The sequence below is a fragment of the Nicotiana sylvestris genome, chromosome 1 (genome assembly GCF_000393655.2).
Source record: "Nicotiana sylvestris chromosome 1, ASM39365v2, whole genome shotgun sequence".
Lineage (NCBI taxonomy): Eukaryota > Viridiplantae > Streptophyta > Magnoliopsida > Solanales > Solanaceae > Nicotiana > Nicotiana sylvestris.
This window is the reverse complement of record NC_091057.1, coordinates 4869910-4934721: the sequence shown is the minus strand read 5'-3', so window position 1 is coordinate 4934721 and position 64812 is coordinate 4869910. Positions and strand designations below refer to the sequence as shown.

The 64812-nt window shown below is 37.8% G+C and overlaps 4 protein-coding genes across 13 annotated transcripts in view; 1 reads left to right on the top strand and 3 right to left on the bottom strand.

Annotated features, from left to right (window-relative positions):
• LOC104227046 (uncharacterized) overlaps window positions 1-2245 on the bottom strand; it is a 9026-nt gene extending 6781 nt beyond the window's left edge. Inside the window, exons 1-4 of the mRNA XM_070168909.1 lie at window positions 2104-2245; window positions 1881-1948; window positions 1621-1689; window positions 553-854 (exon numbers count right to left, since the gene is read on the bottom strand). Coding sequence (XP_070025010.1) covers window positions 553-829 — 277 coding nt within the window. The 5' untranslated portion in view covers window positions 830-854; window positions 1621-1689; window positions 1881-1948; window positions 2104-2245. The remainder of the gene's footprint in view (window positions 1-552; window positions 855-1620; window positions 1690-1880; window positions 1949-2103) is intronic.
• A 2144-nt stretch (window positions 2246-4389) lies between these two features.
• LOC104227047 (putative late blight resistance protein homolog R1A-3) lies at window positions 4390-18865 on the bottom strand. Of its 6 annotated transcripts, XR_011405234.1 has the most exons (6): window positions 18785-18865; window positions 18529-18597; window positions 13903-17669; window positions 13776-13825; window positions 13499-13693; window positions 4390-4455 (listed from the first exon to the last, which is right to left on the bottom strand). XR_011405234.1 is itself a non-coding variant. In XM_009779175.2 (5 exons), exons 3-4 carry the CDS (start codon window positions 17635-17637, stop codon window positions 13796-13798), a joined length of 3765 nt encoding a protein of 1254 aa, XP_009777477.1. In that variant the 5' UTR covers window positions 17638-17669; window positions 18529-18597; window positions 18785-18865; the 3' UTR covers window positions 13356-13693; window positions 13776-13795. The 6 variants fall into 6 exon arrangements, 5 of the variants coding, with proteins under 5 accessions (XP_009777477.1, XP_070023911.1, XP_070024277.1 ...); XM_009779175.2 differs by lacking the exon at window positions 4390-4455 and having other exon boundaries at window positions 13356-13693; XM_070167810.1 differs by lacking the exon at window positions 4390-4455 and having other exon boundaries at window positions 13356-13645.
• Window positions 18866-19881: 1016 nt separating this feature from the next.
• On the bottom strand, window positions 19882-30215 carry LOC104227045 (putative late blight resistance protein homolog R1A-3). Of its 5 annotated transcripts, none has more exons than XM_009779171.2 (6): window positions 30149-30201; window positions 29614-29667; window positions 27017-27088; window positions 20636-24385; window positions 20501-20555; window positions 19882-20368 (listed from the first exon to the last, which is right to left on the bottom strand). In XM_009779171.2, the coding sequence occupies exons 3-5, from the start codon at window positions 27017-27019 to the stop codon at window positions 20547-20549; spliced, it is 3762 nt and encodes a 1253-aa protein (XP_009777473.1). In that variant the 5' UTR covers window positions 27020-27088; window positions 29614-29667; window positions 30149-30201; the 3' UTR covers window positions 19882-20368; window positions 20501-20546. The 5 variants fall into 5 exon arrangements, with proteins under 5 accessions (XP_009777473.1, XP_009777476.1, XP_009777475.1 ...); XM_009779174.2 differs by having other exon boundaries at window positions 19882-20358; XM_009779173.1 differs by lacking the exon at window positions 29614-29667 and having other exon boundaries at window positions 30149-30215.
• An 18017-nt stretch (window positions 30216-48232) lies between these two features.
• LOC138889528 (uncharacterized) lies at window positions 48233-50193 on the top strand. The gene is made up of 2 exons (XM_070172851.1): window positions 48233-48400; window positions 49450-50193. Exons 1-2 carry the CDS (start codon window positions 48233-48235, stop codon window positions 50191-50193), a joined length of 912 nt encoding a protein of 303 aa, XP_070028952.1.
• Window positions 50194-64812: the final 14619 nt, after the last annotated feature.

Genomic DNA, 64812 nt, shown 5'->3' with positions numbered 1-64812 from the left:
CTGTATCATCTTTATCCTCATCTGAATCTGCATCATCTTTAATGTCATTTGAATCGGCATTATCTTCAACCTCATTTGATTCTGGATCATCTTCATCCTCATATGAATAGGTATCATTTGTATCTTCAGCTGAATCTATATCATCTTTATCCTCATCTGAATCTGCATCATCTTTAACGTCATTTGAATCGGCATCATCTTCAACCTCATCTGAATCTGTGTCATCTTCAACCTTATTAAGCCAAAGAGCAAGGCAGAACTGTCCCACATTGTCAGCCATGAACTGGATTCGAGTTTCCAGACCTTCCAGCTTCTCATGGTCGATGTAACTATTTATCTCCGTGGCATATAAGTATCTCAAAAATCTCATTTTCTTTTGAATGATTTTCACTTGCTTTAAAAATCGCTTAAGCCGAAGGATTCGTTTATTCGTCCACTCAATATCCAATTCCAAGAACATTTGTACATCATTTAGATTCTTGTCGAGGCAATCCATATATTCAGATAGATGGGAACGATTCAACTCAAAATTGTACCTTAAGCTGGTATTACCTTCAATGAATTCCAGCAACTGTGAAACTAGCCTTTCCACATTAAGGTCAGTTTTGCATTCATCAAAAACTGATTGAAGCATTTCATCAATCAGTTGGGCCTTCTTTGCGATATTGACAAAGGAATCAGGCAAAAGAAGATGATGGTATTTGAGAAAAGTACTCAAAAATCTTAGCTCCATTTCAAGTGTCTTAATCTTGATGTTGTTCAGATCATGACCTCTGATCTTGATCCTTCTTAGGTTATCTAACATATCCTCAATATCATTTTGAGTCATCTTCTGTAGATAAAGTAGAAACTTCCTGCAAGTTCACCAACTCTTATAATATTAGTTTCATTAACAATAACATTTTTTGTTCACATTTTTTCAATATCTACTGTTAGAAGCTATAATGTTTGTGAAAGATTATACACCTACTGTACCATTTTGGTTATGGAGAATTTCCCAAACCTCTTATTGTCTTACTTTCTATTGTAAATGTTGCTTCATTTCACTTTCAATTTCACTTCTCCGCTTTTAAGATGTTCGTTGATAAATTTTAGGAAGAAAGCTAACCTGTTGGAGTCTAATATATTGCTTGTTCTGATCTTTACTTTGGGTTTGATCAATCTAAGCCTAGTCTACGATGACAACATTGCTTTCTTTGAAAAAGATAGTCACTGATGATAGGTACGGTTTTTTGCATGGATAATCAATTCTTGAAGTTCAGTTTTCTATTTAATCATATAGGAGTCTAATAAAATCACATAGTCAAAGTGAGTGTAGAATGGTTTTAAATGGTCATTCTGGTGCACTAACCTCTTGCTATGTGCGGGCCCGGAAAAGGACCAGACCACAAGAGACTATTCTATGCAGCCTTACCCTGCATTTCTGCAAGAGGCTATTTCTACTGTTCGAACCCCTGATCTCCAGGTCACATGGCAGTCACTTTAGTTTGTCTTTTTAAAGTAATTTTTTTAGTTGGTCAATCATTAACAAATTAGTGAAAAATGAGATAATAGCAAGTGAAACCAACATAAATATTTTGAAAAGAAGGAATGTAATCAAAAGTTAATATTCAGTCTTACAATGAAGCAAGCTTGAAAAGAGTAGTCTTGTTTTGCTTCTTTTTTTTTTCTGTCTCCAATTTTATGATCCTGTAAAAGAGCAAAAAAGTTGTTACTATAATTAAAACGCTAAGCAGGTTCCAGCAAAGGGAAAAAGAGGTCGAGCAGTGGCGGAACCAGAAATTTCATCTTGAGAATTCAAACTTGAATGAAGTAAAAAAAAAATCACCGATAAAGGATGTTCAATATATATTATATACCACAAAAATCTAATATATTACCTATATATACAGTGTAATTTTTCGACGAAGGGTCAGTTGACCACCCATAGAGCTATGTAGCTTCGCCCCTGAAGTCGAGGGTCAAAAAGCAATTGAAAAAAGTGACAAGAACGATCAGATCAACAAAATAAGTTACGAAGATCTTAAGATCTAACTAAATGCATGACCAAAATTTTCGGATATAACGTGTCAAGTGAGATTAGAAAAAATTACTGAAACATACCTGATAAATACCAAAGTTTGCAGTAGGAGAAAACTTGTAATTAATGACAAGTGAAGATTAATATCAGCATAAAGGTTGGAAGGAGGAAGGTTTTCGGTCTATAGGGCCTTCTCACATTAGCATACTCTAACAAGATTAGTGAATGAATAATTATGGTTCAATCAAACTAACATTCAATGTATATTGGACTGGATTAAATGCTACCAAAAGTCAATGGAAGAATTATTTAATGAATAACCGGGGCTTAACACATTATTAATGCAGAGAGACAGCTAATGATAATCCACTCCTATTGGCCTTCAAAGTCAATGACTGTTATAGCTCAAGAGTTGCCTATCCCAATGATTAATTAATGGAAAATAGGTTTGTACCAAGATCTGTTTAATGTTTAATTGAAATGAGTATCGTGTGTTTTGCAGCAGAAACTCTTCTCTTTAGGTGAATCTTCCAGTATAGGCAAAGACAATTTCTTCCAAGTTCTTTTATAGGAGGGCTTAGAGATTTGCATCGACGATATACAAATGTTATTGCATTACTGAAGCGCGTCTCTGTACTTATTTTGTTTAGAGACGCGCTTATTTTGTTTATAACTATGACATGTAGCCCATCTTGGCCGGAAATAAAAGAACATATGGAATCAACTGATGAGGCACATTTGAACTGAAAATTTAAGTTTACTTTCCTAACTTTGGTAACTCTAATCAGATGGTGCAATAATCTGTGTCTCAGCAATACCTGAACTTTCTTGGTTGTCCTTGCCTCATATTCACATACGAAACCAATGATTATACGACCAGAAAGAAACAATTATGAATTGATGCCTTCATCATCCCATGACGACCAAATCCTGATCTATCAAGGAAGGACTGTTAAGCACGTTGTGCGAAAAAAGTGATAATCATTGATCAGTCACCCCACCACCTAGCTAATGCTATCCAGAAGCAAAGTTTCATGAAAAAATTTTCCATGTTCGTTAGGCTTTAGCCAGATTGGACTTCTTGTTTTATGAAGATACAGTTTTTTTTATATGAGCAGGAAACTTTACATAAGAGGTGTATACTAAAGTAGAGGATCTAACAAAAACGCATGATTTTCTACAAAGAACGTCCAATCATACACCAAAAATTTATATCAGAATGGACAGTGACGCAATAAATAAGTGACATCCTCTCCCTCTTGCTTGCACATGAAGCACTAACAGATGTGATTCACATCATGTGAATTATCTTTGTCTTTCTCAATTTTCCCACTGTTAAGATAGCTCTCCCAAATTTTGGTTTTCAGTGTGAAATACAATGTAACCCCTAAAAATCACCTATTTACTAACGCAAATTACCAAAGGACGCCCTCAGTAACAAGGTTTACCGAAGGAAGTCCGTTGGTAAGTGGTACGTAGGTAAATCTTTTCTCGGTAAAAAAACCGACAGAATCTGTCAGTAATTATCGATGGACTCCATCGGAAAGCCATCGGTACATTTCTGACACTATTTGACCACTATTTGGTCAAATAATTTTACTTACCAATGAATATCCGTCGGTATATTATTAAATTATATAATATCTGAATAATATCCATACCTATGGTTATCCATCGGAATATTAAAAATAATAATTTAATATTACTGACGAAAACCATCGGTATATTTAAAATTTTAATTTAGTAATTTATTAAAAATATGAATAAATTCATATTCCGATGGATATCTGTCGGTATGTTCAACAAAATTTGAAAATTTGGTTTAAGTCTACTAACGGACTCCCTCGATAAGTAAGAATTTTGGATTGACAAATGAATAATATTTCCGACAAACTCTGTCGGTAAGTTCCTCGGTAAATCTGGTATATTTTTGGCAAGCAGTACTTATTTTTTGCTGCACCACCTGTCAGCCAGAATATTACAATAGAAACAGAAATGCAACCATAATAAAACATAAATTAACAACTACAAAACTTTATAAACTATCCAAGCATCCAAATTATCCCATCAAACATCAAAACTATCCAACCAAACTTCAAAATGTAATATTCAAAGTCAACATCCAACTAAACAATCCAATCAAACATAAAATCACTCCTCATCTTCGGATTCCCCCTTATCTTCTTCATCATTTATTTTGTTTCCATCACTTTCATCCACTTCATAAATGTGGCTTTTTGGCGGAGAGCGGGACAGGCCGATTAAATGGTTCACTTGAGCCTTGAGGGACTCGATGTCATTCCTAAGTGCGGTTTTAATCTTCTGATCGTGCTTTCTTTTTTCTCGTTAATCCGCATAGTTCCTAGAAAGTTATTGAATCGTTCGCCGCATCTCCTCAAGCTCCTCATTTTGCACGGTGGCGGATGTCCCAATACCTTGTAATCCACAAAAGCGAAGTGAAAAAAAATACACGAAGAGTTAGAATGGAATAATTTAGCACCTAACTTCATAATTAATCTTCAACTAGGGAACATCGACTACCAATACATACTATGAAGTAGAAACTTCGGCTAAGTTTTGAGCAACATATTAAAAGTTCTTGGAATATATATGTACAAAATCTACATAATCTAAGCTAGAAGACATCTGCCATATATCTTCACACGAACATCCACTTCCCATTAAAGTTATTTTTCTTAGTCATAAGATATTCTGTGAATAACTTTTCATTAAATCATCAAATAAGAAAGTTAATAACATGGCATTAATATGGTGTTTTTGCAAGCTATCTATTTCACTAAAGAGCACAACAAAAAGGAGCAAAGTGAAAAGGAAATAAGAAACCAAAAAACAAAAAACCAACACAAACACAGTTGGCAAAACTGTTAAATCAGAACAAAATGAATGAAAAACTGCTACAAAGACACATTATGAAGTATTTGTCAAGCTCTAATTGACCATTCTTCATTATATAAAGAAGCAATTTGCTTCACTAAGCCAAGCAAACACAACTACCTTTCTATATATATAAACACAAACAGTTCTCTCTCAGTTTTTTCCTTTTGGGGTTTCCAGAAAATGGAAAACCAAAAGTTGGGGGGAGATTTGTTGAATTTGACAAAATGTTTGTCCCACATCGGTGGGAAAACAAAAGTTGGGGGGATTTTCCCCCTATAAAAGAAGGCTTAATGTTTAGGATTTAGACACACCTCTCATTTGCCTTCTCATCTGTTTAAAGCATTTGTATCTTCTCTCTTTAGTATTATTTCACTTGTATTTTTGGAGTGAAATAAAATATTGGTTGTGTCCGAGGAGTAGGCAAAATTAGCCGAACCTCGTAAATTCTGGTGTTCCCTTTATTGTTGCTTTATTGTCTTATTTATTATTTGGTGGTTGTCATAATTTTTGGTATAGTAGTTGTGACTTATTCACACTATATACATTTGGCTTCCGCAACAATTGGTATCAGAGCCAAGGTACTGTCTAAGTATGCTCTGTGGTTGCAGCATAGTCTGATCTTCCACATCAGAAAAGATTTATCTTGGTAACTGAGTCAAGGTTCTGTCTGAGTATGCTCTGTGGTTGCAGCTTAGTCTGATCTTCCACACCAGAAAGGAAATAATCTTGATTTGTGTCGTCAGCTATTAAATAATATTTGTGTCAAAGATGGGAGACAATAAACAAGAAGAATCTACATCAAGTGTCAACAATACGTCATCATTGGCATCTTCGCTTATGACAAGAATTGTGTCAAATGCGAAATTTGCGGTAGAAATATTTGACGGGTCCGGACATTTTGGGATGTGGCAAGGCGAGGTTCTAGATGTCCTTTTTCAACAAGGGCTAGATCTGGCCATTGAAGAAAAGAAACCAGATGTTATTGGAGAAGAAGATTGGAGAATTATCAACCGTGTTGCTTGCGGTACCATTCGATCCTACCTTGCTAGAGAGCAGAAATATCCATACACAAAGGAAACTTCTGCAAGTAAATTATGGAAAGCACTGGAGGATAAATTTTTGAAGAAAAACAGTCAAAATAAATTGTACATGAAGAAGAGACTGTTTCACTTCACCTATGTTCCTGGTACCACGATGAATGAACATATCACCAGTTTCAATAAGTTGGTCACAGATTTGCAAAATATGGATACAACTTATGATGATGGTGACTTGGCCTTAATGTTGTTGGCGTCACTTCCTGATGAGTACGAGCACCTTGAAACTACTCTACTCCATGGAAATGACGAAGTTTCTCTCAGAGAAGTTTGTTCGGCTTTGTACAGCTATGAACAAAGAAAGCGAGAAAAACAGAAGGGCGGAGAAGGAGAAGCACTATTTGTGAGGGGTCGTCCTCAAAATCAAACGAGGACAAAGAAGGGAAGATCCAAGTCAAGATCCAGACCCAGCAAAGATGAATGTGCCTTTTGTCGAGAAAAAGGGCACTGGAAGAAAGACTGTCCGAAGTTGAAGAATAAGGCCAAACATAACAATGGAAAGGCCATTATGGATTCAAATGTAGCTGATTGTGATGATTCAGACTTCTCATTAGTTACAACAGAGTCATCAACATCATCAGACATATGGTTGATGGACTCGGCTTGTAGCTATCATATGTGTCCCAACAAGGACTGGTTCGTGGAATTTCAAGAAGGAGAATATGAAGTCGTTCACACAGCGGATAACAGCCCTCTTACCTCATATGACATTGGTTCAATACGATTAAGGAACCATGATGGAATGATCAGAACATTAACAGATGTTCGATATGTACCGGATTTGAAGAAGAATCTCATCTCTGTGGGAGCCCTAGAATCAAAAGGGTTCAAAATCATTGCAGAAAATGGAGTGATGAGAGTATGCTCCGGTGCACTAGTGGTAATGAAGGCTAATCGGAAGAATAATAATATGTACCGCTATCGTGGCAGTACAGTTATTGGGACAGCGACAGTGACATCCAGTGACGACAAAGAGGCAGAAGCAACCAAGCTATGGCACATGCGCTTGGGACATGCTGGAGGAAAATCCTTGAAAACTCTATCAGATCAAGGATTGTTAAAAGGAGTAAAGGCTTGCAACTTGGAGTTTTGTGAGCATTGTGTCAAAGGGAAACAGACAAGGGTTAAATTTGGTACAGCGATCCATAATACTAAAGGCATTTTGGATTATGTACACTCTGATGTTTGGGGTCCTTCCAAAACACCTTCATTGGGTGGGAAGCACTATTTTGTAACCTTTGTTGATGATTTTTCCCGAAGAGTATGGGTGTATACAATGAAGAGCAAAGATGAAGTGTTGGGAATTTTTCTCAAATGGAAGACGATGGTGGAGAATCAGACAGGCAGGAGGATCAAGTGTATTCGCACAGACAATGGAGGTGAATACAAAAATGATCATTTCAATAAGGTCTGTGAAAATGATGGCATCGTCCGACACTTCACTGTTAGACATACACCACAACAGAATGGAGTGGCAGAACGTATGAACCGGACCTTGCTGGAGAAGGTACGGTGTATGTTGTCCAATGCTGGCTTGGGCAAAGAATTTTGGGCTGAGGCAATTACATATGCATGCCACCTCATTAATCGTCTACCATCTGCTGCTATTGATGGCAAGACACCATTTGAAAAATGGTATGGAAAACCTGCTGTAGATTATAACTCTTTGCACGTGTTTGGCTCAACTGCATATTATCATGTGACGGAGTCAAAATTGGATCCAAGGGCAAAGAAGGCTATTTTTATGGGAATTACTTCTGGAGTCAAAGGATATCGCTTATGGTGTCCTATAACAAAGAAAGTAATATTCAGCAGGGATGTTACCTTTGATGAATCTGCTATGGTAAATAAGGTAACAGAAGATACCAAACAAAATAAAGGTGCTTCTAAGCAGGTGGAGTTTGAGGGAAAATTTATTTTTCCTACACAAGAAGCAGAGGAGGAAACAAATGAAGATTACCCTCTGGAAGGAGAGCCAGTAGAGGAGATTCCAACTCAGGAACCTCAACAACAACTTGAATCAATAGCAACCAGCAGGCCAAAAAGAACAATAACGAAACCTGTTCGTCTCATAGAGACAGTTGCTTGTGCAACCTCAATTGTAGCTGATGATGTTCCTACCACTTATAAAGATGCTGTCCAAAGTTCAGAAGAAGATAAGTGGAGGATTGCCATGAATGATGAAATACAGTCCCTTCATCAGAATCATACATGGAGATTGGCCAATCTCCCGAAGGGAAAGAAAGCAATTGGGTGCAAATGGGTATTTGCAAAGAAAGAAGGATTTCCTAACCAAGTAAATGTTCGCTACAAAGCAAGATTGGTGGCCAAAGGATATGCTCAAAAGGAGGGAATTGATTACAATGAAGTGTTTTCTCCAGTTGTAAAACATTCCTCCATTAGAATTATGTTGGCTTTGGTAGCACAATTGGATTTGGAACTAGTTCAGATGGATGTAAAAACTGCGTTTTTACATGGAAACTTGGAGGAGGAAATCTACATGACTCAGCCAGAAGGATTCAAAGTTGCTGGAAAAGAAAATATGGTGTGCAAACTTGAAAAATCATTGTACGGATTGAAACAATCTTCTAGACAATGGTACAAGCGATTTGACGAGTTTATGTTGCGGCAAGGGTACAAGAGAAGCAAATACGATCATTGTGTGTATTTGCGCAAGCTTAAAGATGGTTCCTTTGTATATCTTCTCCTATATGTTGATGATATGTTGATAGCTTCCAAGAATTCGGAAGAAATTGATAAGTTGAAGATTCAACTGAAGAAGGAGTTCGAGATGAAGGATTTGGGTGAGGCAAAGAAAATTCTTGGCATGGAGATAATTAGAGATAGACGTTCAAAGAAACTCTGTTTATCTCAAAAGGAATATTTGAAGAGAGTACTTCAACGTTTTGGCATAGATGACAAGACTAAGCCAGTTAGTACTCCACTTGCTTCCCATTTTAAGCTAAGTACTACTATGTCGCCAATGGATGAAGTTGAACGAAAGTATATGTCAAAGGTACCATACGCAAATGTTGTTGGTAGCTTGATGTATGCAATGGTCTGTACGAGACCTGACATTTCACAAGCTGTTGGAGTTATTAGCAGATATATGCATAATCCAGGAAAGGAGCATTGGCAAGCTGTGAAGTGGATTCTACGGTATATTCATAATACTGTAGATGTCGGGTTAGTTTTTTAGCAGGAAGATAATCAGTCTGTAATTGGATATTGTGACTCAGATTTTGCGGGTGATCTGGACAAACGAAGATCAACAACTGGTTATGTGTTTACTTTTGCAAAGGCACCAGTTAGTTGGAAGTCTACTTTGCAGTCAACAGTTGCTTTGTCTACAACAGAGGCAGAGTATATGGCTATTACAGAGGCTGTGAAGGAGGCAATTTGGCTTCAAGGATTGCTAAAGGAGCTTGGTGTTGAACAAAAAGGTATCACAATTTTTTGTGATAGTCAAAGTGCTATTCAATTAGCGAAGAACCAAGTTTATCATGCAAGGACGAAGCACATTGATGTTCGGTATCATTTTGTACGAGAAATCATAGAAGAAGGTGGAGTCACGATGAAGAAAATTCATACTACAGAGAATCCTGCTGATATGCTGACAAAAGTGGTGACTGCGGTCAAGTTTCAACATTGTTTGGATTTGATCAACATTGTTGAACACTGAAGATTGAAGATGAAGACACAACCAAAATTTGTTATTGAGAGAAGATTGAAGATGTGGAATTTTGCCAAGGTGGAGATTTGTTGAATTTGACAAAATGTTTGTCCCACATCGGTGGGAAAACAAAAGTTGGGGGGATTTTCCCCCTATAAAAGAAGGCTTAATGTTTAGGATTTAGACACACCTCTCATTTGCCTTCTCATCTGTTTAAGGCATTTGTATCTTCTCTCTTTAGTATTATTTCACTTGTATTTTTGGAGTGAAATAAAATATTGGTTGTGTCCGAGGAGTAGGCAAAATTAGCCGGAACCTCGTAAATTCTGGTGTTCCCTTTATTGTTGCTTTATTGTCTTATTTATTATTTGGTGGCTGTCATAATTTTTGGTATAGTAATTGTGACTTATTCACACTATATACATTTGGCTTCCGCAACAAAGGCCATATGCTCTACCCTTATACACGCCTCCAACCACGTTCAACCAAAATGGGAAAGTTTCTTCCTCCGATGGCATCCACAAAATGAGGGCCTTGAGGAGATGCGGCGAACGATTCAACAACTTTATAGGAACTATGCGGATGAACGAGAAGAAAGAAAGCACGAAGAGAAGATTAAAACCGCACTTAGGAATGACATCGAGTCCCTCAAGGCTCAAATGAACCACTTAATCGGCCTGCCCCACTCTCCGCTAAAAAGAAGAAACATATGTTCCATATACATATACAAACAACAAATTTATTATTCTTACTCATTTAATATTATAACAATTACAACAATTTCTACTTACTTTAGTTATCAATTTAAGATAATTAAATAATCACTAAGATTTTTATCGTATACCATTAATAAACTTCTACTTAGTGTATAATTAACAATGTATAGGCTATTGAATCACTAACATTACTTAATGATATATCCTTAGTGCGTACACTTCTACTTGGTGTAATTATCAATATCTATAAGCTAATTGTAACTATTACACTTCTATACTTAAAGTAATTATCAATGAATTGCCTAATAAATTATTAATATTAATTAATGATTTTGCTAATATAGTTTTACTTACTTTAGTTGTCAATTTAAGACGATTAAACAATCACCGATATTTATCACATATACCATTAATAAACTTCTACCTGGTGTGTAATTATCAATGTATAGACTAGTGAATCACTAACATTACTTAAGGATATATTCTTAATACACTTCTACTTAGTGTAATTAACAATCTATAAGCTAATTATAACTATTGCACTTCTACTTAGTGTAACTATCAATATATAGGCTAATCAATTATTAACATCACTTAACGATACCACTAATAAATCTATACTTACTTTAATTATCAATTTAAAGATAAACGATCACTAACATTTCTCACAAATAGCATTAATACACTTTCATTTAGTGTATAATTATTAATGTATAAGCTAATCAATCACTAACATTACTTATATAAGGATGACACTAGTTCACTAATACTTGGTGCTATTATCAATGTATATAGGCTAACCAATCACCAACATTACTTACAAGTATATTATTAATACATTTATACTTCATGTAATTATCAATCTACAAGCTAAATACAACTAATACAATTTTAATTAGTATATTATCAATGTGTATGATAATCACTTGCTAACGTTACTTAAAGACACCGTTAATACACTTCTGCTTACAATAATTATCAATTTATAAGTTAAACTATCATTAATATTTTTTACGAAAATGACTAATACACTTCTTCTTAGTGTGTAATTATTAATGTATAGGTTAATCAATGAATTTAAGGATACAACAAATTCACTTTTACTTTGTGTAATTATAAATTGCTAAGCTAAGTACCACTAATAATTTTTAAGTAGTGTAATTATCACGAATACAATTCCACTTAGTGTAATTTTCAATAAATAGGCTAATCAACCACTAAGATAATTAAGTAAACACTTACCGAGGGATTTACCGACGCCTTCCTCTGTGTAATAAAAAAAATACAAAATAATAATGTATAAACTTATATATTTAAATTACCGACGGAAGTCCATCGGTACTGTAAGAACAAAATTCAAAATATTATATAAATGCAATAGCGATTGAGTCCATCGATAACTTTATTTTATTTTTCATTTTTTTAAATACACCGAAAGAAACCGTCGATATCTAAAAAAATAATTCAAAAATATAAATACAAAATATTGCGAGAGAGTCCGTCGGTAATTTACCGACGGAGTGCATCGGTACAACCAACTAAATTTTGACCGGTCAAAGTATCATTATTTATCGAGAGTTGTCCGTCGAATATTTTTTTGCTTATTTCTGTCTGCTACTTTTGGCCTTCCACTTAAGTCTTGGAATCTTCTTACATAAAATCAAATGTAGTTCTGTCAAAGAATCAACCAGTTTAATTTTGCGGAGGTATTTTTGTATAGTTATTCCTCAAAATACTAGTACTTGATCCGAATTGAGTGTCGTGCACTATTCTGGCAGAAGTTCCTGCACTATTTACTTCTATGATATATTTGTTTGCATTTATCTCAAAGGTCTGCTGAAGTTTCTTGGCACCAATGAGTAAAAATAGCAGTAATCCCAAAAGTATTTGAGAGTGAATATTCCATGCATAATGGGATGTTTTACTTACAAATCGTCTTGCTCAAGAACCTGTAACAACTCAATCCCTCGTTATTTCTGCTTCTTATTCTTTTTTCTTTGAGCCAGGGGTCATCCGGAAACAGTCTCTCTACTGTCACAAGGTAAGGTTAAGTTTTGCCTACACTTCGCCCTCCCCAGACCCTACTATATGGAATTACACTGGGTTTGTTGTTGTATTCGCACTGTTATTTTCGTAAGCAGAGTTTTCCAATTTCAGGTGCTATTGCTATGATAATGATATTTTTAATTTATAGGTTTGTTTGTTAACTATCTACTTTAAACTTTGATTAACAGCAAGGATACACTGAGTGCTGCTCCCTTACCTTCTTACCATCCCAGTTGGACAAACTTATTGTTCAATTAACTGATGGCCTAAATATGCTGTTTTTCGTGATGCTAAGCAATTCCAGGTTTTCCTAGAAACACTAAGTGATCGATTGGCGCAAGATATCAGATACTTGATGTCAAACAGTGACAGTCACCTTACAATTACCTGTTTCACTTTGCTCTATGTCGTGACTCCTAGGGGAATCGCAAGGGATGCAACCTCCATCAGATTGACACTTCCTTGGAGCTTAAATCTTCTATACCACACAGGTATATACGAAGAACAGTTCCAAGAGAATAAGATCAAATATATATTGCTTATAAATCATTTGGTACTAGGCATCAGAGCTTAAATCAAAGCCCCTGCGCCTATCGAAACCTCTTAATCTACTGTCAAATCAGCTATTGTACAACATGCTGCACAATTTTAAATGTTTTGGTTGACGACTGGGAGGTATACTTATATTCAACTAGAAAATAACTTTTGCACCTATATCCTCAATTGAATTTTACAGGTGCTGCATAAAAGATGTCAGTTGATGGTACTGATATAGTGTTTCTTTTTGTCGTCTTAAGCCCCTCAACCCCCTCGGGTAGGGGTAAGGTCTGCGTACACACTACACTCGCCAAACCCCAACCACCAATCTATAAAAAACAAAAAATGAAACAGTGCTTTGACTGGTTCTAAAATTATATTACTTCATAAGAAATACATGATGTTTACAGAGGGCATCAAGATATCACAGTGAAGAACTACATGAAACATACAGAAAAAGAGGAACATGACAAAATTATTCAAAGTCTATATTGATCAATCAAAAGACAACCTTAGCAATCAGTAAAGTGTCGCAAAATAAGAGGATAGGCGTTTCTGCTAGCTTCATAAGAGATTCCAGCATGAGAGCATGACATGACTACAACAATTTGCTAAGAAAGAACTCCATCAACTCTGTCTGTGCTTTTGCTGCAGGTATCTTAGCAATTCCCAAACAAAAACACACCGTCGTTAGTTTGAGATCAACCTGGAGCAATTAAGAGAAAGCAAGCATCAAATCAAGATATCAAAAAAAGAGAAGGTACAAGAAGAAAAACTATAAACAATACCATGTTTTTGTGAACTTGACTCACAACTGCCAGAGATAGCCCTCATGTTTCTGTATTTAACATATAACATCACATTAGTCGCACGTAGATACTCAAAAACAACACATAGGAGTTTGTTTGTACTTACTTTGATAATGAGGTCAATACGGTCCGTTGCTTCATTCTCTTCGACTTCTTCCTTAATTCTCACAGCTGAAGCCACCAGAGATTTATTGTTGTTGCACCATATCAACTTAATCTGTTTCAGTGTTTGAATATATGCAAAGCTAAGGGGGATCTCCTCGAGATATTCACACTGTTTTATAACAAGTGTTTCTAGCTGGGGAAAAGATTCCTCTGAGGCATCCCACTTTGAGACATATAATTCCTCCAGTTTCAAGAACTTAAGTTTATGGAACGTCGTATCTCCAAGGCACCACTCTTCCGACTCATAATAAAAATCCACTAAATGGAGATACTCCAGACTTGATAGTCCCGCAATGAAACAAATCGCACTTTCTGTAAGGGTACCGCTTAGTACCAGCTTCTTTATATTTGAAGGCAAGTGTAACTTGGATATCCTTTGGTACGGGTGAAAGGAAAGGCGCAGTATTTGAAGCTGAGTAAGATTCTCCAATCTGGGACATATCCTTGAAGAATTTTTACAGCCTGAAATAATGATGTCAAGTTTTTGAAGATTAGGACACCTCTGTAATAACATATCCACTCTATCAGTATCACCAATTGGAAATTTAACTCGCCTTAATGTCCTCAAATTTACCAATTTAGGGGATTCTTCAAAGATCCGGTGCTTATCGTTATCCAAATGAAAAACAGCATTGGTAATCTCAACAAGCCTTAATTTTTCCATCTTCCAAAAAGTCGGTAACACTGAAGATATGATACTCGCTGAAAAACGCTTCACAATTAAAGTTTCTAGATGGGGAAAATGTGATTCTGGATGAAAATCAAATTCACATGTGAAAACTGCAAGGTACTTCAGGTGAATTAGTGGTTTCAGTGTAGCTGACGACAAAGCAATCACTAAATGAGAACTCAAATTCAGGACCTTAAGAAGTCTCAACTCACTAACCTGACGGAAGGGATTCCAATCTAAGAATTCTGTTCCATTGGTCATAAGTGATCTCACATGTTGGTGGAAAGGCTTCCGCGTTCTAGAGCCTAGTAATGCAATCTCAGAAAGCTCAGTACTGAAACTGAAGCTCACTCGACTTTCCTTCCAAATGGAAGTTTGAAAGTCTCTATAATGCTCCTTCACTGCCAACATAAACGTTTCTTGTCTACTCCTCTCCAAGCAAAAGTGAAGCGCTACATCATGAAGCTGGCAGTATTTGACTTTACCGTTATATCTTCTCTTTGAAACCATTACAACGTTACTGCTAATGAGATCCATCAAGTAACCTTCAGCTGTCTCTTCCATTAATCTCTCAGATTCAATGTTCTGCACGAAACCCTCCGCGATCCATAAACTTATCAATTTAGACACTCGAATTCTTGCGTCCTCTGGAAACATCCCCATGTAAAGAAAGCAAGGCTTTAAATAATCGGGTAAGTTATCATAACTTAACTGCATAGTTTCCCGACTATAGTCTTCAGTCTCACAATCAAGATAGGAAAATAGAGCATCTTTAACCTCATGCCACCAAAATTCTTCCGTTTTCTTCTTTTTAATTATTCCAGATGCCAAGACAACCACTAGTGGCAGCCCTTTGCATCTTCTTGCAACATCTAGACTCACATCGTCTAGTTCAGGTGGGCAAGCTTCATTTTGAAACACTTTTTTCTGCAACAATTCCCTACTCTCTTCGGGTGTGAGGAATGGAAGGAAATACGGATCACTATGGTGCTTGACATCCTCACCCACTTTGTCAAGTCGAGTTGTCACTACTATTCTACTTCCATTTCTACCATCTGGGAAAGACAATCTTAAGTCATCCCACGCCATACCATCCCATATATCATCCAAGACAATGAGGTATCTCTTTCCCACTAAGCTTTTCCTCAATAGGTCAGCAAGTTCGCCAACCTCATCAACCTTGTACTTGGACCCGGTAACTTGACTGAAAATCTCTTGTAACAGCTCTCTCCGGTTATGTATTTGGGAAATGATGCACCATGCTTGAACATCAAAATGAGAGATGACGTTGTCATTATTATACACCTTTCTAGCAATCGTAGTTTTACCTTGTCCTCCCATCCCAACAATTGGGATGACATCTAGCTCATTTGTTCCTCGAATCAGAAGCCGAAGTATATTTTTTGTGTCATTCTCAAAGCCCACTATCTCCTCATCATACCTAAGATTGCTATGTTGAATTGGCAGATGCTTAGATGGATCTATCACAGAGCAGGGCTTAAGAGAAAGGAGGTTCTTAAACCTCATCTCAGTCACCTTCTCACGAATATTCTTGATCTCTTTTACGATTGCAGGAAGTGAGCAAAAAAGATACCAAAGAGCATTACACTGAGCAAGTATAGAGTCAATGGAAACTTCAGCTTCATATGCCAAATTGATAGTACGCCTCTGAAGATCTTTAAGAATTTCATGTTCATGCTGCACCTTTGCAACATTTCTGAAAACAGATGTTAGATATGAGAGCTCTTTCTCTAAAATGACAATATAAGGCTTCAACATGAAATCTAAACCTGATTCAGATTTCAACATCTCATTCAATTTCCTTAGGAGAGAATCCAGAAAGCTCAATCCACCAACTGTCGGAAACTGAGATGGTCTGTATATAACGGATCTGTAGTACCTCTCTTCCACTTGTGCCTTTAGATCTTCAATTTTCTCTAATATCTGTATCGTGCCAAGATCAATCTTGCTCGCATCATCTTTGATTGTCGATCCTGAAAGAAGCTGCATTTGAATTACACAAAGTATGTCGCCGGCAAGAACTCCAACCTTTTCTAAGAGTTCATTCAACCTATTACCATTAATAACATGATTTGGTATATCGCCGAGAAAAACTAACATGAACTCTATTGCCACATCAATGTTTCGAGCAGAGACAATAGGGGGAAAGTTATCAAGCTTTTTATCTCTAAGATACACCAGAAGACAGTGGAGTTGATATGAAAATCCTTTTGGTAATTTCTTGTCCTTGAAAGTTCTTGATTGAGTAAACTTTGACGCCTTTAGTTCACTGAGAAAAATCTTTTTCATTTCCATCTCCAATATCATAACCAAGCATAATAGATAATGAGGCTCACTCTCGATATTAGATGTATCATCTCCATCCTCTTTCACCCAAAGATCAAGACAGAACTGTCGAACATTGTCAGCCATGAACTGTATCCGAGCCTGCATACCTTCCAACTTCTCACGGTCGACATAATTACCATTTATCTCTGCACCATATAAGTATCTTATAAACCTTATTTTGTTTTGAATGACTTTGACTTTCCTTAAGTATCTATCTGTCTTCTGTAGGATATTGATTTTTTCCGCGAAAAAAGCGACAGATCGAACCAAGTACCTCGGTGCATCATTTAGATTCTGGTCAAGGTAATCCATATATTCCAACATATACGAATCATTCAGTTCAACGTTGTATATTAAACTGGTACCGCTATCTTCACTGAATTCCTGCAACTCTGATACTAGCCTTTCCACATTAAGACTAGTTTTGTATTCACCTGAAATTCCACCAAAAACCGAGTGAAGCATTTCCACAATCAATTTGGCCTTCTTTCTGATTTCTACTAAAGAATCAGGCAAAAGAGCATGAGGGTACTTGATAAAGGTTCTCAAAAATCTTAGCTCCATTTCAAGTGTCTCAATCTTGACAACATTCATATCACCTCGACTCTTAATCCTTCTCAAGTGATCTAACATATCCTCAATGTCGTTATGCACCATCTTCCGTAGATAAATTAAAAAGTAGAAAATCCCTGCAAGTTTACCAAACTCTTGTCATATTAATATTAAATAAGAAGGAAATTTTATTAATGTCTTTTAATCCTACTATCATAAGCTATAATGCTTGTGAAAGATTGTACACATTCTGCACATTTTTTATTATGAAAATTTCACAAACATCCCTTAGGTTTTGACATATTGCGTATATCTCTTTTGCGATATCAAATATATTATACGAACTTCCCTTCTTTCATATATTTTTTTTGAGGTAAGTAACTAGCAAAAAAAAGGGCAACGCGATGCACAAAAACATCCCGCATGCACGCAGGATCTGGGGAAGGGCCGCACTCAATGAGGTGTGATGTAGGCAGCCTACCCTGATGTCTACGACTCGAACCCGTCACCTATAGGTCACAAGGAAACAACATGACCGTTGCTCCAAGAAGGTAAGTAACTAGTAACAAGATGATTTATAGCCACATAAATATCTAAGTTTTATTTTAAATCATAAGTTTCAAAAGTTTGTTTCTTAAACTCTATGATTAGTCAAACACTATCACATAAATTGGGATGGAGTGAGTAGTAGTTAATAAGACAAAAGCTAAATGGATTCATGTAGCTCTTCTAACAATATAAGAACTAGACTTGTAGATTGCAAATGAAACCAATTTAGCACTACTAAAAAAATTGAAATTAACTAGGAACTTCATTGCTAATCTATCGCTAAATCGCTCATAGCTAACATAGTTTTTTATAATCCGTCGCTAAATAGGATTACTGATGAATTTTTCTATTTAACTACAGAATTTGTCCGTCCCTAATTCCTTTTTTTTAGTAGTGTAGAGATTTGGAAAAGAAGATAAGTTAACACAAGTTCAGTTCGAGTCTTACAATCAATCAAGCGCGATTTTGGCTTCTTTCGTCTTCTTTTGTAACTCCAATTTCTGATACAATAATATCCTAAGAGGAAGCACAAGAGATGAACATTAAAATTATAAGATTCAGGAATAAATAAAAGAAATCACAGAAATGATCATATCAACAAATAATGATGAAAATTTTCAAATTTAACCAAATATATGGCCCAGAATTTTCGACATGTATATATAGTATTTCAAGTGTTGTTAGAAAAAGTTTATTGAAATACCTGTAAAAAGTAAAAGTTGCTGCAGGAGAAAACTACCTAATGAAGAAGCTCGGAAGGAGGAAGATATATGTTAGGTTCAGTGGAAGAATAATTATCTTGAAGATATCCTAAAACTTATAAAGGAATGTGAATAAAGTTTGGTCCAAAGTTATTTATATTATTAAATTATTCTTAAATATAATAGTAATACCTTTTTAGAATATACTAAAAAAATGTGCCACTAAAGGAAACCTTTGGGCAATAATGGAGACCATCAATGTGATATGTAGAACTTTTGTTTTTCTCTTTTACATCGAAGGATATGACTATTAAAAGCAACCGCAATCAAAAACTAAATTGAAAGTGAAACAGTAAATATATTTTGAGACAATCTCCGACCAGTTTAATTTTGCGGAGGTGTTTTGTATAGTTATTCCACAATGTTTGTTTGCATTTATCTCAAAGGTCTGCTGAAGTTTCTTGGCACCAATGAGTAAAAATAGCAGTAGTCCCAAAAGTATTTGAGAGTGAATATTCCAAGCGTAATGGGATATTTTACTTACAAATCGTCTTGCTCAAGAACCTGTAACAACCCAATCCCTCGTTATTTCTGCTTCTTATTTTTTTTTTCTTTGAGCCGGGGTCTTTCCGAAACAACCTCTCTACCTTCACAAGATAAGGGTAAGGTTTGCGTACCCTCCCCAGACCCTACTATGCGGAATTACACTGGATTTGTTGTTGTTGTTGTTGTTGTTGTTGCTGTTCTATTCGCATTGTTATTTTGGGGAGGGTAGTGTGAGTAGAGAGACTGTTTCCAATAGACTCTCAGCTCAAGAAGATGGAACGAGACAGTGTAGCAATAACAGCAAAGGAATCCAGAAAGATAACACCAGCAACGTAATAACCAGAAAATAGAGCTATTGTACAACATGCTGCTCAATTTAAAATGTTTTGGTTGATGATTGGGAGTGTACTTATAATCAACCAGAAAATAATTTTTCTACCTATTTATTCCTCAATTGAATTTTACAGGTGCTGCATAAAAGGTGTCAGATGAAGGGATTATAGAATTTAAACGGGAAAACAACCACCAAACTATAAAAAACAAAAATGAAACGTCGCTTTGACTGGTTCTAAAATTATATTATGTTGGGCTAAAACGGCCCAAATACACTTTTAACACGGTATGGTATTGTCCGCTTTGGGCCAAGCCCGCACGAAAGGCCTCACACGATTAAGAGATATCTACACCTTATATTTAGACTTCCAATCTTTTCAACTATCAACGTGGGGACTTTGTTCGCATACTTAACATATTACTACATAAGAAAGGCATGATGTTTATATAGGGCCTCAAGATATCACAGTGAAAGACCACATGAAACATACAGAAAAAGATGAACATGACAAAATTCTTCACAGTAAGCATGAGTCTATGTTGATCAATCAAAAGACAACCTTAGCAATCAGTAAAATGTTGCAATATAAGAGGATAGGCGTTTCTGCTAGCTTCATAAGAGATTCCAGCATGTGAGCATGACATGACAACAACAATTTGCTAAGAAAGAACTCGATCAACTCTGTCTGCGCTTTTGCTGCAATTATCTTAGCAATTTCCAAATAAAAACACACCGTCGTCAGTTTGAGATCAATATGGAGCAGTTAAAAGAAAGCAAGCATCTAATCAGTATAACGAAAAGAAGGTACAAAAAAAAAGAAAAAAACTTAAAACAATACCATGTTTTCATGACAAGGTCTTGACTCACAGCTGCTGGAGACAGCCCTAATATTTCTGTATTAAAAAATATTGTTGCACATTAGAGCATGTAGATACTCAAAAAACCGCACGTATAAGAGTTTGTTTATACTTACTTCAATAATGAGGTCAATACGGTTGCATCCTTCAGTATCTTCAACTTCTTCCTTAATTCTCACAGCTGAAGCTTCGAGAGATTCTTTGTTGCACCGAATCAACTTAATCTGTTTCAGTGTTAGAATATCTGCAAAGCTAAGGGGGATCTCCTCGAGATGGTAACACCCTTTTATAACAAGTGTTTCAAGCAAGGGAAAAGATTCCTCTGAGGCTTCCCACCTTGAGATATATAATGTAGTCAGTTTCAAGAGCTTAAGTTTACGGAACTTAACACCAGTTCCAAGGCACCACTCATCGTGTTGATCAAAATTCAGATACCTTAATTGGAGATACTCTAGACTTGGCAGTATCGCGATGAAGGAAATGGCCCTTTCAATATGATCCCCCTGCAGTACCAACTTCTTTAAATTTAAAGGCAAATGTAACTTGAATAAAGCTAAGTCCTCGTTAATGGTAAGGCGAAGTGATTGAAGCTGGGTAAGACTCTCAAAGTTGGGACAAATCACTGCAGAGTATTCTTCATCACCCCGAAATTCGATCACAAGTTCTTGAAGATTAGGACACCTCCGTAATAAGACATCTACACTACCAGCATCATGACTATCAATTGCAAATTTCCTTAATATCCTCAAATTTTCCAATTTAGAGGAATCTTCAAAGATCCAATGCTTATCTTTATCCAAATTAACAACCTCAACATGCCTTAACTTTTCCATTTTCCAAAAGATAGCTGGTAACAATAAAGTTTCAGAATAATGAATATTGGACTTGACAATTAAAGTTTCTAGATGGGGCAGATGTGATTTTGGATGGAAAAAGAATTCTAGTGTGGAAACTGCAAGGTACTTCAGGTGAATTAGTGGATTAAATGTAGCTAACGACAAATAATACGCTCCATAGGAACTCAAATCCAAGACTTTAAGAAGTCTCAATTTACTAACCTGATGGAAGGGATTCCATTTAGTAAATTCACCTTTGTCATTCGTCGTTATTACTGACCTTAAGTGCTGGTGGAAAGGCTTTCGTGTTTTGGAGCCCAGCGATGCAATCTCAGAAAGCTCATTACTGAAACTGAATCTCACTCGACTTTCCTTCCAATCAGAAGGTTGAAAGTGGCTATAATGCCCCTTCACTGCCAACATTATCTTTTCTTTTCTACTCTTCTCCAAGCAAAAGTGAAGCACTATATCATGAATCTGGCAGTATTTGACTTTACCGTTATATCTTCTCCTTGAAACCATTACCACATTACTGCTAATGAGATCCGTCAAGTAAGCTTCAGCTGCCTCTTCCGTTAATCTCCCAGATTCAACGTTCTGCACGAAGCCTTCCGCGATCCATAAACTTATCAATTTAGACACTGGAATTCTTGCATCCTCGGGAAACATCCCCATGTAAAGAAGGTAAGGTTTTAAATGATCAGGTAAGTTATCATAACTCAACTGCATAGTCGAAAGACTATATTCTTCAGAATCACCAAGATAGGAAAATAGAGAATTTTTAACCTCATGCCACCAATATTCTTCCATTTTCCTTTTTTTGATAATTCCAGATACCAAGACAATCACTAGAGGCAATCCTTTGCATCTTTCTGCAACTGCTAGACTCGCATCTTCTAGTTCAGGCGGGCAACCTTCATTTTCAAACACTTTTTTCTGCAACAACTGACAACTCTCTTCTGGTGTGAGGAATGGAAGGAAATAAGGATCAATATTGTGCATGACATAATCACCCACTTTCTCAAGTCGAGTTGTAACTATCATTCTGCTTCCATTTTCAGCATTTGGAAAAGATAATCTTAACTCATCCCATGCCATAAAATCCCACATATCATCCAAGACAATGAGATATCTCTTCCCCATTAAGCATTTCCTTAACTTGTCTGCAAGGACGTCATCCTTATCTCCCTCATCCTTGTAATTGGTAACTTGTCTGAGAAGCTCTTGTAATAGCTCACTCCGGTTATATGTTTGGGAAATGATGCACCATGCTCGAACATCAAAATGAGAAACAATGATGTCGTCATTATACAACTTTCTAGCACAAGTTGTTTTACCTTGTCCCCCCATCCCAACAATTGGGATGACATCTAGGCCATTTGTTCCTTGAATTAGATGCCGAATTATTCTTTTCATGTCATTCTCAAAACCAACTATCTCCTCATCATTCATAGGATTGCTATGTTGAATTGATAGATGTTTAGATGGCTCAACCACAGTGCAGGGCCTAAGATCAATGTTCTCCGACCACATCTTGGTCACCTCCGTACGAATATGCTTGACCTCTTCTATGATTGAAGGAAGTGAGCAAAAAGAATGCCAAAGAGCATTATATTGAGAAAGAATAGAGTCAATGGCAATCTCAGCTTCATATGCCAAATTGATCGTACGCCTCTGAAAATCTTTAAGAATTTCATGTTTATGGTGCACTTCCGCAACATCTCTGAAAAGGGATGTTAGAGATGAGAGCTCTTTCTCTAAAATGACAATATGAGGCTTCAACATGAAATCTGAACATGTTACATTTTTCAACATCTCATTCAATTTCCTTAAAAGAGAATCCAGAAAGCTCAATCCACCAACTGTGGGAAACTGCGATGGAGTAAATTTAAAGGATTTGTAGTACTTCTCCACTTGCGCCTTTAGATTTTCAGTTTTCTCCAATATCTGTCTCGGGCAAAGATTTATATCGCTAGAGTCACCTTTGGCTATAGAGATAGGATGAAGCTTTTGAATAACACACATAACATCACCCACAAGAGATCCCACCTTTTCCAAGATCTCATTCAAAATCCTACCACTAATAAGATGTTTCGACGCATCAGCAAGAAAACCCAACAAGAACTCTATTGCCACATCAATATCTTGAGCAGAGACATTGTTAGGAAAGTTCTCAAGCTTTTTGTTTTTGAGATACACCAGCAGACATTGGAGATTATATGAAAATTCTTTTGGTAGTTTCTTGTCCTTAAAAGTTATTGATCGAATAAACTTTGAAGCCTTTACTTCAGAGAGAAAAATCTTCTTCATTTCAAGCTCCACTAGCACAACCAGGCATAGTAAAAAAGGAGGTCTACTCTCGATATCAGATGTATCATATCTATCCTTATTAATCCAAAGTGCAAGACAGAATTGTCCGACGTTTTTAGCCATGATTTGCATTCGGATGCTCAAACCTTTTTGCTTCTCATGCTCAATGAAGCCATTAATCTCAGTATCATATAAGTATATCAGAAACTTCATTCTCTTTTGAATGCATTTCAATTGCTTGAAATATCTGTCTGTCTTCTGAAGAATTCTGACTTCTTTACTGAAAAAAGTGTCAGACGAGAAAAAGTACCTCAGTGCATCGTTTAGATTCTTGTCGAGGCAATCCATATATTCCGACAGATAGAATGAGAAATCATTCATCTCATAACTGTAACTTAATTTGGTAATACAATCAATGAATACCAGCAACTGTGTTACTATCCTTTCCACATTAAGGTTAGTTTTGTATTCATCTGAAATTCCACCAAAAACCGAGTTAAGCATTTCCACAATCGATTGAGCCTTCTTTGTGATTTTGACTAAGGAATCAGGCAAAAGAGCATGAGGATGCTTTAAAAAGGTTCTCAAAAATCTTAGCTCCATTTCAAGTGTTTCAATCTTGACAACATTCAAATCACCTCTACTCTTAATCCTTCTTAAGTGATCTAACACATCCTCAATGTCGCTATGAGCCATCTTTCCTACATAGAGTAGAAATTCCTGCAAGTTCACCCAACTTATGTTATATCAATCTTCACTAACAGCTTGTTTAAATTGTTGTTACATGTCGTTTTATAATGTATCGTATTGTATTGTACTGTATTATATTGTATTATTTAATGAATACAACGTTTGGATAGATTGTATCATTTGCTGTCGTTTATATCAAGCACTAACAATATGAAGAAAAACTTGCAACATTACTAAGAAAAAATAGGATATGGAGTTGAATTTGCTATATAGAAAAGTAGAGCAAAGGATAAAACTAATATGATTATTTAATAATAAGGGACACAAGATGAAAGAAAAAAAAAAGCAAGGAAACGACGCCACCACCAAATCCTTCGTTCCATGAAGTGACATTTTTCGTCGTTACGTAACGATGGATTTAATGATACGATACAATAAAATTTAAGTGACAATCAAAACAAATATTATATTTAAAGTAATAATACAATACAATACAATAGGTAACAACCATCCAAAAAAGTTTTAAACCATGATTAAGTGATTTAATACAGTGAAAATATATATTAATTAATTATGGTTAAGGGAAAAAAGTTTATATGCTAACATATGTTGTTCATTTATCGAGTAAATTGCTAGGCTCTTGTCTCGTGATCGACTTACACGCTTCAACCACCCGGGCTTACACCCCCGGCCATACTCAACGCCCAAAATTCATAATTGAGTCCTATTTTTGTATATTATTCACTCGAGCGCCATGTTTTGCATATGTTCGTTAGGGGGAGGGGTATTTGTGAGGGGAATTTGTGATTCAAAGTATAAGAGTGAGGACATTTAAATTCGATAACTCGAAGAAGGATATATATATAAACAATGTCTCAAAGTACAAGAGCAAATATGACTATTTTCCCTAATTTAATTTACAGGTGGACAAATATATCCCTTATATTTCAATATTATTCTTTTACATATACTCGCTCTCTCTCTCTCTCTCTATATATATATATATATATATATATATATAACTGCCCCAGACTATTCGATTTGATACCAAAATTACCTTCATCCACCTATTGAGCCAAAATACCCCTACTGTTATCTTAGTGGCTCAATTATGCTCTTATTACTAACGGGCTTATCTTAAAAAAAATAGAAAAATTTCATGATTATCCATGTGTTACCATTCTATTAGCCTAAATATAAACCTTTGCTAAATTAAAAAGAAAAAACCACCATAAATCTAGGATTCGATTGATCCGTGTCGATTTTAAACCCTATTAATCCAAATTCGATTTTAAAAAATAATGTAACTTCTTCTTCATCTTTTAGATTCTGCAATGGACGAATTTGCGCCACTACAACAACCAGAAAAGTAATAATTTATGTAAGAAAATGTTGACTTTAGGAATGAAATAAAATGGGTATGAGAATAAAATTGGGAATCTTGACTTAGGAAGTAATTCATTAAATGAAATCAAATGGGTATAAAATGAGTATGAGAAAAAAATTCATTATCTCCTCCTCTGATTCAATTTCATGGAGATTGGAGAAGAAAGGGAGAGTTGGCCGATGGGGCATGTCCTTTTTTCGGGCGACTGTGAAGAAACCATAATGGGTACTGTTTTATAAAAAAAAGTTGGTATAGATTTAAAATTAGATCAATGGGATGGTGATACATGGATATTTATTAAAAATATTTTCCAAATAAGTCTGTTAGTTAATAAGGGCATAAGTAGGGTGTTCACGGCTCGGTTTGGTCGGTTTTTGATTAAAACCAAAACCAAACCAATTTAATCGGTTTTTAAAATTTAAAACCAAAACCAAACTAAACTAAATACAAACTATCAATTTGGTTGTTCTTGGTTTGGTTCGGTTTTTTCGTTCTTTGCAAGCTAATGATAAGTCGATAATAGTAAAACAACACTAGCCAACAATCTGAAAATAATATGCTAAATTTATGCTTTAATATATTTCTTTCAGAACTGAAAGTTCATTTACCTGTTTATATGAAAAGAATGAACAAAATAACAAACTAAAAGCAGACAAGAGTTGTGCGTATGATTAGAGAATTAAAGTCTCGTAGGGAAAAAATAATTGGCTAATTCCTATTGTTTTAGCTTATACAATCTTTTAAGATATAAATAGGATAAAGCAAAATTTAAAATAATAATTGAAATGCATAAAAATATTTAATATTATTTACAAAAAGTTATTATACTTTATATAAATAATTATTAAATTTTATGTATAATTTATCGGTTTGGTTCGGTTTATTTTTCGGTTTTTTATAATAGAACTAAAACCAAATCAAATATTATCGGTGTTTAAAATTAAAAATCCAAACCAATCTAAATCAAGAAAAATATCGATTTACTTAATCGGTTTGGTTCGAATTTCGGTTTGGATCGATTTTCCGTCAAACCGTGAACAACCCTAGGCATAAGTGAGCCACTAAGATAACGATAGGGGCATTTTTGGCTCAATAGGTGGGGGGGGGGCATTTTTTACCAAATCGAATAGGCTAAGGGCAGTTTTGACCCTTTTCCGATATACATATATCAGTTGGATTAACATTTAATAGTAGTAATTCTTATCAAGTAAAACCAACTTAGAGATTTGCAAACAAAGAAAAATTAACACAAGTTAGTTAAGCTCAAGTCTTACCATAAATCAAGCTAGCTAGCGTGCTTTTGTCTTCTTTGGCCTTTTTTGTATCAACAACTTCTGATCCAAATCCTAAAAAGGAGCAAAAGAGATTATCACAGAAATGATTAAATGAACAAAATAGATAATAATTAAATAGAAGTTGCAGTAGAAGAAAAAACTAACCAACTCCTATCGAAAATGATTTAATATATAAATGGAAGAAGGTTTGAAGGAGAAAAGAAGAGCCCCTTTGTTTTCTAGTACACTGAGATGGTTGAGGAGATCAAGTGGGCTGTATAGAGCTCTGAATTATTGTGTTAATTATTTATTAATATTAGTTAAACAACAATTATCGGCTCATTAATTAATAATGGTGATTATACGTTGTAATCATAGCCGGAACCAGGATTTCAAGCTTATGGGTTCGTAATTCTAATCTTTTTAATCTACTGGGTTCTAAATTAATAATTTATACATATTCAATGGATTTTTTAAGATAAATACAGGGTTCGAACCAAAGCTATTGGGTTCGGCCGAACCCAGTAGCTACACTCTAGCTCCGCCCCTGGTTGTAACAGCCGTCTGTCTTTTGTCCATTTGATACTCTGGCCTTTGTAAGTAGCTCAATTAAATAATTTGCAAACAACTTTATTGGAAAACTAATTCAAAGTTGCAGTATGGAACCTTAGTTATTTAGAATTTGGTTTATTTAATTCATGTCTAAATAGGATTTGCAGTTAGAATAAATATAGGAATAGACTTTCCTGTTTCTAGTTAAAATAAATTTCATACTATTATAAATATGGGTATTAATAGCTTATTTTATGTGTGGATGAAATAAAAAATTGTAGAGAACTTTCAGAGAGTTATAATAAAATAGATTTTCTACAAACTTCTTGATGAAAAGGCTTGCAATCAAACAAATAGCTTGCAAGCAATTTCCTAAAAGCGCTTTTATTCTTATACGCTCGCAAGGGGAAGTAAATCGAGCCCTACGTCTATCACTTCGTCATTGCCAAACTTGCTCCTTCGAACTATAGGCTCTGATATTAGTTATTGGGCTAATCAACAACAACTCAGTAAAATTCCACTAGTGGGGTCTGGGGAGGGTAGTGTGTACGCAGATCTTACCCCTACTCCGAAGGAGTATAGAGGCGGTTTCCGAAAGACCCTTGGCTCTATTAGGCTAATTAACTTGAAGATAATCTTAGCATGACGTGATATTGTCTGTTTTGGGCTAAGTTTGCATGATTTTCTCCAAAAGACCTCACTCGGTTAAGAGTATCCATACACATTTTTTTTAGACTATCGACATAGTTTTTTTTTCAGATTGAAATTTATTAAGAAATAGAAAACTACAAAGAGTAGATCTAGGGGACAAACCAAAACATCTACGTACCCCAATGCGGGTACCGAACACTGGGTGGGAAACCGAAAAAAAAATATCTATGTACCAAAGTTGAGAAAAAGGGGCATCAAAATAAATTTGTCAACTCACAAGTCACAAGAAATGGTTGCTTTTTAGTAGTAAAAGTATTTGATCATCAAGATATAAATTTTTCTTTGTGTTCTTCCATCTGATTACATTTAATTTTATATTTTATTACTTAAAATAAATTTATAAAAGAATCTAAATGAAAGAGTTTATGCCATACATGGAAAGAACGGGAATAGGTTTTAGGGTCCATTAAAAATATAATTTTAGTTATATGACCATTTTCATAAGAGATCAATAACAAAAATAAATCAGTAAATAAAACACAAAAGCTCTTTGTAGGATCAATTCGTCTCTTTAAATTGTAAATGAAATAGAGAAGTGAAAGTCCATCAGCATGAATTAGCCTTATAATTTTCAAGAAAAGAATCTAGAAAGCAAAATGAATCAAAAACTGAATTACAAATTAAATGTTAAGAGGGGAAAAAACTAAAAATAATCCAAACAATTAGGGCGTTCATAAAAGCCCAAAAAACCGTACAGACCCAAAACCGAACAAAACCAACCAAAAAACCCGATACTTTTTAGGTTTGGTTTAGTTTGATTTTGGTTTTGAATTTTAAAAATGGATAAAATTTGATTTGATTTTGGTTTTAATAAGAAATAGTTGAAAAAATCGAACCAAACCGACTATAGAAATAGTCATTTAAATTTTTTATTACACCTATATATATGTATATTTTTATACAAAGTTTATAATATTTTATGGTGCATATTAGTCTTTTGTATTTTTAATATAGTTCTTTATTTTAATAATTTAGTTCTTTGCCTTTACATTCTAGTTTGATTGGTAGTTTTCTTTTGCTAAGTCCAAGAATTTATTGCAAGTTTAAAATAATCGATTTTTAACTGAATACGTAAATTATTCATCACAATTTGAATTATCATCAATATATCTTGGCAAATGATAGATTTCTCAAAGAGCAATTGGTTTGATAATGTTACGTTGAAAATATAGTCACCGGAATATGTGTTTGGTAGTGTATGTCTCATATTTAAGAAAAAACTCGATAAAAAACCGAAAAAATCGAAAAACAAACAAAAACCGACAACAATCGAATCGATAAAAAACCAACTTAATTGGTTTGGTTTGGTTCCAATATTTAAAAAACCGACTTACTTGATTTGATTTTTTTGGGGGGAAAAACTGATTCAAACCGAACCATAAACACCCCTACAAACAATCAAATATGTGGTCCAACTGATTATCACATATTGCAGTAGATGAACAAACTAAATAAATGATAAGATGAACAAAGATAATTAAATAAAAGTTGCAGTAGAAGAAAAAACTAACCTACTCATATTGGAAAATAACAATAACAAACCCAGTATATGCTCACAAGTAGAGTCTGCGGAGCGTAGAAGGTACGCAGAGCTTACCCTACATTGTGCAAGTAAAAAGCATGTTTCCGATAGATCCTTGACTAAGTCAAGCAGCAACAAAGGAGCAACTCTTATCGGAAAAGATTAACATATAAATGGAAGAAGGTTTGAAGGAGAAAAGAAAAGCCCCTTCTCTCTAATTCCTCAAATTCACATACTCTAGCAAGATATATTTATTAGGTTCCAGGGATGAATAATTTCTTGAATTATTTTTTTTAAAAATAAATTAAAAGGTATGAAAAAGAAAATTATGGATCAACAAAACTTACCTCAATGATCATGAATGGAATATGCCACAAGGTGATGTCATATTGCTAGTATACAGAGATGGTTGAGGAGATCAAATGGGCTGTATATAGCTCTGAATTATTGTGTTAATAATTTATTAATAGTAGTTAAACAACAATTATCGCTTCATTAATTAATAGTTGTAATTATACGTTGTAACAACCGTCTGACTTTCATTCTTATTGGCTGCTTTAGTGGAAACATGAACTCTATTTTGGTGCTATGGAAAAAATAAATTGTGAATGTTCATTTGGTACTCTGGCCTTTCCAAATAGCTCAATTAAATAGTTTGCAAACATTCATGCAAGCACCCGAGAATTTAGGAATCAGGCAGAATTTCAGTTTTATGGTCTTAAAATGCTAAAAATTGAGGAACGGTCATGACAAAGCGGTGACTTGTTCCTGTGAGAATGCACGGTAGAAGAATCTATATTTTTGACAACAATACAATGAGCTCTATATATAATATATATTCTACTCCTACTACATATGGGACTAAGACGTATTTTACTCCTACTACATATGGGACTAGGACATATTCTAGTCCTACTACATATAGGACTAGGAATATTTACACATAACTATCTAATATTCTCCCTCAAGCCGGTGCATACAAATCATATGTACCGATCTTGTGACATATGTAACTAATACGACGGCCGATGACGGACTTGGTTAAAATATTTACAAGCTGATCATTCGACATAAAAGGCCACTGGCTCCCTCTGAGCAACAAAACCAAGTGGTTACTGATAAATAGAAGTTGGCCGAAGGTCGCCATAAAATTTTGAAAATAGTGAGACTAAGCCGAACTCCACACTACAAAATAAGTGCCAAAACACCACCAAAAAACAGAAACTTTTCTGCCAAATTACTATTTACATCGGAAAATCACTGTTCACGCCAAAAAAAAATTGTCAGACTTTTGTCACGACCCAAATCCCGGTCGTGATGGCGCCCAGCACACTACTAGGCAAGCCGACCATTATTCAACACTTAACCCAATTTATCAAAAATAGCGGAAAGAAATATCAATTAAGCAAGATTAAAGTACTGAAGATTTTAACAAAATACACAATATAATCTCACTAGGACCCGGTGTCACGAATCTGAGCCTCTAGAATACAGAATATCATCCTAATACACGGTATATCCAAAGTCCGATAATGCGGAAATAAAGAGATATGATAGGAGGGAGAAGATCAATGGCTGCGAACGCCGTGCAGCTACCTCGATACTCCCAGAGGCTGGATCTGCTGATCAACTGGATCTACTGAGCCTGAGACTGCCCTGGATCTGCACACAAGGTGCAGGGAGTAAAGTGAGTACTCCGACCCAGTGAGTAATAAAAGTAACTACAGTCCGAAGATAAGAAAATCCAGTAAATACACAAAGTAAGCTACAATCCGAATATACAGCAACATATGGAACTGAGCAGCTAAACACCAGTATAAATACAAATACATGAATGCAATGCAATGCATATGATGGTACATTCCAGTACCCACTGCGGCGTGCAGCCCGAGCCATCCATATTTATTTATCGTCGACGGCGCTCACTGGGGGTGTGTACAGACTCCGGAGGGTCTTGGTCAGTCATTGTTACCTGACCGGTCAGCCATTGTTACCTGACCAATTTATATCATACAGTGCCATTGTTACCACTGTTCAAGTATATCATCCAGTGTCATTGTTACCACTATTTCAAGTATATCACACAGTGTCATTGTTACCACTGTTTCAAGTATATCACACAGTGTCATTGTTACCACTGTTTCAAGTCACTTTATAATCAGTCCAGAAAATAATATAATAAGCCCCTTGGGCATTTACAAAACAGAAGTTCCCAGCCCGGAATACATTTAAAAATATCATTTAAGTTTTCAACACTTAGAATTATGGCTGAGTTTGCAAAACAGCATTTAAAACCTTGGACTGAAATTAAATGATATGCAAATCATGCTAAGCAGTAATATCAATCCTCGAAGGATTTTACAAATCGGCACAAGGCCCCAAACATGGCATCAAGCCCAGTAATATCAATGAAGTATGTGTATCAATCACCAGTATAGTATAAACATCACACGAGATGGACCAAGTCACAATCCCCAATAGTATCCGACCCCGCACTCGCCATGGAGTGCGTGTCACGCCTCAATATAGCGTTACAATGTGAAAGTCCGGGGTTTCAAACTCTCAGAACAGCATTTACATCTATTACTCACCTCAAGATGGCCAAAAGTCTACTCCGCGATGCCCTTTCCTTTCGAATCGACCTCCTCGCGCGTCGAATCTTGCCAAAACTACATGGAATATATTACAATAGGTTAAGGGAATATAACCCAATCGAAAAGACTCGAAAAGTATCGAAAATCACGAAATTTGCAAAACCCGAGCCCCGGGCCCACTTCTCGAAAAATTACGAAAGTCACATCACCGGATTCCTCATCTCGCCACGAGTCCGTACATATAAAATTTACCAAAATCGGAGTTCATTTGACCCCTCAAATCACCAAATCTTATTTTCAAATCCCTAGACCTAAATCCTCAATTTTTCTACAATTTTCATGCTCAAATCCATACATAATTGATGTACTTAACTCAAAATAGGTGGGGATAACTTACCTTCACATTGATGATAAAAATCCCCTCTTGAAGCTCCCCAAAAATCGTCCATACTTTGAAGAAATGAAGAAAAGTGAGCTAAATCCGTGTATAAAAGAATCTGCTTGTGATTCGTCGAGTTGTACCTTGCACTTGTGCTATACACGTTGTACATCTTGTTAAAATTGTTCCTTGTCGGATACCTTCTGTTTAAACACCCATAACGTCTTTTATAAATATCCAAATGACAAACGGTTTGAAGATTTAGAAACTAGACTCAAAGATCTTTAATTTGATAGGTTGTACACCATATAACTCTTTATATATCCCGAGATATGAGCTTCTAAGGTAAGCTCCCCGAAATCAGAAAATTCTGGAGAACGAGCTCCACCAGTTATATTCAATCGACCGTAACATTCTCTACATATGTCCAAATTATGATTTCTTTAGCTTTCTGGAAACTAGACATGAAGGGCTACAACTTTAGTTTTTGAACCATCTCAAAATTCCTTATATATCAAAAGATATAGGCCTCCGAAGTACACTTCACGATTGCAGTCCAAAGACCTTCTGCAGAAAATTGCAGCAGAAATTTCTGCAGCTTTTTCTTTTCTTTTTGGTCCGAATTTCATTCCGTTAACCTTCCGAAATCCACCCGAGGCCCTCGGGACCTTAACCAATTATATCAACATGTCCCACAATATCATTCAAACTTGTCCCAACCTTCGAAACACCCAAAATAACATCAAAACATTAAATCATCATCGGATTCAAGCCTATGAATCTCACGGACTTCCAAATTCCATTTTTGATCAAAAACCCAACCAAACCACGTCCGAATGACCTCAAATTTTGCATACAAGTCCAAAATGACATAACGAAGCTACAAAACCCTCGAAATTCCATTCCGACCCTCGGATCAAAATCTCACCTATCAACCGGAATTCGCCAAAATACTAACTTTGTCAATTCAAGCTTAATTCTACACTGGTAATCACAAAAATATTCCGGACACACTCCTAAGTCCCAAATCACCTAACGAAGCTATCCGAACCATAAAATTCGCATTTCGATCCCTCTAACACATAAGTCAATATCCAATTGACTTTTCCAACTTAAGCTTCCTTAAAAGAGACTAAGTGTCTCAAACCTTACCAAAATCATTCCGGAATGACTTCAAATTTTGCACACAAGTCATATTCGACATTACAGACTTGCCCCAACTTTCGGAATCGCATTCCGACCCCGATATCAGAATTTCCACTTTCGGTCGAATTTTCTCAAAAACCTTCAAATTTCTATATTTAGCCAAATGACTTCAAAATGATCCCCGGACATCCGAATTGACTTCCGATCGTGCTACCAACTCCAAAATCACCATACGGAGCTATTCCCAGACTTGGAATCCCAAACGGACATATATAACACTGAAATGTCTTCCAACCCAAATTTATGAAATTCTTCTAAAATACTAACTTCCACAATATATGCCGAAATGCTCACGGGTTATCCAAAACCAAATCCAGACATACGCCCAAGTCCAAAATCATCATACGAACCTGCTGGAACTTTCAGATCTCGATTCCGAGGTCGTTTACTCAAAATTCCAATCCTAGTTCATTTCTTCAATTTTAAGCTTTCAAAATGAGAATTTTCATTTAGATTTGACTCTAAACTTCCTGAATTTTTAATTCTGACCATACACACAAGTCAATATACCTGAGATGAAGCCGCTCATGGCCTCAAACTGCTGAATGACGCGCCGGAGCTCAAAACGACCGGTCGGGTCGTTACAACTTTGATGTAATTTATATGCATAGAATTAGAATCCCTAGACGAGTAAGTTGTCCAGAAGAGGTATTGTCAAAAGAATGTCTGAATTGTATCACACGCACCGAAAAAGATACTGTAGCTCGTCGGAACCCTAGTTCTGGCGGCGTGTGAATTTCTTCTGGAGCGACTGACTACAATTTTGTCGCCTAACTTTTTCGAACAAGATGGTGGTGATGGTTTTCACACAACACTTACCAATGAGAAGATAGCGCAAATCAATCTTGAGTCGTCAACCAGAAAGACGCACGGTGACTGACTTATCTGTTCAAATCGAACTGGAATTTTTGGGGTTTGGTCGCACAAGGTTTCGAATCAGATGATGGTACTGGTATATGCACAGTACCACTGTAGCAGTGATGAACCCTGGGAACAAGACGAATTTGCCGAAAAATTGCACGTCGATGATCTTTCTTCCCGGATGTCGATGGAATGACGCACAATGATAATTATCTCACTGAAGCTCTGATACTATGTGAGAATACTCGGCAATAGAATCTATTTTTTTAATAATAATACAATGATCCATATATATAATACATATTCTACTCCTACTATAGTTCCTTCAATCATTTTTGATGGGCTGGAAAATTTTTAGGTGATTCGAGTTCGGTCGCTTGGATGCATGGAGATAGTTTGGGCGGGATTCCAGTTTTATGGCCCTAAATCACCAAAACAACGAGGAACGCTTTTGTGGGCCAGCAAAATTTTAGGCGATTCGGGTCCAGTCGCATGGATGCATGCAGATGACATGGGCTATAGCACACGAAAATCTGAGAATAGGGCAAAATTCAAGTTTTATGTCCCTAAATCGCCAAAAAACGAGGAACGGTCATGGCGAAGCGATGGCTATTGTTCTTTAGGTCGTTTTTGATGGGCAGGCAAAAGTTTAGGCTATTTGGATCAGATTGCCCAGAGGCATGCAGATGGCGTGGGTTATAGTACACAAATATTTTAGCAATCGACAGGAATTCCAGTTTTATGACCCTAAAACGCCAAAAAAATGAGAAATAGTCATAGCGAAGCGATGACTATTTTTCCTTAGGATGTTTTTGATTGGCCGGCAAAAATTTAGATCGTTCAGGTCCGGTCGCCTAGATGCATGCAAATAGCGTGGGCTATAACACACGTAAATTTGAGAGTCGTGCGGAATTCCAGTTTTATGGTCGTAAAATGCTAAAAATGAGGAATGGGCATGAGGACGCAATAACTATTGTTCTTTAGGTCGATTTTGATGGGCCAAAATTTTTTTAGGCGATTTGGATCCTGTCGCCGGATACATGTAGATGATAGGGGCTATAGCACACTAAAATCATGGAATCAAGCGGAATACCAGTTTTATGGCCCTAAAACTCCAAAATCGGAGGAACGGTCAGGGCGAAGCGATGACTATTATTTCTTAGTTTGTTTCTGACGGGCCAGAAATATTTTACGTGATTCAGGTCTGGTCGTCCGTATGCATGCAGATGGTGTGGAGGATAGCACACAAAAAAATCTAGAAATCAGGCAAAATTTCAGTTTATTTCCCTAAAATGCAAAAAACGAGGAACCGTCATGGCGAAGCTATAATTATTGTTTCGTAGATCATTTCTAATGGGACAGATAAGGCCATTCAAGTCTGGCCACCGAATGCATGTAGATGACGTGGGCTATAGCACACGAAAATTTAGAAATCATACGAAATTCCAGTTTTATAGCCCTAAAACGCCAAAAACGAGGAACGATGATGTTAAAGTGATGACTATTGTTCCTTAGGTTGTGTTTGATGTGCCCTCAAATTTTAGGCGATTCAGGTCCTATCGCCCAGTTGCATGCAGATGGCGTGGACTATAGCACATGAAAATCTGGAAATCGGGTAGAATTCAAATTTCATAGCCCTATAATGCCAAAACAAAAGAAGAACGGTCATGGCAAGGCGATTACTGTTGTTCCTTAAGTCATTTTTTATGGGCCGGCCAAATGTTATGTGATTCGAGTCTGGTCGTCCAGATACATGCAGATGGTGTGGGCTATACCATATGATAAACTGAGAATCGGGCGAAATTTTAGTTTTATGGTCCTAAAACGCAAAAAATGAGGAACGTTCTTGACGAAGCGATAACTATTGTACCTTAGGTTGTTTTTTATGGCTGCAAAAATTTTAGGCTATTCGGTCTGGTCGGCCGAATGCATACAAATGGCACGGGCTATAGCACACGAAAATCAGGAAATCGGACGGAATTCTAATTTTATAGCCCTCAAATGTAGAAAAATGAGGAATAAACATAGCGAAGCGATGACTATTGTTCCTTAGGTCGTTTTTGATTGGCGGAAAAATTTTAGACGGTTCGGGTCCGGTCGCCCGGATGCATGCAGATGGTGTGGGCTATAACACACGAAAATCTGAGAATTGGTCGAAATTTCAGTTTTATGGCCCTAAAATGCCAAAAATAAGAATGGTTATCACGAAGCAATGACTATTGTTCCTTAGGTCGATTTTGATGGCCGGCAAAATTTTAGGCGATTTGGATTCGGTCGCCATGATGCAAGTAGATGGTGGGGGCTATAGCACAATAAAATCAGAGAATAAAGCGGAATACCAGTTTTATGGCCCTAATATGCCAAAATCAGAGGAACGGTCATGGAGAAGCGATGACTATTATATCTTAGTTTGTTTTTGATGGGCCGGAAATATTTTACGCGATTCGGGTTCGATCGTCCGGATGCATGCAGATGGCGTGGGGGATAGCACAAAAAAATCTAGAAATCAGGCAAAATTCTAATTTTATGTCCCTAAAATGCAAAGAAAAATGAGGAACGGTCATGTCGAAGTCATGATTATTGTTCCTTAGGTCATTTTTTATGGGCCGGATTAGACGATTGAGGTCTGATCGCTCGAATGCATGCAGATGGTGTGGGCTATAGCACACGAAAATCTAGAAATCAGATGGAATTCTAGTTTTATGGCTCTAAAATGCCAAAAACGAGGAATGATCATGTTGATACCCAATTGTTCCCTCATGTATTTTAAATATAAATAAACACTTTCAAAATATGGTACATGCATTTACAAACATGCACAAGTGTTTTACAATTTTTCTACAATTTCTTTTCAAGGCCCTAAATCCATTTATTTCGCATTTTTAATCACATAAATGTTCAAAACTATCCCCTCATATTATTTTATGATGATTTAATCATATAAATTCATCATTAATGTTCATATGGGTGTTCAAATATTTTAATCGCATTTTTTGTAATCACATTTGCATTTTTTTAGACTATAATTGCATATTTTGTGAAAATAGCCTCTACATATGCATAACTACATTATACAGAAAATGACTTTTTACATTTTTATAATACTAAATAATTATTTTAAATCACCTTCATGCTTGAAACTCATTTTTATAATTTAATTAGCTATTTTTAAAATTATTTTATTTAGTAAAATGGGTATTTAACAAATAGCCCCTAATTTACACCAAAAATCGGACACCCCTTCCCCCCCCCCCAATCCAATTTAATTAACCCAAGCCCAATTCAAAACAACCTTAACCCAATTAAAAACCTACCCGACCTAGGCCCCTTCTCATCCTGGACGTTGATCTCTGAGATCAACGGCCCCTATTCATTCTTACCATTTTTAACTCAAACGACCCCCTAACCTAGCCCATTAGTTACACTCCGCCGCCCTTCGTTCCCTAACCTCTCCAACTTTCTCTCAACTTGCCACTAACCCTAATCGCCGTCACCGGCGGGGACCTCCCTTCCATGGTGTTTCTGTACATTCTCCGACCACCACCGGTCTCCTATACTCTCTGGCTGCTTGATTTCATGAGTCCTTGAGAAGATCTCATGGAAATCCAACCTGTTCTGACTTGAAAGTTATTTACCGGCCTGTCTCAAGCCACTTTCATTTGTGAGTATGGATTTCCTCTAGCTTCTAGTACGAATCCATAGGTTTTCGATCGATTCTCTCCATCTCTACTATTTTCTGAAAACCCTAGTTTCACTACTGTTCGAATCTTCTCATATCTTTGTAGATCTGAAGTTATTCGAGTATCATTGGGTGCTTTCCTTTAAGAATCTCTTGGTTTAATTAATTGCTTCGACTTCGTTTACTCTTTCTGAAATTAGGGTTCATACCAAACTTTTCTTCAAAGATTTTCTAAACCTTTCAGTGTTTAAGCTAATGTTTTCTTTACATGTTAGATTAATTTTCATGTATATGTTTAAACCCTAGATGTTCCTGTTTGTGACACTGATTTCTTCAATCTTTCTGTTATTGTGTTTATTTATGTGAACCTGTTGTATTGACTGATTCTATTCTTAGTTTTGAACAATTTTCTGTTAAAACCAGTATTCTTTGGGATTCTTTTACTTAATTGATTTCTATTAGGGATTTGAACCAATTATTCTCGTTAAAATCAGTATTCTTTTGAATTTTTACTTAGTTTCCTTATTTGTGGCCTGTAATTAGTGTTATGTGCTTTATTCCAGCTGATTAGATTTATGGTCAATTTACAATTTGTTACCTTATTTACGCCCCAATCAGGGTTGGTAATGGATTCTATTTGTACTGATATGATCTTCTCGGATCTGTTTGTGCAAATTAATGGGGATTATCCCCAATTAACGGATTGATTATATCTACCTACTTTATTTATGAACTCCAAATCCTTTCGTACCTTATTTATTTCATCTCCCTAAGTGCTATATATATACTCTCATTCTGATTATTTAAACAACGAATAATGGTTCAAACACACGCACACAAAAGCTTTCTCTCATCTCTCTCTCTCTCTTTGCTACTTGTGTTCATTGCTTGTCTAACCAGCTGAAAGCCAAGGCTAGGTTGTTGAATCCTGCCTACTTTACCTTCTATTTCTGATTCCTTAATTGGTATGCTCTCACTATTGTCATTTAATTAAACCTATATGTTTTTCTCACAATCAACATGCCTTTCTTCTGAACCTGTATGTTTTCCCTATTCAGTATTTCTACTGCTATTAATTCAACTATGCGTCCTGTTATCAACATGTTTACTTATCTCATTAGATCATGTGCTTCATGATTATTAGCATGTTCACTAGACTCTATGCTTATTGCTATTCAATTTGACCTGTGTTTTTCCTTATAATCAGCATGCCTTCCTTTTGCTTAAGCAAACCTATGTGTTTACTATAATAAATATGTCTACTTCTGCTCAACCTATATGTTGTTGCAATAGCATGTATACTTTTGTTTGATTGAACCTATGTGTCTTGTTTTCAACCTGTTTACTCATGTTTTAGCCAGACCTATGTGCTTTTGCTTTCAGCAAGTCTGTATACTTGCTCATGTCTAAACTGGACCTATGTCTACTTCTATACTAGCATGCTCTTAAAATGTTCCCCTCTCATAATATGGACCCCTACTATCCCTCTGTATGCTCATCTAATCATAGTTAATAAACTAAGTTGAAACTCTAAGTTACCCTGTTTCTGCATACAATTTGACTGATGGGACCTTTGTTTGAGTTACAATGATTGAATGACCATGTTTGCTCCTTGCTTCCTCAGAATACAAAACTATTTTCTTAAAAAACTATCTCATGTTTTAAACTCTTATTCTTAGAACACCTAGGGTCTTGCCCCTCTAGTATAAGCATTGCTTAGGAGTCCATGAGACTGCTCTGAACTTTGACACACTAGAGTTGGCTTTCCAAACTTGCTCACAAAGGGTTGCTTTAAAAGTTTTCTGGTGTGAACATTGCCCGGGGTCCCTGAGGCCCTTGGGAACTTTGGCACACTAGGATACCATTGGGTGCACTAGCATTTTTGACTGGTTGAAGGCCTAGAATTTCCAGGTTCATTTTGGTCCTCTATTCAATCTCCCTATAGCATAATTTGTTCCTACTGTAATTCATATGGTCTGTAATATTAATTCTTGTAAGCAGATATTGGGGAAATTAGTAAAAAGAGAGGGATTCTTATATAATTTTCTGTGGGGAAATTGGGTAGGAATCATGCTCTTAGGTTTGTTACAACTATTTACTTGCATTAAAGATCACATTCTTAGGATTATTACTTGCATTAGATACCATGCCTATAGGTTATTGCGATGTCTGTTATGTAGATACCATCCTTATTGGTTATCACAATGTTTGTGCATTCTAGATACCATGCCTATAGGATTAAAAAATCAATCTCGCATTTTAGACACCATGCTTGTAAGTTTAAAATCAGTCTTTACATGTCAACAAAGCTTAAATCAGTTTTCTTCATGTCAATAAGGCTCTTAAACTAATTACTGCGTTTAGATGCTATGTCTATAGGATTTTAAAACCAATTTCTGCATTTAGCTACTAGTGTCTACAAGCTAATCAGTCATTACGCCTAGACAGCATGCCTATAGGGTCTAAACTGCATGCTTAAAATTGTTTACTAGGTTATTACCCTCCTGATTAATGACTGAATACCATGTTTATAGAACATCACTACTACACGCCTAGGAAAGCCTGTAGGGCGACTAAAATCCTGCAAACTGAAAATTATGCTTTTGTTATTTATGAATGGTCCAGATTCAGCAAGCCCTAAAATCAATAGGCAAACTGATTAGGTCTTTATCGTCTCGCTTTAACACAATGCTGCATATTCTATTTGTCATGGTCACTTACATATTCTGCTCTGGGATCCTTTGAGATATCTGAAATCATGCTGTTTGAGACGTGCTATTATATGCTTATGTGAGGAGGTAAAAGTGAGCCCTTAATTGCCTTTATGTGAATGTCCTATTTGTTTTTGCTTGTCGCCTAGGTTTTTCTCCTTTAAACACCTTAGGAGAGTCTAGAACTACCTTAATTAGAGGTCTTAAATACCTCCAGGGCCATAAGGAAGGGACATGTAATGCACGCATAGAGTTCGTCTAATTAAAAGCGCTTATATAACCACTTAGGGGAGGGTAATTGAGTAGTAAAAGGATATGATAACCTATGCGCTAATGCCACGTGTAACCCCCCTAGTTGAGGAAGGTTTACCGGGTATTGTACAGATGTGATCCTGTAGGCTAAAAACCTAAGACCCCTCTTTACTCCTTATTTTAAATATAATGTCCATTTGTCTAATTTGCTTTATCTGTTTATAAGACTAATTCACATGATTTGAGTTCGGTCGGGACCCACCATTGTGGACCTCGAGGGGTGCCTAACACCTTCCCTTCAAGGTTATTTCGAGCCCTTACCCAATATTTGGTAATGCAAACCGGTATTTTTATGAGTTACTTGCTTTAGGTGCCCTAACGCACCTTAAATCCGTTAGGTGGAGACTCTTCAAATCTCATACCCAATTCCCAAAAGGAAATGAGTTGTTCCCAATGAATGTCAAAACCCAGACTCCGCGAGGAAAAAGGGGGCACGACAGCATGGCGACTCTGCTGGGTATGTTTTAGGCTCTTACCATAACGAACTTGTTTTTGTGAATTAGTCTTAAGCATGCTTTATTTTGTTAATATATGTGCACCCTTTCCCTTTCCCCTTTACTTGGATTTAATTGTTTATTTCTCAAGCATTTACGATTGCCTTTATTTCCTGAAACTGACTTGTCTACTTGTTTTCTTTTTATAACTATCTTTCAATTATTTAAATACCGCATTTATCATTTTTAAACGTGCAAATACTTGACAACATGTTATAATTGTTGCATAAATCATGCTCGACATCATATTCCACTCGTGCATAATCAATCTTATAGCAACGCTTGATGAGTGTTTGCGCTCTTCCTATATATCACCCTTTTAATTCAGAAAGTCATATTTACAGTAAAACTAGTCGATCAGCGGTGCAGTCGACGGTTCTGTGTCTTTCCCTCTTAAGTTGTCCACTTGAGGGTCCCAGTCTAGACTTCTATAGTAATCTTACTCTGATTAATTGTATGTGCATCATGGTCAAACCTAGCAGGGTTAATATATTATCCACATAATAACCCTTTAAGATAAGCCTCACCCAAAAGTCAATCGGGCTTTCCATAATCCCAATGGACGCAACCACGATTGTGTGCATTAATTTTGGAGAAATAAGTGCCAATATGCTAATCATTGTTGTATAAGTAGACGAATCTGGAGGGGGAAAGGGCCTAACTATATTTTGTTTTGCAGAAAATAAGGCACGAAGTCCCCAGGTTCGGTATGGTCGGTAGCATACCTTCACTTTTTCTAAATTGGTGGAGGGATCTTCCTTCAACTGACCAAAATCATATGAAAAGGGACTTAGAAAATTTGCCTTCTTTGTTGGATTTCCAGCCAAACAAGATGTTGATCGAGGTTGCCACCATGTTCTAGGACAAAGAAAGGGCTGTGTTCCGCTTTGGAAACATAGAAATGACCCCTCTCTTGGAAGAAATAAGGGGATTTGCTGGGTTGTCTTGGGATAGCCCTGGTCTATTGGTATCTGAAAATTGCACCACTAGGGGATTTCTTAAGATGATGGGGTTAAAGAAGAATGATGACTTGGAGTGCCTGAAAAACTCCTACATACCTTTCGACTTCCTCTATGAACGATACGGTCACAACAGCTCTTACCGTATTTTTGATGATGAATTCTCCATCACCTCCTTGGGTTGGATTCATCGCAGGGTTTTTGTGTTCATCGTGTGTTTCTTAGGCATGCTAGTGTTCCCGATACATGGGGACAGAATCCACACCATGTTGGCCATGGTGGCCAAAACTTTGATGGACGGTATCGAGGGGCATACATATACCATTATCCCTAGGATCATCACAGACATGTACCGGGCCTTGGATGACCTATATCCCAGACATGTTTGCTCAACCTAAGGATGTTGTAGGATGGGTGCAGTTTTTCAACAATTTAACTAAGGACCAGGTTCAATGGATGTTTGAGTGGTTCCCTACCGACAAGTTCATCATCAGATCCAGGGATGTTCCACACTTGGTATTGATTGGGTTAAGGGGAATATACCCTCATGCTCCCCTCAGGGTTATGAGACAGGCAGGCAGGAGACAGGTCATACCGCGAGTCGCTAAAATGAGTCACTTCATAGCCGATTTTTAGGGTGACGCCGTCTCGTATAAAAATGAAGCACAACACATGTGGCACTTGAAGAATATCTTGGAAAAGGATACCATCGAGCCAGATCGATATCATGTGGGTCATACATACTTTTACCCCTCATGGTTGGATGATAACATAGCGGGAATCTTCGAGCCAAGGGTTGGTCCAGGAAACAGGGTCATAGACAAAGTTGCCGAAGCACAGGTGAAGTATAACAAACTACGCAAAATAATTCGTGAGTCTGAAGCTGAGTATATGGAGCAACATAAGGCTGATATGGAAATGATCAATGAGTGGAAAGAGAGGGTTTTTAAATCCAGCAAAAGGTTGGAATATCTGGAGTACAGTCTAATGGAATTGGAAGGAAAAATGAGAAAGAGAGTCACCGATTGCCAGAACGCTGAGGGAAACAAAGGAGGACATTTGGCAAGGGCATTCTTACTGATGAACCTGCACGAACTAGGGAACTGATCGACAAAAGCATCCAGTCTGGAGAGGGTCCTTCTGGGACCAAATTGATTAGGTTTACTTGCTTCTCAAATGTAATAAGTTCAAGTGCCATTAGTAACATTATCTTATTTAGTGTCGTTTTGGGTCGTCTATTTTTACATTAATGAAATGAGGCAATTATTGGCACTAAATTTCTTCAAATCTATATCTCGCTAGGCCTACCTCGGCCATAACGAGGCTCCCAAATTAGGACGTGAATTTACATTCCCGCAATATGTATTTATATACTGTAAACTTTTAGAATCCTTACTGACTTGTTACCTTTTCTTTTTCTTTATTCTTTATTATTTTCATCCCCTAAGGTTGGTTCGCACATACTTGCATCATCAGCATATCACACCATATCTAGAGGCCCTCCTCCTCCTCCTCTTCCAAGTAACACGAGAAGTAGAGGGAAAGCTAACATGGATGACTTATGTGGTATTCAAGGGAAAATGCTGAGAATGCGGAAACTTCAAACGGTCGGAGCACTCCGGCACCAAATAACTTAGTTTTGCGGTTGGAACAAAAGATACTAGAGTTACAGGGAGAACTTGAGCAGGTCCGCAACTTAGAAAACCTCTCCCTCACCCTTAATATCCCTAACATCAACCAACAAAATAACAAAAACACAGCACCTCCCCAAAATACACCAAACCAGCCTCCTCCCACACCACATCAATATGGAACTCCACCTCAAAATCCCAATCCTTTGCCAATACCAACTCCACCACAACACCACCATCAACCAATCCAGTACCCACAAGCCACTACCTATTACACTCCTCAGAATACACCACAACCCATTCCCGATCCTCAAAACTCAACCAATGACCACCACTACACCCAAGTCTTTGGCTCTCACCAAAACAACCCTATATATGTAGAAACCGTACCTCACCCTACTCAACCATTCCCCTATACACCAGAATCCGCTAAGAAAGACCTGCTTATCAAGAACATGGACGAGGAACTCAAGAAATTGACAAATCGAGTTCAGGGTGTCGAAGGAGGCAAAGGAGTTAAAGATATGAATTATGAGGATCTGTGCATACAACCGAACGTGGAACTATCGGAGGGTTACAAACCTACCAAGTTCAAAATATTTGATAGAATAGGTGATCCCAAGGTTCATTTGAGAACTTACTGTGACAAGCTCGTAGGGGTTGGAAAAGATGAAAGGATCTGAATGAAGCTCTTCATGAGAAGTCTTACCAGAGATGCCTTATCCTTGTACATAAGCCAAAACCCTAAGAAGTGGGCTAATTGGGTGAGCATGGCATCAGAATTTATGGACTGATTCAGGTTTAATATGGAGAATGCACTGGATGTCTTCTACATCCAGAATTTAAATAAGAAGCCAACTAAGACCTTCCCCGAGTATGCTACCCGTTGGAGGTCAGAAGAAGCCAAGGTCATACTAGCACTAAAAGAAGAATAAATGAACAAGTTCTTTGTCAGGTCACAGGACCCACAGTATTAGGAAAGGCTAATGGTCATTGAGAATCACAAGTTCTCCGATATCATCAAACTCGAAGAAAGGATTGAGGAAGGCATCAAAAGCGGGATGGTGACAAATTTCGAGGCACTACAGTCCACAAACAAAGCATTACAATCAGGCAGCATATTAAAGAAAAGAGAAGTGGGGGCAGTAATGGTGGCTCAAGGCCCAAAATCTCTACTCACATATCAAACACCTCCACCCACATTCCAAATACCTCCACCCACATACCAACCCTCATCTCCCAGATATTTTCAACCCGCCACCGCCAATCATACTTATGACACCCAGCCAGCCTACTATCATTCACCTTTAACTCATCCAAATTACCAGAAACCCCGACCTAACTTTGATCGCAAACTACCCAGATAATACACCGTTATTACTGAACCCATCGACCAGCTGTACGAAAGCTTGAAGGCTGTCGATTATGTCACCCATATTCCTGTTGTGGCAATAGAGAACTCATCTCAATGGGTCAACCCAAACATGACCTGTGCATATCATTCCGGTATGAAGGGGCACACCATTGACGATTGCCGAACATTGAATGATAAGATCTAGACATTGATTGATAGAAAGATCATACAAGCAAAAGAAGCTGCACCCAACGTCCGCAACAATCCTCTCCCATATCATATGGGTGATGGGGTACAAGTGATACAGACGGATGAAGAATGGGATCCTGAGGGGTGAATCAGGCTTATTTGGGAGGGAGATGACTTCAAACCAGCAGTCACACTCACTACTATTGTGGTGCAGACATAGCCGTCAGTCAAAGTTGAGGTAACCATATCAATTCCATTTGAGGTTGAGGTAGCTCCACCTGCAGCAACACCTGTTCCATTTGAGGTAGAAGTGGCCACACCTTTTACAGTGACGGTATCAACCACACCTCCTTTCAATTCCAAGGTTATACCTTGGGATTACGTTGCTAAATCCAGACAAAAAAGAAAAGAAAAAAATGGAAGAATATGATGCTACACAAGGAATGACCAGAACGTGAAGGATCTATAGACCCAAACATTTGGGAGGATCGAGCAAGGAAGCTGTTACTAAACAACCTGTCATTGAAACTAGACCAGATGATCTTTGGAGGAAAGTACAGGCAAGGGAATACTCCGTTGTTGATCATTTGAACAAAACCCCTGCCTAAATATCCATCTTTTCACTATTGCAAAATTCATAGGCGCAAAAGAATGCTTTGATGAAGATGTTAAATGAAGCTTATGTTCCCAACAATATCACCTGTGGTAAAATGGCCAACATGGCAGGGCAAGTGCTGGAGAGTCATAAGATCACCTTCCATAAGGACGAATTACCGCTCGAAGGGTTAAGTCACAACCGAGCATAGCATATCATGGTGCAGTTTGAAGATAAATTCATTATCAGGGTCCTAATATATGGGGGTTCAAGCCTCAATATTTGCCCATTGACTACTCTAAAAATATTGGACAAATATTTCCACGAGATATGGGAAGGAAGTATGAACGTGAAATCCTTTGATGGGTCTCAAAAGGCCACGATTAGGGAGATTAATCTCTGTCTGCAGATGGGGCCAACTTGGTTCGATGTTGAATTCCAAGTGCTTGACATATCAACTACATACAATCTTCTGTTGGGTCGACCTTGGATACATACCGCTGGGGTTGGGGCTTCCACACTACACCAGGCCGTAAAGTTCGAATGGAACCATCAGGAGGTGATCATTCACGAAGATGGAAGTAATCCTATTTACACCAGTCAAACCATCCCAGTTATCGGGAACAAAAGAAGGCTAGAAGGGGAAACTTATCACCACATCGAACATGTCAATGCAGTTGAGAAAGACAAATGTTAGAGTAACAAAATAGAAAGCATACTAGCATGGTCTGGGTATGAACTAGACAAAGGGGTTAGGAAGAATCTCTAGGGCATTACTAAACTAATACAGCTGAAACATCATGGTACAACCTTCAGGCTCGAATACCAATATACATGGAAAGAGTATGATGATTAGTCGCCTCCATGGCGTAGACCTTATTACCCTCTTGAGCAACTAGTGTCATATCTGGGTCAAACTTTTCACCAGGCTTACACAATATGAGGAACTATAGAGGAAGAAGCTTTAGCTGGGCTGAGGAATTTGTTCCTGGAGGACGAGGATATGTATTGCAGTGCAGTAATTGAGGAGGAGGCGGAAGAAGGCCTCACCATTCAAACCGTTGAGAAAGGGGCCGTTCTCAAAAATTGGACTGCCACACCATCTCGGGCCCGCCGAGTCCCTGGATAGCTTGGAATTTAGCCTATATTTATTTCTATAGCCATGCTAGGCATTTCAGATGTTTTCAGTAATTGTGTTTTTAAAGCACGTTTTGTTTCAAAATAATTGCTCGATTCATCGAGCCGTACTTGTTTTGGATATTTCTAATTTTTTTTATCAATGCATGGCTATTATTATTCATTATCGAGATTTGAACAGAGCAAGTCCCAAGGAAGACTTCCCACTGCCAAATATACACATATTGATCGACAATTTCGCCAAGCATGAACTCCAATCCTTTGTAGATTGCTTCGCGGGTTATCATAGTGTCTCCAATCATAGTGGCTCACAATTTGCCTACAAATCCAATGTGTCCGCCAGTGAAGCAGAAACTCAAAAAATTCAAACCAGACATGAGCCTGAAAAACAAGGAAGAGGTCACTAAGCATATCAAAGCCAAAATCCTAAGTGTAGTTGAGTACCCAACCTGGCTAGCCAACATTGTACCAGTTCCGAAGAAAGATGGGAAAGTCATAGTATGTTTTGACTATCGAGATTTGAACAGAGCAAGTCCCAAAGATGACTTCCTACTGCCAAATATACACATATTAATCGATAATTGCACCAAGCATGAACTCCAATCCTTTGTAGATTACTTTGCGGGTTATCACCAAATCTAGATGGATGAAGAAGACACAGAGAAAATAGCTTTCATCATACTGTGAGAGGTATACTGCTACAAGGTGATGACATTTGGACTAAAGAACGCTGGGGCTACATACATGAGAGCTATGACAACCATCTTTCATGATATGATACACAAGGAGATAGAGGTGTATGTTGATGACGTCGTCATCAAATCCAAGAGGGACGCAGATCACATAGCAGACTTGAGAAAGTTCTTTGACAGGTTAAGAAGGTACAATCTGAAACTGAACCTCGCAAAATGTGCATTCGGGGTTCCCGTAGGGAAGCTGTTGGTATTCATTGTCAGCCACCAGGGGAATCGAGTTGGACCCATCCAAAGTTAAGGCTATTCAAGAGTTACCTCTACCAAAGAGCAGGAAGGACGTAATGAGCTTCCTAGGGCGTCTCAGCTACATCGGCCGCTTCATAGCACAGTCCATAGTTATATGTAAACCCATCTTCAAAAAAGTTGAGGAAAGATGCTGAAATGAGTTGGATCGAAGATTGTTAGAAAGATTTCGATAAAATCAAGGAGCACCTGTCCACACCTCCAGTCCTAGTCCCGCCAGAACCTGGGAGACCTTTGCTACTCTATCTATCTGTATTAGATGGAGCTTTCAGGTGTGTTTTGGAACAACATGATGAGACAGGGAAAAAGGAACAAGCCATATAATACTTGAGTAAAAAGTTCACACCTTACGAAGCACGATACTCTCTGTTGGAACGCACTTGTTGTGCTTTGATGTGGATGGCTCAGAAATTGATGTATTACTTCTGTGCTTATACCACGTACCTCATATCCAGGATGGACCCTCTGAAGTACATCTTTCAGAAGCCCATGCCGACCGGGAAGTTAGCCAAATGGCAGATATTGTTAAGTGAGTTTGATATTGTTTAGGTAACTCAGAAGGCGGTCAAAGGACAAGCATTGGTAAACCATCTTGCTGAAAATCCTGTGGAGGGAGAACATGAAACTTTGAAAATGTATTTTCCTGATGAAGAAGTATCATTCGTAGGAGAGTACATTACTAAAGCTTACGACGGTTGGAGGATGTTCTTCGATGGAGTTGCAAACTTCAATGGAGTGGGAATTAAAGCGGTTTTGGTATCAGAAACAGGTCAACACTTCCCTGTATCCGTGAAGCTTAGGTTTCCATGCACTAACAACATGGCAGAATATGAGGCTTGCATCATGGGGCTCAATCTGGCAATTGATATGAATATACAAGATTTTTTGGTAATCGGTGATTCGGATATCCTAGTATATCAGGTTCAAGAAAAATGGGCTATGAAGAACACCAAGATACTACCATACTTGCATCATGTACAGGAATTGATGAAAAGATTCGCAAAGATAGAATTCAAACATGTGCCCATAATTCAAAACGAGTTCGTAGATGCACTGGCCACTTTGTCATCAATGATACAATATCCGGATAAGAATTTCATTGATCCCGTCCCGGTAAGGATCCATAATCAACCATCTTACTATGCTCATGTTGAAGAGGAAACGGATGGAAAACCTTGGTTCCACGACATCAAAGAATATTTGGCAAGAGGAGAATATCCAGAGCAGGCAAACCAAACTCAGAAACGCATGTTGTGGAGGCTATCTAATCACTTCTTTCAAAAGAACTCCTGATCTAGGGTTGTTAAGGTGTGTTGACACAAAGGAGGCTTCCAGATTGCTCGAAGAAATACATGCCGGAACTTGTGGACCATATATGAATGGTTTTGTTCTAGCCAAAAAAATACTCAGAGCTAGATATTTTTCGATGACCAAGGAAACGGATTGCATCTGATACATACAAAAATGCCACTAATGTTAGGTACATGCAGACATGATAAGGGTACCACCCACTAAGCTCAACGCAACAAGTGCAACTTGGCCTTTTGCTGCCTGGGGAATGAATGTCATCGGTCCGATCGAGCCCACCGCTTCTAATGGGCACTGGTTCATTTTAGTGGCCATTGACTACTTCACAAAATGAGTAGAGGCTGCATCCTACAAAACTTTAACCAGGAAAGTCGTCGCAGACTTTGTCAAGGATCGTATTGTTTGTCGATTCGGAGTTCCCTAGTCCATTATCACTGATAATGCTGCCAATCTCAACAGTGACCCAATGAAAGCCATGTGTGAAACCTTCAAAATCAAGCACAAAATCTCTACAGCATATAGACCTTAAATGAATGGAGATGTGGAAGTTGCTAACAAGAATATCAAGAAGATACTAAGGAAGATGGTAGAAAACCACAAACAATGGCACGAGAAGTTACTCCTTTGCCCTATTAGGGTATCGCACTACAGTCCACGCATCAACTGGGGCAACTCCCTATTAACTGGTTTATGGTACTGAAGTTGTCATTCCAGCCGAGGTAGAAATCCCTTCTTTAAGAATAATACAGAAAGCCGAACTCAACGATGCAGAATGGATACGGAGCCGCTATGAGCAATTGGCCCTTATAGACGGGAAAAGAATGAACGCAGTATATCACGGTCAGAATGTCCAGATCTTTCAACAAAATGGTCAAACCAAAACAGTTTGCACCAGGATAGCTGGTGCTGAAGAAGATCTTCCCACATCAAGATGAAGCCAAAGGGAAATTCTCTCCCAACTGGCAAGGTCCCTACATGGTTCACAAGGTGCTAACAGGAGGAGCACTCATACGTGCAGAAATGGACGGAGAAGTCTGGCCAAAATCAATCAATTCAGGCGATGTCAAGAGATACTATGTTTAGATTGTTTACATTTCTTCATCTAATGTAATTGAACTACGCTTGACCTGATTTCGATTAAGAGGGGATACGTAGGCAGCCCTATGGGTTCGGTCATATCATAATAAGATTTTTATTTTCCCCCAGAACCAGAAATTGGGGTAGAATTTGAGGAAGACCCTCAAAATTCCGGAGCAAGTCCAGCCAACGCCATCATAGGCCAGAGAGTCAGAAATTGGTTAGGAAACTGGGGCAGAATTTTGAGACAGATTCTCAAAATTTTGGAAAAGGGTCAACAAGTTTCATCACACGCAAACAGCGAAAGATCATTTATCAAACTGGGGCAGAATTTTGATGAGGATCCTTAAAATTCTAATACAAGAAAGTTGTAGTGTCCCTGAAATGTGTTACATTCATTAGTTTGTCTAAAATTACTTAATATTTCACTATGTTTTCTAAAATAACTCTACTTTCATCAATAAGAGCATATTTTCGAAAACTCTATTTCCGTGACAGCCATGTGTTACCCAGGGCAACTCAAATAAGGCATCCAAAACAGAGCGAAGCAAAATCAGCAGACGAAGGCACGAACCAACCTCCCCTTACAAAACTCACAATTTTTCTTTGGATGCAGGCATGGTGAACATAGCAGAAGTATTCGCAAACATACACATATCAAATTCACTATCAATCAAGCTGCCAGACACAAATATATCTCCATCTAAGAAATACTCTACTCCTATTTGCTACATGTTCGCTGCATAAGGCTAAGCATTGCCTTCTCTTTTTATGAGACTAAGCCCTATCTCATATCTTGCATGAGGCTAAGTCCTGCCTCCACATTTGCATAAGGCTAAGCATCGCCTTCTCCTTGCACAAGACTAAGCCCTGTCTCAAATCTTGCATGGGGCTAAGCCCTGCCTCCATATTTGCATAAGGCTAAGCATTGCCTTAACTTTGCATGAGACTAAGCCCTGTCTCGAATCTTGCATGAGGCTAAGCCCTGCCTCCGCATTTGCATAAGGCTAAGCATTGCCTTCTCTTTACATGAGACTAAGCCCTGCCTCTCATCTGCATGAGGCTAAGACTTGCCTCCATATTTGCATAAGGCTAAGCATTGTCTTCTCCTTGCATGAGACTAAGCTCTATCTCAAATCTTGCATGAGGCTAAGCCCTGCCTCCATATTTGCATAAGGCTTAGCATTGCCTTCTCTTTGCATGAGACTAAGCTATGTCTCAAATCTTGCATGAGGCTAAACCCTGCCTCCGTATCCGCATAAAGCTAAGCATTTCCTTCTCATGGGACTAAGCATTGTCCCTTCCTGCATAAATGTTGCTCTATTCTTGGCACTATCTTCTTCTCCCGGGCTAAGCTCTGCCCACAAACTCCGTGCAAGACTAAGCTTTATCTTGTTATCACTTTCAGTATCATATCTCTGCACATCATGGTCTGACATATAGCCAACCTGTCCAAAGGCATCATAGTCCGAATGCATCATCCTCATAGCCTGAAGACACTATGTTATGGCCTGAGGATCTCTCAATGCTTGCACATCATTATTCAAAGGCATCATGGTTCAAAGTCACCATCCCCATGGCCCAAGAACATCATTTCATGGCTTGCGAATCTCCTATCTCACAATTCATGGCCCAGGACATCATAGTCTAAGGACGTCGTCCGCACCGTCCAAAGACAAACTTTCATGGTCCAACGGGAATTTGAATCATCTACATGCTCGCATGCATTATGTTTTAAGTTTTGCAGGTAATCCAGGAGGTAACCGTTCTTCAAACAGGAGCAGCCTTCGCTCCGGTTTCCGCCCATACCATTTTCACTTTGCCATCCATAATCGATTCCCATCAATTACCTACCTTACTCTGCAACCATCCAGATATCTGCCTTACAATCCCTTCGTTACATTCCAGACCTATAATCATAACTCCATTCGACATCACCCATACCTTTTGATGAAACTAACTACCATTCCTATAACAACTCCATCGGTTTCATTCACCGTTAGGTCCAGAACTACAGATGGCCTGATCCGTGTAAAACCAAGGATATGCAGGCAGCTCATAGACCAAGCCTCGGCTTTTATTTTTTTCAAAACACTCATTCGGTCAAAATCGGTCATCATTTCATTACCCGAAAACTCTTTCATCCTTCCCGGGTAAAGAGGGGCGGTTGTTGATACCCAATTTTTCCCTCATGTATTTTAAATATGCATAAACAATTTCAAATATGGTACATGCATTTACAAACATGCACAAGTGTTTTACAATTTTTCTACAATTTTTTTCAAGGCCCTAAATCCATTTATTTCTGTATTTTAATCACATAAATGTTAAAAAATATCCCTCATATTATTTTATGATGATTTAATCGTCAAAATTCATAATTTATGTTCATATGAGTGTTCAAATATTTTAATCGCATTTTTTGTAATCACATTTGCATTTTTTAGACTAGAATTGCATATTTTGCGAAAATAGCCCTTACATATGCATACCTACATTATCTATACAGAAAATGAATTTTTACATTTTATAATATTAAATAATTATTTTAAATCACCTTCATGCTTGAAAATTATTTTTTATTATTTAATTAGCTATTTTTAAAATTATTTTTATTTAGTAAAATGGGTATTTAACAAATAGCCCCTAATTTACACCCAAAATCGGACCCCCCCCCCCTCCACCAAATCCAATTTAATTAAACCAAACCCTATTCAAAACAACCCTAACCCAATTAAAAACATACCTGACCCAGGCCCCTTCTCATCCTAGCCGTTGATCTCTGAGATCAACGCCCCTATTCATTCTTACCATTATTAACTCAAATGACCCCCTTCTAACCTAGCCCATTTGTTACACTCCGCCTCCCTTCATTCCCTAACCTCTCCAACTCTCTCTCAACTCGCCACTAACTCTAATCGCCATCACCGGCGGGGACATCCCTTCCATGGTGTTTTTATGCTTTATTCGACCACCACCGGTCTCCTATACTCTCTGGCTGCTTGATTTCATGAGTCCTCGAGAAGATCTCATGGAAATCCAATCTGTTCTAGCTTGAAAGTTGTTTACCGGCCTATCTCAAGCCACTTTCATTTGTGAGTATGCATTTCCTCCAGCTTCTAGTACGAATCCATGGGTTTTCGATCGATTCTCTCTATCTCTACTATTTTCTGAAAACTCTAGTTTCACTACTGTTCGAATCTTCTCAAATCTTTGTAGATTTGAAGTTATTCGAGTATCATTGGGTGTTTTCCTTTAAGAATCTCTTGGTTAAATTAATTGTTTCGACTTCGTTTACTCTTTCTGAAATTAGGGTTCATACCAGACTTTTCTTCAAAGATTTTTCTAAACCTTTCAGTGTTTAAACTAATTTTTTTCTTTACATGTTTGATTAATTTTCGTGTATATGTTTAAACCCTATATGTTTATGTTTGTGACACAGAATTCTTCAATTTTTCTGTTATTGTGTTTATTTCTGTGAATCAGTTGTAATGACTGATTCTATTCTTAGTTTTGAATAATTTTTCTGTTAAAACCAGTATTCTTTGGGATTCTCTTACTTAATTGATTTCTATAAGGGATTTGGACCAATTCTTCTCGGTAAAATCAGTATTCTTTGGGATTCTTACTTATTTTCCTTATTTGTGGCCTGTAAGTAGTGTTACGTGCTTTATTCCAGCTGATTAGTTAATTTATGTTCAATTTAAGCCCCAATCAGGGCTGGTAATGGATTCTCTTTGTACTGATATGATTTTCCCGGATTTGTTTGTGCAAATTAATGGGGATTAGCCCCAATTAACTGATTGATTATATTTACCTACTTTATTTATGAACTCCAAATCCTTTCTTACCTTATTTGTTTCATATCCCTAAGTGCTATATATACACTCTCATTCTGATTATTTAAACAACGAACAATAGTTCAAATACACACACGCAAAAGCTTTCTCTCATCTCTCTCTCTCTCTCTCTCTGCTACTTGTGTTCATTGCTTGTCTAGCCAGCTGAAAGCCAAGGATAGGCTATTGAATCCTGCCTACTTTACCTTTTGTTTCTACTTCCTTAACTGGTATGCTCTCACTATTGTCATTTAATTATACCTATATGTTTTTCTCACAATCAGCATGTCTTTCTTCTGAACCTGTATGTTTTCCCTATTCAGCATATCGATTGCTATTAATTCAACTATGCGCCCTATTATCAGCATGTTTACTTATCTCATTAGATTCTATGCATCATGATTATAGCATGTTCACTAGACTCTATGCTTATTGCTATTCAATTTGACCTGTATTTTTCCTTATAATCAGCATGCCTTCATTTTTCTTAAGCAAACCTATGTGTTTACTATAATAAGCATGTCTACTTCTGCTCAACCTATATGTTACTGCAATAGCATGTATACTTCTGTTTGATTGAACCTATGTGTCTTGTTTTCAACTTGTTTACTCATGTTTAAGCCACCCCTATGTGCTACTGCATTCAGCAAGTCTTTATACTTGCTCATGTCTAAACTAGACATATGTCTACTTCTCCACTAGCATGCTCTTAGAATGTTCCCCTCTCACAATATGGCTCCCCAGCCCTACTATCCCTCTGTATGTGACTGTATGCTCACCTAATGACAGTTAATAAACTAAGATGAAACTCTAAGTTACCCTGTTTCTGCATAGTATTTGACTGCTGGGACCTTTGTTTGAGTTACAATGATTGAATGACCCTGTTTGCTCCTTGCTTCCTAAGAATCCAAAACTATTTTCTTAAAAAACTATCTCGTTTTTTAAACTCCTATTCTTAGAACACTTAGGGTCTTGCCCCTCTAGTGTGAGCATTGATTAGGAGTCTATGAGACTCCTCTGAACTTTGACACACTGGAGTTGGCTTTTCAAACTTGCTCACAAAGGGTTGCTTTAAAAGTTTTCTGGTGTGAGCATTGTCGGGGGTCCCTGAGGCCCTTGGGAACTTTGACACACTAGGATACCATTGGGTGCACTAGAGGTTATGTCATTTTTGACTGTTTGAAGGCCTGGAATTTCCAAGTTCACTTTGGGCCTCTATTCAGGCTCCCTATAGCATAATTTGTTCCTTCTATAATTCATATGGTCTATAACAATAATTCTTATAAACAGATATTGGAAAAATTAGTAAAAAGGGAGGGATTCTTATATAATTTTCTATGGGGAAATTGGGTAGAAATCATGTTCTTAGGTTTATTATAACTATTTACTTGCATTAGAGATCATGTTCTTAAGATTATTACTTGCATTAGATACCATGCCTATAGATTATTGCGATGTCTATAATGTAGATACCATGCTTATTGGTTATCGCAATGTTTGTGCTTTCTAGATACCATGCCTATAGGGTTAAAAAATCAATCTCGCATTTTAGACACCATGCCTGTAAGTTTAAAATCAGTCTTTACATGTCAATAAAGCTTAAATCAATTTTCTGCATGTCAATAAGGTTCTCAAACTAATTACTGCGTTTAGATGTTATGCCTATAGGATTTGAAAACCAATTTCTGCATTTAGTTACTAGTGTCTATGAGCTAATCAGTCATTACGCCTAGATAGCATGCCTATAGGGTCTAAACTACATGCATAAAATTATTTACTGGGTTATTGCCCTCCTGATTAATGACTGAATACCATGTATATAAGACATCACTGCTACATGCCTAGGCAAGCCTGTAGGGCGACTAAAATCCTGCAAACTGAAACTTATGCTTTTGTTATTTGTGAATGCTCCAGATTCAGCAAGCACTAAAATCAATAGGCAAACTGATTAGATCTTTATCGCCTCGCTTTAACACAATGCTGCATATTCTGTTTGTCATGCTCACTTAGATATTCTGCTCTGGGATTCTTTGAGATATCTAAAATCCTACTGCTTGACACGTGCTATTATATGCTTATGTGAGTAGGTAAAAGTGAGCCCTTAATTGTCGTTATGTGAATGTCCTATTTGTTCTTGCTTGTCGCCTAGATTTTTCTCCTTTAAACACCTTAGGAGAGTCTAGAACTGCCTTAATTAGAGATCTTAAATACCTCCAGGGCCGTAAGGAAGGGACGGGTAATGCACGCATAGAGTTCGTTTAATTAAAAGCGCTTATATAACCACTAAGGGGAGGGTAATTGGGTAGTAAAAGGATATGATGACCTATGCGCTAATGTCACGTGTAACCCCTCTAGTTGAGGAAGGTTTACCGGGTATTGTACAGATGTGATCCTGTAGGCTAAAAACCTAAGACCCCTCTTTACTCCTTGTTTTAAATATAATGTCCATTTGTCTAATTTGCTTTATCTGTTTATAAGACTAATTCACATTATTTGAGTTCGATCGGGACCCATCGTTGTGGACCTCAAGGGATGCCTAACACCTTCCCTTCAAAGTTATTTCGAGCCCTTACCCAATTTCTGGTAATGCAAATCGGTTTTTATGAGTTACTTACTTTAGGTTCCCTAACGCACCTTAAATCTGTTATGTGGCGACTCTTCAAATATCACACCCAATTCCCAAAAGGAAATGAGTTGTTCCCAATGAATGTTGAAACCCAGACTCTGCGAGGAAAAAGGGGGCACGACAAGTCATGTCAAAGTGATGACTACTATTACTTAGGTGGTGTTTGATGGACCGACAAATTTTAGGCGATTCGGGTCCGATCTCTCGGACACATGCAGATGGAATGGACTATAGCACACGAAAATCTAAAAATCGGGTAGAATTCAAATTTTATAGCCCTATAATGCCAAAAAATGAAGAACGGTCATGGCTAAGCGCTTACTATTGTTTCTTAAGTCATTTTCTATGGGCTGGCAAAATTTTAGGCAATTCAGGTCTAGTCGTCTGGATGCATGTAGATGGCATGGTCTATACCACATGAAAATCTAGGAATCAGGCGAAATTTCAATTTTATGGCCCTAAAACGCCAAAAAATGAGGAACGTTCTTGGTGAAGCAATGACTATTGTACCATAGGTCATTTTTTATGGCCACCAAAATTTAGGCTACTCGGCTCCGGTCGCGCCGATGCATACAAATGGTGTGGGCTATAGCACACGAAAATCAGGAAATCGTGCGGAATTCCAATGTTATAACCCTAAAATATAATGAGGAATAAACATAGCGAAACAATGATTATTTTCCTTGGGTCATTTTTGATGGGGCGGCACAATTCTAGGCGATTTCGAGTCCGAACGCCCGGATGCATGTAGATGGCTTGGGCTATAGTAAACAAAAATCTGGGATCGGGAAGAATTCCAGTTTTATGGCCTTAAAACGTCCAAACTGAGGAACGACCATGGAAAAGCAAAGACTATAGTTCCTTAGGTTGTTTTTTATGGGCCGACAAAATATTAAGCTATTCGGGTACGGTCGACTAGATGCATGTAGATGGCGCGCGCTATAGCACACGAAAATCTAGGAATCAGGAAGAATTTTAATTTTATTGCCCTAAAATTCCAAAAAATTAGGAATGGTCATGGCGAAACAAGACTATTGTTCCTTATCTCAATTTTGATTATCCAGTAAAATTTTAGGCGATTCGGGTCCGGTCGCCCGGATGCATGCACACTAAAATCTATGAAACAAGCTGAATTCCAGTTTTATGGTCCTAATACCATAAAAAAAGGAACGGTCATGGCGAAGCAATAACTATAGTTCCTTAGATCATTTTTTATGGGCCGATAATATTTTAGGCGATTCCGGTTCGGTTTCCCGGATGCATGCAGATGATGTGAGGTATAGCACAGGAAAATCTGAAGATCGGGTGAAATTCTAGTTTTATGCACCTAAAATGCCAAAAATGAGGGGCAGTCATGGCGAAGAAATGACTATTGTTCCATATGTCATTTTTATGGATTGGATTAGGCGAATCAGGTCTGATCGCCCGCATGCATGCGGATAGCGTGGGCTATAGCAAACGAAAATCTGAGAAACGGGTGGAATTCCAATTTATGGCCCTAAAACACCAAAAAAAAGGAACGGACGTAGTGAAGCGATGACTATTGTTTCATAGGTCATATTTGATGGGCCGGCAAAATTTTAGACGATCCGAGTCTGACCGCCCGGATGCATGTAGATAGCGTGTGCAATAGCACACGAAAATTTGGGATCGGGCGATATTCCAGTTTTATGGCCTTAAAACGCCAAAAAACAAGGAACGACAATGGCGAAGTGATCAATATTGTTCTTTAGGTCGTTTTTTATAGGCTGGCAAAATTTTAGGCTTTCAGGTACGGTCGCCCAAATGCATGCAGATGGTGTGGGCTATAACACACAAAAATATGAGAATCAGGTGGAATTCTAATTTTATTTCCCTAAAATACAAAGAAACGAGGAACGGTTATGGCGAAGCATAATTATTGTTTCTTAGGTCATTTCTTATGGCCGGGCAAAATTTTAGGCGATTCGGGTTCAGTTGCCCAGATGCATGCGGATGGCGTGGTCTGTACCACACAAAATTTGGGAATCGACTGTAATTTCAATTTTATAGTCCTAAAATACCAAAAAATGAGGAACGATTATGACGAGGCGGTGACTATTTTTCTCTAGGTCGTTTTCGATGGTCTAGCAAAATTTTATGCGATTTGAATTCGATCGCCCTAGCCCATGCAGAGTGTGTGGGATATTGCACATGAAAATTTAAAAATCGGGTGAAATTCCAGTTTTATGGCCATAAAATGAGTAACGGTCATGGCTAGGCAGTGACCATTACTCCATAGGTGGTTTTTTTATGGTCCATCAAAATTTTAGGCGACTCGGGTTTGATGGCCCGGGCCCATGCAGGAAGCGTGGGCTATAAACGAAAATTTGAGAACCGCGCAAAAATTTAATTTTATGGCCTTAAAACGCCAAAAAATGAGGAACGATCATGGCGATGCGGTGACTATTATTCCTTAGGTTATTTTTGATGGTCGAAAAAAATTATAGGTGATCCAGGTCTGGTGGCCCGGGCCTTTGCAGAAGGCGTAGCCATAGCACACGAAAATCTAGGAATGGGGAGTAATTCCGATTTTATGGCCCTAAAACACCAAAAGATGAGGAAAGGTATTATTCCTTAGGTCATTTTTTAAGGTCCAGCAAAATTTTGGGCAATCCGTGTCTGGAGGCCTGGACCCGTGTAGAAAGCGTGTGCTAGAACATAAGAAAATATAGAGATCGGGCAGAATTCTAATTTTATGGCCAAAAAATGAGAAACGGTCTTGGCGAAGTAGTGACTATTGTTCCTTAGGTTGTTTTTGATGATCCGAAAATTTTTTAGGTGATCCAGATCTCGTTGACCAGGCCCATGCAAAAGGCGTGGGCAATAACACACGAATATCTGAGAATCTGGCGAAATTCCAATTTTGAGGCACTAAAGTGCCAAAAGACGAGGAGTGGTCATGGAAATGCAGTGACTGTTGTTCCTTAGGTCATTTTCTATGGTCTGGAATCCGGTGGCCCATGCCCATGCAGAAAGCGTGGGATATAGCACTCGAAAATATGGGAATCTGATGGAATTCAAATTTATGGTCCTAAAACGCGCAAAACGGGTAACGGTCATGGCGAGGTGATGATTATTTTCTTAGGTCATTTTTTATGGTCCGGCAAAAATTTTGGCGATGCAGGTCTGGTGGCCCGGGCCCATAAAGAAGGCATAGGCTGGCACACCAAAAACTAAGAGTCAGGCGAAATTCTAGTTTTATAGCCCAAAAATGCCCAAAAAAAAACAACCATGGCGATGCAGTGTCTACTGTTCCTTAGGTTGTTTTACATGGCCCAACAATATTTATTCGATCCGGGTTAGGTGGCACATGCCCATGCAGAAGGCGTGGGTTATAACACTTGAGAATTCGGCAGATATCCGGTTTTATGGCCCTAAAACGCCAAAAAATGAGGAACGGTCAGGAAGAAGTGGTGACTATTGTTCTTTTGGTCATTTTTGATGGTGTGGAAAAATGTTAGGCGATCCGCGTCCGTGGCCCGGGTCCATGCAGAAGGCATGAGCTATAGCGCATGAAAATCTGGGAATGGGGCGAAATTCCAGTTTTATAACCCTAAAATGCCAAAACACGAGTACCGGATATGGCGAGGCAGTGACTATTTCTCGTTAGGTCATTTTTTATGGTTCAACAAAATTTTGGGTGATCCGTGTACGGTGGCACGAGCCCATGTATAAGGCGTGGGCTATAGCACACAAAAATCTACGGATCGGGCGAAATTCCAATTTTATGGCTCAAAATGCAAAAAATGAGAAATGGTCATGGCGAGGCAGTGACTATTGCACCTTAGATCCGGATCTAGTCGTCTGGGCCCATGCAGAAGTCGTGTGCTATAGCACATGAATATCGGGGAATTAGGCACAATTCCAATTTTCTGGCCTCAAAACGCCTAAAAATGAGGAACGATCATCGCGAGGCACTGACTATTTTTCTTAGGTTGTTTTCGATGGTCCAGCAAAAATGTTGGCAATTCCGTTCTGGATTCTCGGGCCCATGCAAAAGGCGTGGGCTAAAACACACAAAATTTTGGAAATCGGGCAGAAATCCAGTTTTATAACCCTAAAATGCAAAAAAATTAGGAAAGGTCATAGCGATGCAGTGTCTATTATTTCTTAGGTCGTTTTGATGGTCTGGAAATTTTTTAATGATCCTAGTCCGGTGGCCCAGGCCTATGTAGAAGGCGTGGGCTATAGCGCACGAAAATCTGAAAATTAGGCGGATATCGAGTTTTATGGCCCTAATAGGCAAAAAATGAGGAGCGGTGATGGAGAGGCAGTGATTACTCCCTCCGTTCCAATTTATGTGAACCTGTTTGACTGGGCACGGAGTTTAAGAAAAAATAAAGACTTTTAAAATTTGTGGTCTTAAACAAGTTAAAAAGGGGCCCAAAGTATTTGTGTGGTTATAAAATCTTCTCATTAAGGGTAAAATTGTAAGTTTAAGCTAAATTATTTCCAAATTTAGAAAGGGGTCATTCTTTTAGGAACGGACTAAAAAGGAAATAGGCTCACAAAAACTAGAAATGGCCCATGACCATGCAGAAGGCGTGGGCTATAGCACACGAAAATCTGGGAATCCGACGAAATTCCAGTTTTATGGCCCTAAAACGCCAAAAATGAGTAATGGTCATGTCATGACGGTGATTATTTTTCCTAAGGTCATTTTTTATGGTCCGACAAAATTTTAGGCGATCCGAGTTCAGTAGTCCGGACCCATACAAAAAACGTGGGATATAGCACACAAAAATTTGGGAATCGAGCGAAAATCTAATTATATGGCCCTAAAACGCCAAAAAATGAGCACGCTCATGGTGATGGGGCGACTATTTTTCCTTTAATTGTTTCATATGGTCTGACAAAATTTTAGCTGATTCGAGTCCATTGGCCCGGGTCCATGCAGAAGGTGTGGGCTATAGCAAATGAAAATTTAGAAATTGGGTAGATATCTAGTTTTATGGCCCTAAAATATCAAAAAACGAGGAACGCTCATAGGGAGACGGTGACCATTGTTCCTTAGGTAGTTTCTGATGGTTCGGTAAAAATTTTGGTGACTCGGGTCCGGTTGTCCGGGCCCATGCAGAAGGCATGCGCTATTGCACACGAAAATCTGGGAATCGGGCAGATATCAACTTTTATGGCCCTAAAACCCCAAAAAATAAGGAATAGTCATTGAGAGGCGGTGATTATTATTCCTTAGTTGTTTTTGATGGTCTAGCAAAATTATAGGAGATCGGGGTCCGGTGGACTGGGCCCATGCAGAAGGCGTTGGCAATAGCATACAAAAATTTAGGAATCGGGCGAATTCTAGTTTGATGGCCCCAAACCACCAAAAAATAGGAATGGTATGGTGACTATTGTTCCATGGGTCAATTTTTATGGTCCCGAAAAGGTGATCCGGGTCCGGTGGCCCGGGCCCTTGTAGAAGGCGTGGGTTATAGCACACAAAAATCTGGGAATATGCAAAATTCTAGTTTTATAGTCCCAAAACGCCAAAAGAATAGTAACGGTCATGGCAAAGCGGTGACTATTGTTCCTTAGGTCATTTTTAATGGTACAGCAAAATTTTGGGCGATCCGTGTTAGGTAGCCTCGGTCCATGTAGAACGCGTGGGCAATACCACACAAAAATTTAGGATCTGGTGAAATTACAGCTTTATGGCCCTTAAAGGCCAAGAAAAAGGAACAGTCATGACGAGGCGGTGACTATTATTCCTTAGGTCATTTTTTATAGTCCGGCAAAATTTTAGGTGATCCGGGTTTTGGCGCTCGGACCATGTAGAAGGCGTGGGTTATAGCACCAGAATATCTGAAAATTGGGCGTAATTCAAATTTTATGGCCCTAAAATGCCAAAAAATGAGAAACGGTCATGGCGAGGCGGTGACTATTGTTCCTTAGATCTTTTTTATGGTCCAGCAAAATTTTAGGCCATTCGCGTCCGATGGCCCATGCCCATGCAGAAGGATCGGGGAATTTGACATACTTCCAATTTTATGACCCGAAAAGGCCAAAAAATGAGTAACGTTCATGGTGAAGCAGTGACTATTTTTCCTTAGGTCGTTTTTAATGGTCTAACAAACCTTTAGGAAATCCAGGTCGGGTAGCTCGGGCCCATGCAGAAGGCGTGGGTTATAGCACACAAAAATCTGAGAATCGGGTAGAATTTCAGTTTTATAGCACTAAAATGCCAAAAAGCGAGGAACATTAGATTGTTTTTTATGGTATGACAAAATTTTAGACGATCCAGATCTGGTGGCCTAGGCCCATGCAGAAGGCGTGGACGAAAATCTAGGAATTAGGCAGATATCTTATTTTCTAAGCCTAAAATGCCAAAAAAGAGGAACGGTAATGGAGAGGCTGTGACTATTGTTATTTAGGTTGTTTTTGATTGTTCGGAAAAATATTAGGCGATCGCGTCCGGTGGACGAGGTCCATGCAGAAGGTGTGGCTATAGCACGTGAAAATCTGGGAATCGGGAAAATTTCCAATTTTATGGCCTTAAAACACCAAAACTCGAGTATTGGTTATGACGAGGTAGTGACTATTTTTCCTTAGGTCTTTTTAATGGTCTAGCAAAATTTTAGACGATATGTGTACGGTAGCCCGAGCCTATGTAGAAGGCGTGGGCCATAGGACACGAAAATTTATCGATCGAGCGAAATTCCAGTTTAATGGCCCAAAAGGCAAAAAAATGATGAACAGTCATGGTGAGGCAGTGACTATTGTTCCTTAAGTCATTTTTAATGGTCCGGCAAAATTTTAGGCAATCTGGATCTGGTCGCTTGGGCTCATGCAGAAGGCGTGTGCTATAGCACATGAATAAATAGGAATCGGGCGCAATTCCAATTTTATGGCCGTAAAATGCCAAAAAAGAGTAACAGTCATGGTGAGGCGGTGTTTATTATTTTTTAATTCTTTTTTATGGTTCGGTAAAATTTGAGGTCGTCTTGGTCAGGTGGTCGGGGCCCATAAGGTGTGCACTATAGCATACGAAAAACTGAGAATAAGACGAAATTCTAGTTTTATGGCACTAAAATCCCAAAAAAA

What these genes read in the sequence shown, in the direction of transcription:
- LOC104227047 (XM_009779175.2), bottom strand. Translation starts at nt 17,637, where the DNA reads ATGGTGCATAACGACATTGAGGATATGTTAGATCACTTGAGAAGGATT. An exon ending in GTATTGACCTCATTATCAAA is followed by an intron (nt 13,826 to 13,902) that starts GTAAGTACAAAC and finishes TGTTAAATACAG; the next exon opens with AAACATGAGGGCTATCTCTG.
- LOC138889528 (XM_070172851.1), top strand. Translation starts at nt 48,233, where the DNA reads ATGTGTCCGCCAGTGAAGCAGAAACTCAAAAAATTCAAACCAGACATG. An exon ending in AGAAAGATGGGAAAGTCATA is followed by an intron (nt 48,401 to 49,449) that starts GTATGTTTTGAC and finishes GATATTGTTTAG; the next exon opens with GTAACTCAGAAGGCGGTCAA.